We start from the raw sequence: 70,924 nt of genomic DNA, 5'->3' as shown, positions 1-70,924 counted from the left end.
TTTCAATTATTTTTCTTTTTTCTTAAGGGCAAAGTTGTCAATTAACACAGCACCTTAAGCTGAAAGTGTTTTTCACACCACCTATATAAGAAAATAGGGTTATAAACCTCTCAGCTTTGAGCCTCCGCCTCCCCATCGTAGCAGTCCAACAGAGAATGAGGTCTGTCTCTCCCTCTCATTCCCCTTTTTAACTTTTCTTATTTTCCTATCAAACTTCTGAGGTTTAATATGCATGTTTCTTCTTCTTGCCACTTAAAACTCGCACATAGTTCTTCTTCGGTTCCTATGAAAATGGTTCCCAAGATTTTATTTGTGCGCATATCAAAGTGAAATTCCTTTCTGCTTGAGCCTTCTCCTTGAACTCATGGTGATGCGCTCCAATGTTACTGGATTACAAATTTGTCTTAATCTTTTTTAAGATTTGATTTTTTCCTTAACCCATTTCAAGATTTGATTTTTTCTTCGACCCATTTCAAGTTTTTCTCAGTATGATTCTGGTTTGAGGACTGTGTTTCGAAGAATCAATGAGATGATTCTAATTTATATTGCAAATGGTTAACCCTACATTTAATTCTGATTAATAGCTCATAGACCATTTATATTGTTAGGATTTCATTTATGCACCTCTTCATTGAAGAGCGACCAAATATGTACATCAAAATTGGTGTTTAACTTTTTTCAATATTGATCTTCTCAAATTTGAAACAGTTTTGTTGATTTTGGACTTCAATGCACCTGAGGCATGGACTGGTATGGCTGATTGAAAAGTTGGGACCAAGCTGAATTTGTGCAATGGCTCTATGTAGAAAAACACATCATAAATGGCTGCTCAAATTGTACTCAAATGGTGCAATGGCTCAATGGTATATGTCTTATGTAAAAAAGTTCTAAAAATGGCTGCAACTGCTCTATAGTCAATTCTATAAATATAGAGCTTGTTGAAGCTACCATCAAGTGGTATCATGGATACCAACACCAACACACATTCCTTATCCTTCTCACAGTCTTTGACGCCTAGCGATGAATCCCAAAACCTATCCGAAAACCCATCGATGCCTAGTGCTGAATCCCAAAACCCAGATAGAAGCCCTATGAGAAAGAAAGCTGCAAGAGAAGCACCCAAGAAGAGAAAGGCAAGTGAATCTGCCAAGTGTGAGGCGATGAGACAGTTTAACAAGTTCATGGAGATGAATAGAAGGTTAAACAAAAGAAGATTGGAGTTCGTGGAGGAGAAGAAAAGATTAAAGAAAAGAGAATTGGAGTTGAAGAAGGAAATGTGGCTATTGCGGCAGAGAGATCAAGACGTCCATATTATGAGCATGGACCTCTCCAAACTAAACCCAATTCAAAGGGCTTACTTCGAGCAACAAAAGAAAGAAATTTATGCCAAAATGATGGTACGCACTTCACAGTCGAACTTGAACTACAATGTTCCTCAACCACAATCTCCACCTCCTCCTTGATCATATTTGTAATTTATTTTATGTTTTGCTTTTGTGTAGTTTGTAATTGTGGTTATGTTTATATTTGTAGTTTGGCTTTTGTTTTGTTTTTGTTGTTTAGTTTGTGTTTGTTGTGTATGTTATGAAATGAAATGCACGTTTGTGTTCACTTTTATAAGCAACAAAAACTGAATGCAAATGAACAAACAAAATGTTAAAAATTGCAAATACTTCAAAAAAAAGCCCCGCAAGTGACGCAACGTAGCTAACAATACAAAGACTCAAAGTTTGGCTAGACTCTCGAGTGTCTGTACTCTTGTGCAAAATGATAGACGCTTGGCATTTGGCAAGGCCTCGTCTCCAAAATTGGGCAGCCCTATAACAAATAATATAATTTTTGGAGATTCTCAAAAGATCTTTCCACATCTTTATGACATGCCATTTGAATAATAACAAATAATTTTTTTTTTTTTGGTCATTAAGGTTTTTATTTTTATTTTTTTTATCAAAGCTCATTAAGATTAAGGTTGAGAAAGGGAAAAGATTATGGACCTTATTACTATGTGCCTTAATGACTTTATTTATTTATTTATTTTTATAAAGGGAAAGGGGAATTGAACTTGGGACCTCTCTAACATTATAAAAAAAAAAATTCACATGAAATTTGATATTGTTATAAACTAAAGAGAATATAGAGAAGAAGAGAAAAGTAGAGAGACTTGATTGATTTTCTTATTAAGTAAAGATGCCTATTTATAGGCTTACAATGATTGGGACAATGATTTAAGACCCATAATTTGTAGGTTACAAGTCACTAAATGTGATCATTAGACCATAGGTTACATAATATTCAAATGTGTAACTTATGGACATTATATTTACAACACTCCCCCCACCCCCACCCCCACCCCTACCCCTTTTGATGTCCATCATAGAATGATAGTTGACTAATTAAAATCTTGCTAAGAAAACCTGTAGGGACAAAACCTAAGCAAATGAAAAAAAAGTACAATATATTATGGATCATTAATATGGTGTTGGACATGCTTAATATTGTCTCGTTAAAACCTTGTCAGAAAGATCCCAGTGGGATAAAAGCCTCTTTTGTTCTAAGTTTTTGCTTATTTGTCATTGCTGGATCTAGGTTTGCTTCTACATCTCTAATTTCTTGATCTATGGTTGATGATGCTGATCCTTCTAATGCATTGAATTGTTCTATCATATTGTTGTATTATTGTTGTCCTAAAAGTTTTTCTAATCCAAAATCTAAAATAAATTGCTTAAGTTTATAATTTGTTTTATCATATAATCCTAATTCAAATGTGCCATATTTTTCTAATTACTCTTCACTAGGTAAGGTGTCTAAGTCTACTATAAGTGTGTCTAAGATTTCATCATAATGATCTTTTATTAATTGCTTGTCTAAATCATCTATTGCCATATGTATCTGGTGTACTTCATTTTCTAAATCATCATGTTCTTTTATTTGCTTATAATTAGAAAATCTAACACATGCATTTCCTGAATAATTTTAAAATATGTGTGCTTTATCTAGATTTCTACGTCATGCTTTCTTTAAATTAGGTAATGTCCATTATGTTCTTTATAAAAAGCTATTATCCACTAGTTGTGCTTTTATCATTTGGTCCACTTATAATTTTATAAGCTCTGTTGGTCCACCAATTTTTTTAAGTGTCAAGTGCATTCGCAAATTAACTTACATGTGTCACGTTGGTCTATTACGTCAAAACACCCCAAACGAACATTGCGTTTTGTCCACATGAAGGGGCAAATGGGTCAATTCTTGTCCTAATGTGAGTCAAATGGAGTCAATTGGGGTCAATTAGGGTCAAATGCTTTTGTTATTCAAATGGGGTCACGAATTGACCCCAATTGACCAACACTTTTTTCGAATAACAAAACCATTTGAACGTAATTGACCAAATTTGACTCACATTAGGACATGAATTGACCTATTTGCCTCTCCATGTAGATAAAACTCAATGTCCTGTTTTGATGGAATGGACCAATGTGGCAAACGTCAGTTAATTTGTGCATGCACTTGACACTTAAAAACCTGCAAAATTAATATAAATTAAAGTCAATTAAAGACTTTTAACTTTATTTTTAAATTTTTAGAAATTTGTCCCTAAAGTAATACTGAAGGGGTGTTCGAGCATTTTATAAGAGGAGTTCGAATACTACTCAAAGGTCAAAATTCTAAATATTTTTTTAAAAGGGTTGAAAGTTTTTAATGAAAACCAAACTCTTTACTAGCCGTGTCCCATCCTGACTTCCTACAACTAGAAGAACTTAAGCAACCAACGGTCAGCCGGTCACATTATCTCCGCTCAACTTATCAGCCATGGCTGTTGCCACAGTTAGTGTGTACTCAGTGTGCGCATGTGTACTGCGCTCACCGCGCACGTTAACGAAAACTGTGTCCCCATTTACACCAGAATGCTCGTCCTTCAATTTGGGTTTTAATTCTCTGCAACTGCGAACCACTGTACCCGCAAGAAAGCTTGTGGTTCGAGCCGCAAGAACCGAGTCCAAGGGGGTCTCTTTAGGTTTCAGGGCGCCTAATTTTGAGGTACCATAACTAGGTTTATTTTTATTTTATAAATTTTTTATAAATTTCTCCGAATTGGGTTCAAATATATTCTTTCTTTGGTTTTAGATTCCAGAGCCACTTACTGGGAAAGTTTGGAAATTGGAGGATTTTGAATCACACCCTGCTTTACTGGTTAGCTCCCGTTTTGTATTTGTCTTTTATGGCTATTGTTTTGGATGGTTATTGCTTGTTTGATTTTGTGAGTATATATATATATGTGTGTGTGTGTGTGTGTGTGTCTGTTTTGGATATTGGCATTCAGTTTGAATGGATTTCCGGATTGAACTAAAAAGAACAGAATGGGTTGTTATGAAATAAAGACCGCAAACGATTTTATATCTTTTTATATTACAAGCATTTGAATCCAACTACTTGTTAGCATGCCCAAGTTGTTAATGGCAAATGCTTGGTTGAGAAATATACAGTGCCTGCCTAATACAATGTGGAGGTGCCTATATTCCATGTTTTGGAATTCTATGCCCTTCTGTTGCTCTGAATTAATTTGGGGTTCAAGTAAAAGGCTATATACAGAAAATGAGAATTGTAAGATGCCCATTTGGATATAACTAATCTTTATTTGTGTTAAAGTTGAGCTGACCCAAGGCTAGTGGTACGTGTGGATGCGTTTTTGGGAGTGTAAAGGTTGAGTGAGCATTGAAGCCTGAAAGAAGCAATTCCTTGACTCAACTTGGTTTTCACTTTTACCCACATAAGAGTCAAGTAGTTAGACAGAAATGGGCGTCTAAGGTGTCAATTGTCATATTTAAATTAAAGATTATGATGGGATTTATGTTATAATTATTTAGTATTGTTTTCTTAATATTAGAAACCTAAGAGCTACCTCAATTCCAAATAATTGCAGTCGAGCTAGCAATATTGTGTGTACGCAACAGAAACAAAACTGTTTGGATAAAATGGTTTACCCTGAAGTGAGATGATAAATTGAAATCAGGATAGATAATAGTTACGACGATAAGATTCTGCAAGATTAGCCTCAATAATTAATAAATTTATGGTGCACCAATTAATGTGATATGAGATGTTGACAATTTTTGTCAAATTTAAGCAGCTTTGGCACTTCTGAAACAATTTCTCTCCTAACCTGTATTTATTCATATAAATATTAAATGAATAGTATAGTTTATAATTCTTTCATGCACTAAAAGATGTGTTAATAATTGCTAAACAAGTTTGATAAAGTTTTCCGGTTTGTATTTTTAGATTGGCCACACAAGGTGAGGATAGCATTGGGCCACAAGTTATAAGAGTAGACAGAAAAGTAATGATATTTTCATTTTTTTTTTATTGTCTTTTGTCACTTTGAAAGGCTAGAACTTTGCCACAGTTAGGAATTTTTTGATTGCCTAAATCATGTGGATTTGAAATATATGTGGATTTTATAACTAGGTTGCCTATACGGAACTTGAGCTATGTTAGTCCAGTGGCTGATTTGAGCTTATCTATGAACCAGTTAAGGCAAGCTCAATCCTAAGATTAAAAGTTGATTGCTGAATGAACCGAGAATAAAATTAAAATGTTACTACATAAACATTCAACTCTATGTGGCCTCATGTTTCAGCACAAGTTACTTGTAGTAATGACAACCATCTAATAGCCTGCCAGATATCAGATACTTTGGAAAACATATGTTTTTTTTTTTTGTAAGCTTGATAGTTTTTATAGCTCAAAAATAGATGTCGTCTCAGAATTTTTTCAACCATGCAGGCTTAACATTTTACTAAGTTGGGGTGAGTATAAACGACCTGCTAGAATACCACTAATCACGACAACCTTGCAAATGGAGGAATTGTTTGGAGTCGAATATACAAGAAACTTGAAATTGAGATGTCAACTTGTCTAAATAGTCCAATACTTCCTTTGGGACTTTTGGATGACATTTTCACAATCTTTTCTGTGCTTATGCACATAAACTAGGTCATATGTAGCTCCTGAAAATGAGGGAGAGAAGAAATATACAATCTGCAGCAATATGTGACTTATGAACAGATCAACCCAATGGACCTGTAAAGCACAACCTGTACCACTTCTACCGCTACTCCTTCACGTTGGAAGTGAACTCCATGTGGTTTCTTTACCAAATAAAAAATTGGATTGTATATATCTTTCTTCACTAGTATAAAGGTTGAGATGCATTCTAACCATGTGATGGAGCAGGTCATGTTTATCTGCAACCACTGCCCATTTGTTAAACACCTGAAAAAGGGTATCGTGAAGCTTGCAAATTTCTATATGAAGGTAAGGTATCTGAATTCGTTCTCTTCTGAGAGGCTTGCTTCTTTTTACTGTTTTACCACAAACTTTGCTGAGTAAATGAATATATAAAAGTAACATATTCAAATGTGTTTATTTTATCATTATTATTGTTTTCAGGATCATTATGATTATTATTATTATTTTTCCTTTTCAGAAAGGACTTGCAGTTGTTGCAATATCATCAAATTCTGTAGCTACACACCCACAGGTACTAGATTTCTACTAACTCCATAACTTGGGATTAGAGCTTGTGAAGCTATTTTATGATCTGTCAATTTTGGAACTCTGACAGGATGGACCAGAATTTATGTCAGAAGAAGCTAAGCTTTTCAACTATCCTTTCCCATATCTATATGATGAGGTATGCTACTGCCAATCTCAACCTGCTTTATAATTATGGTGATTTATTATTTCAATTTGTTTCTTAGTGTGGTTTTTAGAACGCTTTTGGCCGAGTGATGATATCTTTAATCTCATAAGAATCTGACTAGGGTTTGGTCTCTGCAAAGTTCTCATTCATGCGTGCATGCACACATGCATTTATCAAAATTAATTTTATCCATATTGTTTTCCAAACTTGAACCTTATTTAACATTTTAAAGTAGAAAACAGGAGGTACTAATGGCTACCAAAAGTATGACTAGCTTGGCATGCATGATAGGCAGGGGAGCTTTATCTAACGTAAGGGTTGGCTGGATAAATAAAATATTGGTCCCTAAAAATTAAAAACTCCTTGCAATTGTAAAGTTTGATTTTCTTGAAGAGTAAAAGAAGTTACTTAGACCTAAGGCTTATTAGAAAAAATAAAAGATGGATAGTCTTGGTTATTCCGTACTCCCTGCACCTTGCCTCTCAGTTCCCCTCCCTCGCCTCCCCCCCATCCCTTTTGTTTTTAAATTTTTTTAATTATTTTATTTTACTGGTTTTGTTAATTTTTTGTTAGGTAGACCGTATAGACTACCGATTCCTAAATTTGAGATTTCCAGGGCAGTGGAACTTCTCATTGCAACTTGTATTAAGTATACTTACATATCAATTTGATTGAAATACAATCACTGTTACGTTCCTTTTAACTCTCTGAATCCATTATCTTACTACTAAAAGCTTGTGAAACACTAATACATAGTTGAATATGTTCAATACAGTCACAGGATGTTGCCCGAGATTTTGGAGCAGTTTGCACACCCGAGTTTTTCCTATTTAAAAAGGTGACCGAACCTGCACCAATCAATTTGCTGAAATTATTCAACAACAGTACCTCATTTTTAGTTTTTGCTTTAGGGGGCCAATTGTAAAATTATCACTGCGATACAATTTCAGTTAATCCACCTTTATTTGTTTTACCCTTTCTAGCATGGAGCTAAGTTTATAATGTGAAACAGGATGGGCGGAGGCCATTTGAACTGGTGTACCATGGCCAGTTTGATGATTCGAGACCTAGTAATAATATGACTGTAACTGGAAGGTAAACCTGTTTGGTTTTGGCTTAGTTCAATTGTATACTAGCCTTTTTAACTTGTAATTCATAGTATAGGAACTGATTTCAAATACTCCATGTAGGGACTTGAGCCTGGCAATAGACTGCGTTCTCAGTGGCCAACCTGTATCATTGGTTCAGAAACCCAGGTACTTCTTTCTTGTACTACATTCTTCAGGTCTTAAGATTTATGTTCCACCATGATTACATTCTGAAAGTCATTTATTTTTCCGCCATTTTTTTCTTTGAAGTGTTGGATGCAGCATAAAATGGCACCCTGAGAGAAAACTATGATACGCAAATCTTGGTTTCTACTTTCTTGAGATTATAATCTTTGAGTAAATTTGTTCTTCCAGGTTTTCTTTGTAATGGCCGACAACCCTGTTAGTATCAGAATGTAACTTGTAATTTCTTCTTTCTTTATCTCTGAGTTCCTCCAATCCTCCTGTTACATTGCTTTGGATTTCTGAAACCACATACAGCTAGGAAACAGTGTAAAATTTGATATATTTTTTTTCTCATTTGGGTGAGAAGCTGTTGTAAATTTGTAATATGTAAGTTTTTATATTGTATTAATCAATAAAGTAATTTTCATAAAAATATGGGATGTCTGATGATGTTTGCACGTGTTCGTAATGTTTGGGAACTGTTCCAATTCTTGTGCTGATTTTCTAACAATTTTCGCTCTGGATGTATTATTAGGTCTAGAAAACAGTATATAAAAACTGTAGCCATTCTCTTCTCTTACATATGCACAGGTTGAGTTACAGTCTTATTATTCTTAGATGTTGCAGTGGATCTCCTAACTTAGCTCCTTATTCAGGGGAAATTTTTAATTTCAGTCTCTTAATTTCTTAATTTTACAGGACATACACCAACAAGCTGGAAATAATTTTTCTCTTGTTCCACTATCCACATGCTACGATCTTAACAATGTCCAAATAATAACATCCCAATATTTCATACCTAACACCATGCAAATAATTGCACCAACACATGCAAGCTCATGGACATGGGCATAAAGGAGAACTCATTATGGTATGTTCTCTCTGCTACTAAGGCTATAGGATATTTTTGTTAAATTTGATTATGCATAAGGCTGTAGGATATTGAGGATAACCTTAGAGACATTCACCTTTAACAGCTGTTACTGAATTTTTCTTTTGGAACATGTCTAGGTGGATGCATGGTTTTTTATTTTATTTTTTAATTTTTTTTATGAATACAATGTAGGGTAGGTTTTCCCTTTACAAATCCTACCCTTCCTTATTGTACCCATTAAACCAAGAGGTCATTATCGAATGAGTGACTTAGGAGTTATATATATATTTTAGAGTAATATTAAGTAGATGGTGGGTTATGAATTTTAGTCAGCCACTACACCTCAAAACTTAAAGTTGTTAGAAAATGAATCAACAATATATATTAAACTAACACATACCTCAAGTACAGTCTCATCTTGCATGCGGAGAGAAAAAAAAAAACATATAGAAAGAAACATAGAAAAACATATAGAGAGAAACATATAAGTGCAGCCCTATTACAAACCACGAGAAGTAGAGAATGAGAATTAGAGGTTTTGAACTCAGGACCTCCTCCAACCAAAGATCCGATTCCATGCTGAACAATTATTAGACCCCTAAAGTTTAAGCTACTAAGGAATAAGCTAACAATAGATATCAAACTAACAATGAAAATAAGGAACTAGTAGATGTTAGAATTAATATGTATCTCAGTTTATGCCTGTTTCCTTGATTTACCCCAAGTGTGTCTCTGGATTAGTGTTGATGTGCGAATGACTTCCATAATCCAATGTGATTGATGAGAGGTCTTCTTATGTGACATGTTTATAGTACTTGGTATTTAGTACTTTCTGTAGTTGGGGATATCTTGATTTTTTCTTCTTATCACATAGGATAGATAGATTTGTGATTTGGTTTTCTCACAGTGAAGTGCAAATAATCTCTTGTGTTACTCATGTTTCCATATTTGATGGTGATGGTAGGGTACTTTAATTATATGGGATTCTAAATATCTCCCTGATCCCAACACAACCCAAAACTCCCTCATCCAATTGCACAATTGATGATTGAACGAAGGCTTATTGGTTGAATATATTTTTTCTTATCCAAAAAAAAAAAAAAAAACGGTACCCTTTGAATTAATTTTCTGTTTAGGATGTAATAATATAAAACTATAGTTTTCCAATCATTTCCCTCTTCTCTATCTCTAGAAAAAAAAAAAAAAAAAAAAAATCTTTACGTACAAAATTTATTTAACCAACCCTTTTTTTTTTTTTTTTTTTTTTTTTTTTCTCTTGTATTAACATTACGAGTGTAGTAAAAAAATGTTCGCCAACGAACCATTGTGTGCATTGCTAATTATGAATCAGCACCGACATTATTTTCAACTTAAGCACCTTGATCCAACAAGATATAGGTACACCCATCTCGAGCCTCATGTCCAACTCAACCGATCGAGAGCAATATTCAACCTCTAAGAATTTTCTCCGAGAAGCTCCACTTATTGGGTTAGAAATATCACTTGAGTCACCATTTTTACCATGTGCTTGCTCTACCTTAAATCATCCCACGGACCAACGTGGCCAACTTACTAATTTTGAACCAACATTAAGTCTACAACCGAACCACTTAGAGTCTTAGATCCAATAGGGTTTGGGAAAGCCCGATGAAGTTATTAGGTGTGAGATTTATCTTAAAAATGGCTCGGTGATATTAGTAGTGGATCACCCGGCCAATGATATTAGCTCGACATACTAATCCTTTAATTGATTAATTAATCACTGTTTTTTTTTTTTTGGGTAAGGAATGCTTTAAGTGTTTGATTATTTTATTACAAGTTATAAGGGCTTTGGAGTTTGGACATGAGAAAAATAGGGGTCCCATATTCATTCTTGAAGTTCTTATCGCTTTTATGAGAAGATTAATTTAGAAGAAAGATTAGTTGATGGTTGCTTGCTTTCTTAGCCATTAGAATTTGATAAGTTACAATATAAAATCAGTGGGCCTGCGATGGTTCAGTATCACATGTCTAAGGACAATGTATCCTTTCAAGAACATGCAGCATGAAATTTCTTTATCTTTGCGAAAATAATTGTTGGGAAAGTTTGAGAAAGATAGTGGTCCAATTGCTTGGTTCTTCATAATATCATGTTGTAATTGGCTCATGACAAACAAGTGGTCGCCACCATTGCTTTTTAGTCTGGCCAGAGCCCCACAGACAACCCAATGAGGCTTGAAAGCTATGTCTACTGTTGTTGTTCCCCAAATTTTGATTATTGCAATCATGTTGCTTGAGTCCTTGATCATGTGTTACGTACTACGAACTTTTGTTGATGGAAGCAAGTTATTGTGATAATGTTGGGACAGTGTGCTGGAAATTTGGCTCAAAATAATGTAGTTTATGAGGCGAGCCTTGTTGTGAGTTCGAACAATAATACTAGAGGTTTCAAAAAATTTTATAAATTTTAGTAATCAAATGTGATAGATATCTTAGTTGTTAGAAATAGATGAGGTTTAACGTGGGACTAAATGTGAACAAAGGAAACATGGCCAGATTAGTTAGTATCCAAAATTTTAGAGATTTGTTTTTGTGTCAATTTGAAACCTTTTGCAAACTTTGAAAATATGCTGTTAGCCTGAGGATATTTTTCTCTTCTAGTCTTTTAGCTTAGACAATTTTACTTTTACGAACTAGACTGTTTAATACCTGCACAAGTTATATCCAGATAAACAACCCCAAACTGATGAAGCAATCACGTCTTATTGCTACTACACAGCATCAATCTATACAAATTGTAACTTTATCTGAAAATAAAATAAAATAAAATCAATGAACTGGAATGATGATATTAGGAGTTTATTGGAAAACACGAAGGTGATCCAATTAGAGGTTCAGATGACCTGGAGAAACTAGAACTGTGAACTGTAGCTTTCCTATTTGTCACAACTTCATTGCCAAGAAAATTTGGTTTTTCACAATCCTCATTTTCTTGCCTTATCTCCTTGAGCATTGCTGTTACATCTTTCATGGTCGGCCTTTCCTCCGGGCATGGATTAACACAGAGAATAGCCACCCCAAGCACTTGAAGCATCTCTTGGACTTGTGTCCCTGATAACAATATTAGCTGCTGATCAAGAATCGATGTGAATTCTCTTTTCCTTTCTCGAAGTTCCTTGTTGACCCAAGTGACAATATGGGCACCCTCTGGAATCTTGTTATTTGTTGGTTCCTTCCCGGTTAAGACCTCTAGGAGCACCACTCCATAGCTATACACATCACTCTTTTCTGTGATCCTCAAACTGTATCCATACTCTGCAGTATATTATTATATTACAAGCAGTGTTAGTCAAGCTTCAGAATACATCATTGTTATAGGAAGCAACTTTACATTTGATTAATCGAAAAGAAGAACAAACAATTCAAGATTTGGAAAAGATTCTAAGTAAAAAGAATATGTTGGAGTCATAGTAAATTATATGACATAGCTAAAAAAAGTTAATTAAAGGTTGTGAACAATTTTAAGAACTATGAAATTATATTTGTTTGATAGTGACAACATAATGAACTAATCATGGAAGAATCTGAAGCATTTGTGCCAACCTGGAGCAATGTACCCATAAGAACCTGCAACTGTGTTGGAGTTTCTGCAGCATTCTGGAGAACTCAAAAGCTTTGCAAGGCCAAAATCTGCAAGAAATGATTCATACTGTGGTCCTACCAAGATGTTGTTGGCCTTAATATCCCGATGAACTATTGGAGGAATACAATCATGATGAAGATAAGCTAAACCATGAGCTGCTCCCAGTACAATCTTGTACCTTGCATCCCAGTCCAAGAACAGCCTCTTCTCGTGGAGCAATCCTCCCAAACTCCCATTACTGATATAATCAAACAAAAGCAGTCTGGTTTTTCCATTGTTACAACATCCCAGAAGTCTGACTATATTTTTATGCCTAATTGATCCAAGAGTATGAACTTCTGTAGAAAACAGGTCTCTGTCTGGAAGCTCACCATTATTTACTGGCCACAGCTTCTTCACTGCAATGACCTGTTTCGTTGGAGTCTCCACACGATAAACCATTCCCGAGCAACCCTTTCCCACAATGTTTGAATCTGATAGCCTAGTCACAATGTCATTGACAGAAAAATTAAGCTTTTGAAATGGGATGAAATCCCACACCAGATCATTTTCTTCTTTCCAGTCCATCCCAAATGTGATTCCCCAAACTTTGACAAATAAAATAATTCCAGCAAGCATAATCAATATAGTTGCAGTTACACTGAGAAGAGCACAAACAACTAGATATCTGATGGATTTCTTGTCATGCAAGTTGCCATTTAAGCGACACTCATTTCTGTTTATGCATAGCTTCGGATTACCAGCAAATGCAGTTGGTGGAATTTCTTTGAAGAAGTTAGTATTGGGAAATGGACCTGAAAAGTCATTGTATGAGACATTGAGGGACACAAGATTGTCCAGACCACCCAATACCTTCAAACTTCCTGTCAGCATATTATGGGAGAGATCCATATTGGCAAGTTTTGAGAGATTTGAGAAGCTTTGTGGTATGGGGCCTGTCAGAGAATTCCAACTCAGATTCAAGAGAATATCTAGTCCTAGCAAGTGTCCAATCTCATCTGGGATTGAGCCATTGATTTTGTTGCTGCTCATATCCAACAACTGCAAATCCTTACAGAGGCCCAACAATTTGGGAATGGAACCAGTAATGAGGTTTCCACTGATGACCATTTTGTTTAGGGATGTCAGCTTGCCCAAAGTTTCAGGAATCCCGCCTTCTATTTGGTTCATGGAAAGGTCTAAAACATTTAGACCTGTAAGGAATTGAAAAGATGAAGGAATCATGCCATGGAGGTCATTTCCATGCAAATCAACCATTTCTAATTGAGTGCAGTTTCCAATTTCAGGAGGAATTTCCCCAGTAAATTGATTTTCTGACAATTCAAGGAAGCTCAATCTATTTAGCAGCCGAAGTTCCGATGGAATTTGACCTGTGAAGTTGTTTGATCCCAGGCGTAAGCGGAGCAAGCTGGTGCAATTACCGATACTGGTTGGAACTTCTCCTGAAAATTCATTTGATATCAGCAACAATTGCGTTAAGTTCTTGAGGCCAAAGAGAGAACTTGGAACTGACCCAGTGAGGAGATTGTGTGAAAGATCCAGTGCTTGAAGTCTCTCACAGTTGGCCAGCTCAGTTGGTATGCTTCCGTGGAGCTGATTCTGCCAGGCAAAGAACAAAGTAAGTTCTTTCAGTTGCCCAATGGCAGGTGGAATCTCACCTGAAAATCTGTTGTTATCCAATTCCAGTTGCTTTAAAGTGGAAAAGTTTCCAATTAAAGGTGGTATGCTGCCTGATATCTGATTCTCAGACAGAAGAAGCTCCTCCAATGCCACTAAATTTGCAAGAGACACAGGAATCTCACCACTCAGAAGATTCAACGAGAAATCGATAACTATCAAATTGGAGCAATTCCCTAGTGTGTCTGGAATGCTTCCACTTAGATTGTTCTTCCATAGTAGCACTCTTCTCAGTTCTTTCAACAGACCAAATTCACCAGGAATTTGACCAGAAAGTTGGTTTCCATACAGAAACAAATTTTCTAAGGCTGAACAATTACCAATTTCTGGTGGGATGTCACCTGTGAGATTTGCAGTATAGACCGAAAGAGTTTGGAGATTCTTAAGTTCTCCTATACTGCTTGGAATCTGCCCCGCGATTCCCGTAGCTGCAAGGCCAAGGAAAATTAGTCCCTTGCAGTTCGATATCTGCATTGGAATTTCGCCATGAATTGCAGGATTCCCGCCTGCACGGAAGATTTCCAGAGCCAACAACTGGCCTACTTCTGCAGGGATCTTTCCGGATAGCTGGTTGTCATACAGTTCAAGTTGTTGAAGCTTTGAACAGTTTCCGATTTCTTTTGGAATTTCCCCATGCAGGGAATTTGAATTCAGTGCTAATAGCTGCAATTTGGATAATTTTCCCACCTCTTTCGGAATGTTGCCTGTTAGAGCATTGAAGCTGAGATCCAAGGTGATAAGTGAGGACAAGTTTCCAATTGACCGTGGAATTTCTCCGCTTAGGTTCCCATTTGAGAGTACAAGGGTGGTGAGATAGTTGAAGGAGAGGAGCTGGCTAGGGAAACTGGTAGGAATTTTGATTGAGGTGATTGTGATTTCGAAAACAAACCCATCAGTGGAACATCTGATATAATCCCATTTGCATGGATCATGGTCAGTTGGATTCCATGAAGAGAAAAAGGTAGCAGAGGAAGAAGAATTGAAGGTTGAAAGCCATGAAAGTAGGGAGAGACCCTCTTGGTTCAGAGCAGAGATGGCAGGAAGCAGAGAGATGTTGAGAAACAAGAAAATAAAAGTGATTGCGCTCCTTGACATGATGTGGTTGATTACAACACTGCTACTGTTTTATCTCATCTGAATCTCTCAAAATCTCTCTGCATGTGGATGGTAGGATACTGAAATGCCTTGGTTTTGTTCAGAATAACTGAGGATGTACACTTGAATTTGAAACCTTCAAGCTGCTTTTCTAATGGAAAACATTGCTTAATTAATTGTATTGAAAGTAAGAGCCAGGCCTTGGAAGGACATATTAGTTTATGGTTTCAAATGAAGTACTGGATTAAAAAAATATTTTGGGTATGAAGTGAGAACCTTTCTTTGAATAATTGACTAATTTAAAAATAAGTTTATAACTTTTTGTCTTCCCTCTCTGTTAACATTTGGAAAGTAGTAAAAACAAATAACAGTATGAGTATTATGTGAGGCAAAAAATCACTACAGGACTGTGTAAGAAAGATTTCATGAAGCTTATTTCGTTTTCATTAATTGTTCACCATATTTTGATGGGATCTCTCGTAATGTCACAATATGAAATTATGTGGCCCAAATGATAATACCAACAAAAACTAATGTAGAGAATATCATCGGCTGGAGTTGAGTCAGATTACTAAGTATGACATTATGCAATTTGCTACTATTCTGCTTTTCAAGTTTTCTGTCATTCTGCTTTCGTTTCCAAGTTTGTCCAAGTGTTGATGAGTTCCCTCTAAATCCCTTCATATAATTGCATAGCAATCCACATAGTGAAAATGACTAAGCAGCCCTCTCAACGCAAAATAAGGAATCAAGTAATCAACAAGAAATAAAAAATTAAAAATTAAAAAAATTAAAAAAGAGGTGACACTTCAACATTTTATGTGATATGAGTATGGTGAAGACCCCAAATCATATTGTACTGATAAAGTTGTTCATGTCATGCAATTAGGTGAGTGATTTTCATCATTTTCTGAAGGGACAACAACAGAGGTCCATGCCTCTTCAAGAAAAGGGCTCTTTTCCTTCCCCATGCATGAACCTTCCCACAAGCACGACCCCAGTAAAAAGCAGCACAAATTTGGCTTTTCCATAAAATCTACTTCTAGAAACTTTGCAAGCTAGCACCTCCCTCTCCCAGTTGCCTCCATTGGTTGAATTAAATTTTGTTTTTGTTTTTTTTTTTTTTTAATTTCATTGTATGGTTCTATTTAGAGCTTCTAACTTATAATGCCTTTACAACTTTTAAACACTCGAAAGAATCAGCGTTTGAACACTCATCTGGAATTTTTTTGCTACAACTGTAAAAATTAAACAAAAATATTAAAAACACTATGAATCATAAATCAATAAATCTTCTAAACCATGCTAAAAATACCAAAAAAATACCATTGTAACTTTTCTTTTAACCGCTGCCAGCCTGAGTTTTCAAATGATCGAGAAAACTTGAAAAGCGGCGTAATTTTTGTCCTTAAAAGTTTAAAACCAAAGTCATGTCTTCTTCTGATCTTACTCTTCAAGATTTTTTTGTTAGTAAAAACACAATTTGACATTTATTCAATTTTTTAATTTTAAACTTGGAAAATAAAAACAAATAAACAGAGAAAGATGGGAGATGAGTGGTTTCTTATTAATTTTTTGGGTAAACTATATTTTTGGTCTCTGTTTGTTAGTATAGGCATTGGCACGACCCACCGTCTCTATTCGATCATTGACGAGTCGCCTTTCACCCCTAACAGGATAGGTTACATTTTTGGTCTATGTGTTTAGACCTGAAAGCACATTTGATTCTCGTAGTTTTAATGTTCTCAATTTGGTCCTTGTGTTTTATATTTTTTTTGCAATTTTGAGACATTATGCACCTAACATGAAAATTTTTCTCAAATCAAAATTAATAACTTATTTAAACAAACAAGTTTTACTTAAGAATGACTAAAAATTGTGTATATTAACTTGAATTTTTTATTTTCAAACAAGAATTTAAAGAAATCACAAACTTAAAGTTTAAACCCTAAAAATTTTGTGAGCTTCAATTTCTTTAGCAAATAAATACAAAAATAAAAATTGAACTTAGTTTTAGAAAACACATAAGATGGTCTTTCAATCCCCAACAACCTTTTTCTTAAAAACAAGTGGGTAATTTAACCCCAGATTGAAGATCAATTTGAGTTTTGTTAAAGTTGTCCTAAAATTGCAAACAACATAAAACACATGGATCAAATTGAGAAAATTGAAACCACGGAGACCAAATGTGATTTCGAGCCAAAACACAAGGACCAATAAATAGTTTACCCTATTTTTTTAGGGGTAAAATTGGATGGTAAATTTTTTTTAAAAAAAAACGGACAAAATTAAAAGCATTTCAAATCTCACTATGATGACCTATGTGGCAATTTGAAGAGTGAAAATTGAAGAGTTAAAATGATTCATTTTAATAAACTCATAAGAAATATGTTTGTTGCTCAAACTATTTTTGAGATATATAAGACATTGAGGTGCGATATATTGAGGCCTAAAATTATGAGGAAGCCGTAGTCAATAAGACATCCATGGAAGAGAATTTTGAAAATAGAACAAACATACAAACAGAAGAGAAGAAAGAAAATGATGCATCATGAGCCAGCGTAGGTCTCAAAAAGCTGTCTACTCCTTGTGAAATGGAAACAAGCGGGACATCTGTAAAGGGGATTGTATGGCCCATGGATATGGGATAAGTTATGCATGGATGGTGGGGGCAAATGATCCCCCAACCACATTTGGTGCCAACTGATCACTAACTTTAATTTGCAAAATTTGCATTTGGATTTTTGGTTTTATATGATGCTGACCCATAACTCTTTCCAGCTAAAAAATATGAAATTAAAAGAAGTTGGAAATATATAATTGAAAAAGAAATTGCATGACTTTAAGTAAAGGATGGGAGAGACACGTATAAGTAATAAGTTAGACAAAGACATACTCTCAACTCTTATAACAGGGGCACTTTGGTTACTGCTCCCACAATATTATTGGGAAGAATGGCTGACCAGTTGATAAAGAGTCCACTTAAGCCTAAATACTAAATCTCCTATATAGTTACCTCAAAAAAAAAAAATCCTATATAGTTATCTTTTTGATATATGGGAAGATGTCTATGCGCCATTGTAGACTTCTATTTGGTTTTTTTTTTTTTTTGTTTTTTTTTTAATAAACCCATTTGGACAATTACATTGTTCATAAAGCCCAACACAGAATCCAAATTACCTTGCCGGCCCACTTTTTAAAATGGTCCATGATACGGAACAAAATACCATTAAAACAACAAGAATATAACATGCCTGCCACTGCTAACTGTTAATCAACATTAAACTGCCTTTAACAGTTAACATCATAACCAAAAGCAACGCCCCATATTCTCGCTATCATTCTCGCACACATTCTAGCCCCTCACTCTCGCCACTCCCCGTTCAGCCCTATTTAAAAAACAAAAGTCTACATAGAAAATCGAAATAGACAAACCAGAGAAAAAAAAAAAACCTAACTGTTACATACTGCCATTGCCGAGCAAGAAGAAGAACATTCATCGGAATTGTTACTATTTGATAGTAATAATCACCTACTGCTACTGCTTAACTGACAGTGACAATCAAGTATTATTATTGGTTGATAGTAACAATAACAATAAATTAGAGAATATAATTTAAACCTAATACAATCCTTGTGAAAGCATAAACAACCAAATGAATCTGTAACAACCATATTCTTACTTACATATTGTTACTGATAAGCAGTAATAATCAGAGCCTCACTTACATATTGTTACTGTCACTAACAATCGTAACCCCACTTACATATTGTTACTGCTTGTTAGTAACAATCATAACCATGACAAAACAAACACACAAAAAAACCACTTACATATTGTTACTGTTAGTAATAATCATAACCTCATTTACATATTGCTATTGTCAGTAACAATCATAGTCCCACTTAGATATTGATACTGCTTGTCAGTAACAATCATAACCACAACAAAACAAACACAAAAAAAAACCAACACACATTACCAGATGAAAGTTATTGTCAAGTAGTAACAAACAGTTGCACACACTTAAAAACCCCAATACCAACATCAGTTACCATAAGTACCAAGATATAAAACAATAAAACAATTCAAATGCAAAAAAAAAAAAAAAAAAAACTCAGATTATGACTGAAATTTAGTGGAAAAACTAACTAATTAAAAAATGCAGCCAAACACAAACTACAAAAACCTCTATCTTCGATTCCTAAACAAACAACAAGCAGCAACATCAATCCTCACTCATTAGCAGCAACAAATATGGAATTCAAATCGAAAATCAATAAATCAAAAACAAAAATCGCAAAAATCGAAAATAAAACGTTATTTCAAAACTGAAGCTCAAAAAATGACTTCAATGCCGATTAAAACGGAGAGCAAAAGAGACAAAGACAGAGCGACAGAGACATAAACAGAGAGAGAGAGAGAGAGAGAGAGAGAGAGAGAGAGAGAGAGAGAGAGAGAGAGAGAGAGAGAGAGAGAGAACCTGATCGCGCGCGCACACAGAGGCACATAGCTTCTTCAACGAACACGAAGATGAAAAAAAAAATTTGAACGTAATGAATGACTGAAAGGACAAAATCGCCATTTGGAAAAATAATTAATTTAACAGGGAATAGAAGTGGATCGGGTGGAATAAAAACTGGGCCGGAAATACAACAACTGGACCAGTTATAAAGCCCAATAAAAAAAGGTGGACTTTAAAGGGAAAATGAAACCCAAAGTGGGGGTATTGGTTATATCTGCTTCTATTTAGTTATCTTTCTAATATAAATCTTAAATATTAAGTTCTAAACTCAAAACGTTTAAATCTTAATCCCTAAAATGACATTATTTTGAAAATAAGCACAAAGTTAGTAGACGAGCATATTTCGTGATAAATCTCCCTATTATCTTTTCCCTATCACATAGTTGCATTTTAAGAGTGCTTCAAGTATGTTTTAAGTGGATAAGCGCTCAATCAATAAACTAGTCTTAAACGTTGGTGCCCCATAGCTATGTTTTTTTAGTTAATTACTTCTAAGTCTAAATTTTCTAATTACTTTAACTACAAAATAGTCAATTTTAAACTTAGTTTTTTTTTTAATCACAAATAGTTCCTCAACTTTCACTCAAATATCAATTTGGTCCTTGAAGCGCATTTTCACTTAGCGTGGTCCTCCATCTTTATTACCGCACATCTATGTTGTCTCTCTATTATATTTCGTCTGAATTTTCGTAAAAATTGTCATGTGCAGTGCACGTGATCCCGTTTTAGGGGCAAAATGGTCTTCCCATGTCCTATAACCACCCAAGAAGACCCTACAAATTTTTTTTCACTCTTGAATTCCAAGTTTATCCTAAAAAAATACAAAAAAGATATAAAAAAAAAGTTTCCTAATACCGATTTGAAGGGGATTTTTTTTTGGCCCAAATTCCTTCATTTAGGGTCTCAAATAAGCAATTTAATGTTTTAAATAAAAGTTTCCTAATTTGTAGTTTTTCTTTCCGTTTGAATTTTGAACGTCTAGGCCGGGTTGTGGATGTATTTAAACAACCTTATTGACTGTTTGTGGGAGATTATATATTATCAATTATATTCAGTAAACTTGAGATTTCTCTCACCTTTCTGGTGGACTCTAGATTTACGTTCTAGGGCTAATGCTGGTTTCCCCTACTTTTATTACACTTGCGTGTTACCCTATGTTAAGTTGAGGGACCATTTGTGATAAAATGCCTAAAATTTGTAAAAAAAGACATCCTATTATGCTTTATTTTTTATTACTTGCGTTCTTTCTCTTCTCTCGCTTTCCTGACTCTAGCTCTCTCTCTTCTTTCTCGACTCCCTAACTATGAGACCCTGAAAAATATTTATAATTTATTTTGGAATGATAGTGACTTCTTTATTAATTATTATAGTGATTTGGAGATATCAAATTTATTTGATATATTTTAGAGGTAAATAAATGGATTTGAGGTTGTGGGAAAATTAGATTACTCGAGAAGAGTTCATAGGATTTTACAGAACGTTTTTCGGACCACGAAGTTAATTTTGGTGAATTAATTAGACTTTAAATTAGTTTTGTGAACCATTAAGGAACGATAAAAAATTGGAAATACCCGGCTTCAATTTTAGTCTTGTTGGAAAGGTCTTGATCTCACCAGCACGTAGACGAAAAAGAAATGTGATTTGGAGTTACGATTTGGGAGAAACGGAGATACGAAGTAGTAGGGACAAAATCGTCTTTTCACACCCAAGGGTTTTTAAATCACCCAAAAATCAGGAACCTTTTGATTTTTTCTCATTTCTCTCTCCTCTCTCCCCGCGCCTTTCTCCTTTCTCTCTCTTCCTTTCTTCTTTCTCTCTCTTCACTCTCCCTCGCCGTTTTCTTTTCCGGTGAGAACTCCACCGTCCGGCAGCCAACGCCGGCGGTCTAGGTCTCAAAAGCTTCGTCTCCTCCTCCTCTCTCTCCCCCTAGCCTTCAATTTCCCAACCGACCCTTGACGGCGACGAAACGACGCAAAATCCAATCAAAGACCCTCGTCGGCGATATGCTTTTTCCGGCCACATCGCAATGTCAGACCACCACCGGACAACTCCCCACATTGGTGCCCTTCCTTCACTCCGACAACCACCTACGACAGCGGTACGAAGCCACACAAGTCGGTGGCTTTTGCGGCAGTTTTTCAGCGACTTTTGGCCGCGACCCAGGTATCAATCTTGACCCTCTCTCTCTCTCTCTCTTCTAAGTGTTGGTTGGATTGATTTGGCTTGATTGTGCCCAGAATTGAAAACCCAACTCAGCCAGTCACGGCCACCGCGAGCTTTGCCGCATGTGGTGGCCGGTTTGGGTTCCCTCTAATGATTTTCTCTCTTTTAATTTTAATAAGCCTATTGGGGTTGAAATTAAGTTGATATATTTGTTATTGAGTTGAAAATCAAATTTGGACAGTCGTCGGAAATGGCGGCAATCAGTGGCGTAGCTAGAAATTAATCATAATGGGGGCATGAAAACAATAGAAAATTTTCTCCTTCCCACTATAATCCAATAGAAAATTTTTCAGCTGTTGTATCTACTTATCTTAGCTTCTTGATCATAATTGTTGTGAGAGCCAACTATAGTTAGTAAACATATATTTGCAATTTTGTGACATCTTCATTTATTTAACATACATAAAATAAGCATTCAAATACGAAACCAATTAAACTAATCCAAAGAAACAAACACAACAAACCAATAGCCAAAAAGACACACAGAAACTAAAGTAACACACTATTTATATTCAAATAAGAAACTCATCTTCTAATGTTCATGAAAAATAGGGTCTAAAAGAATAATGGGTTCAGACCCAAAATTGTAGGAGTGAAACAACTTGACTATTTGGGTCATGTGACCCCAATGCCCCCGTTGTGGCTCCGCCACTAGCGGCAGTGTCGAATTTCAGCCACTTCACGACTACACAACCGCTTTTTGGGATTTTGATGAGTTTAATTCGATTAATTGTTGATTGTGATGGTTGTGAGCTAGAAATTCAAATTATCCGTTGTTTGGGTTTGAATTGATTGGATTGTATGTGAATTAATTTGGTTGTTATTAGGACTGTGTTTAATTACCAAAATACAGAAAAATACCGATGTTGTACTGGTTTCGATTCTGAAAAATACCGAACTATTCGGTAACCAATACCGATGATTTCGGTAATGGTACTGGTAGACAAAGCCCGGTACCGACGGTATACTGATACCGGCCGTATATTGAAAAAATACAATTAAAATAATTAATTTTTATATATTTCTATACTATACCAGTATACCCTAAATAAAAAATAGTAAAATACTAAATACTAAATACCTTTTTATATAATTTATAATTTTATATAATACATTCTAATTTTCTGTAATTTATGTAAAACATATATAAATTTATAAACCCTATAACTTAATAACTTATATGTTTTTTAATTTATGTAATACATTTCTATATAAAAATTAATTAAAAATACCCAAAACCCTAATATTATACTAAATTATAAACCCTATATAGTATATGTATATGATATCTCATACTAAATTACTAATTTCTATACCCTAAAAGGCTATATTGGCTAATAGCCTAATAGTCTAATACTATAAATTTTGAATTCATAAGATTCATATATAGACTCATAGTTGGTAACTTGGTATATATTATATGGTATAATATGGTATAGTATGGTATAATATGATATAATATGGTAATATTAGTAATTTAGTATATGGTATATCATTGCAAAAAAAGTCTAAAAATAATACTAGTTTATATTTTATATAATTTATAGTTTCTATATTGTAAAAATATTACTAAAAGTCCAAAACTATAATTTATAGTTTATATTCTAAACTTATTATAGTATAGGGTTAATTTTTAAGGTATAACCGTATAAGGTTTCAGACTTTATGTTTTAGGGTATAAGGTTATGGTGTAAAATACCAATAATAGTTTATAGGTATAAGGTTATGGTGGGTAATACTAATTACCGATCTTTGTGGGATCTACTTTCCATCGTATCTCAATGGTTGAAACCATTCATTTTTTAGGTCACTCCTAAAGGATCATCATCGCAAAAAATTAGCCAAATCGATAATTATTTAGTCATCTAAACAATGCAAACAAACAAATATCTTTAAATAATGTTACTGCTAATCAAATGACTAAACAATTTTTGGTTTGGATGATTTTTTGCATGAATGATCTTTGAATGATTTCCTAAAACATAGACGGTTCCGATCATTAAATGGTGGGCTCGAGATAACCCCAACCCCAATATGGCCAAACCCCAATTGCCCAAAGGCCCTAAAACCCCAATCAACGCTAAACCCTAATATTGGTATTACCAAATGACAAAGATCCATGACGCATGTAAACAAGTCCTTGGATGTGTTCTGATGCAAAATGGAAAGGTAGATGCCTATGCGTCAAGACAACTTAAGATTCATGAAGCAAATTATCCGACCCACGACTTGGAGTTAGCCGCAGTCGTACATGCTTTAAGGATATGGAAATGTTATCTCTATGGAATCAAGTTTATCGTATTTTCGGATCATAAGAGTCTCAAGTACATATTTACACAACGTGACTTGAATTTGTGACAAAGGAGATGAATGAAGTACTTAAAGGACTATGATTTTGAGTTACAATATCATCCTGGAAAAGCAAACAAATTAGCTGACGCTTTGGGCAGAAAAACTAATGGAAAAGTAGCCCAGTTACTATTGGCTGAAAGAGAGTTGTTTCAAACTCTAGAGAATTATGACATCGAGATGCTATCAAATGGTATGCTTACAGGTTTAAAGTTAGGATCACCTTTAAATGAGGAAATCATTCAGAGACAAGATGATGACCTTGAACTTTTAAGCATCATGAAAGGAATCATGTCTGGAGAAGCATTTGATGGATGAACACTTCAAGTGGACTGTGGATTGAGGTATAAGTTAAGGTTAGCTGTACCAAAGGATAGATAACTTCGAAAGAAGATTCTCCAAGAAGAACACCAATCTAAGTTCTCTATACATCCTGGAAGTAACAATATGTATCAAGATTTGAAAAGAGTGTATTGGTGGAAAGGATTGAAAGAGTAACCGAGTTTGTGAGCCAATGTTTGACTTGTTTGCAAGTCAAAGCTGATCATTTGAAGCCCGCAGGATTACTTCAACCATTACCCATTCCGGAGTGGAAGTGAGAGAACATTACTATGAATTTTGTTATCGATTTTCCAAGGACGACAAAGGGTAACAATGGCATTTGGGTAATAGTGGATAAACTGATCAAGTCTGCACATTTCCTGGCAGTAAGGAATGACTTACCAGTGATTATGTTTGCTAAGTTGTATGTCAACGAAATCGTTCGTTTACATGGAATACCAAAGACGATTGTTTCAGATCGAGATTCCCGTTTTACTTCCACACTTTGGAAAAGATTACAAGATGAGTTGGGAACTCGAATTTGTCTAAGTACTGCTTATCATCCTCAGACAAATGGACAATTCGAGAGAGGAATACAGATTGGTATGACACCATTTGAAGCCTTGTATGACAGGCCTTGTAAATCGCCTATCTAATGGGCGAAAACTGAAGAAAGGATTTCTTTAGATCCTGAAATGATTCAAGAAACGACTAATAAAGTCAAGCTTATGCAGGAGAGAGTGAAGGTTGCTCATGATAGAAGTAAGTCTTACGCTGATCGACGACGTAAGCCACCCGAGTTCGCTATTGGGGACTTTGTTTTCCTTAAAGTGAGTCTGTAGAAAGGAATGGTATGTTTGCGAGGACGAGGCAAGTTAGGCCCTCGATACGTAGGACCATTCGAGATCGTTGGACGAGTTGGACCTGTTGCGTATCGACTACAATTACCTTATGAACTATCACATATACACAATGTGTTCCATATGTCACAATTGAGGAAAAGTGCACCTGAACTTCCAAAAATAAAGCCTTGGATCGGAATGCCGTTAGAGTAAAGCATTACTTATGAAGAAGGTCCCGTAGAGATCTTAGCATTTGAGACAAAACAGTTAAGAAATAAGATTGTATCTTTAGTAAAAGTTCGTTGGCAACATCATGGAATAGAAGAGGCAACATGGGAACTGGAATCTGAGATGAAGAAGAACTTCTCTCACCTTTTCGATAGAGAAATGAGTTAATCTCAAAGACGAGATTTCTTTTAAGGAGGGTAGGATGTAACACCCTGAATTTTTCCAATCCTATCGTGTTTTGACACGTGTATTCGAATTTCTTTTGTACTTAGAAACTTAAGTTTTCTTAAAGGAAAGAGGTTTTATTTGTCTTTTGAGTAACTAACTTGTATTATTAGAGGTTTAGAGTTGAGCTCTAGTACCCTTGAGTGTGATTTTGGTAATTATCAAGTTGCAATTAATTTTTAAGAATTAAATTTATTGGAGTTGAATTTTTCTTAATTTTTTTGGAGATCAATTTGTTGTTTTGAGGTTACAGGAAATTAGGATTAATTATTATGAGTTTGTAGGAATTTTCGGGGAATTATTTGGACTCCCGAGTTATTTTTGGTGATTTTACAAAGTTTGGAGAAATTAGAAAAAATAGGAAAGCAAAAGAAATTAAATTGGTTAGCTGACTGGACTGACACGTGACGTGTGGCGCGACGCGATTGGACTGCTCGCGCTGACGTGATGCTGACTTGGCAAAAAGAGTCGTTGGTAGGCAAGCTCACGGGAGGTGAAGTGGGGCACGCCACACCGAATCAAGACCTATGTTCTAATCGTGGCCGCTTAAGATCATTTAAGTGAAACGATCGTGACCATCTGTTCCTTTAAGGAACCGATCACTGTGCTATCGAGGCGCTCGACCCGCGTGTCTGGATATTGGTTGACCCGTGGGCATTTTGTCACATAAAACGAGTCTCAATTTGATTTCAGCCTTCTTTTGAGTATTTCTAGTATAACTTGTTCCACATTGGAGATTTACAACTTCTTCCAACCTTCTAGTGCCTATTAATAAAGACTTTTGTCCCTCATTTTCACTTGCACTACCAAGTGAAATTAGAGTTACTCACTCCTTGGTTCTTTGAGAGTCTCTCTAAGAAGAGACATACCAAAATGGAATAAACTTCCCATAGTTTAAAGTTTTGGGAGTGCAAAGAGGATTTCTTATGAGTGGAGTTTAGCTTTGGAGGTCTACAACCGGGTAAGTATTTTATTATTTCTGCTTTATTTATTATTTTTAGGCTTTAATTTTAGGATGCATGCTTAAGTTAATTAAGTAGAATTTATTTATTAATTAAGCATGTCTATCCTTATTTTTGGAGACTTATTTGTTTAATTAAAGGTTAATTAACATGCTAGAATTAGCAAGTTTCAATTGTAGAGATTAAGTTGGATTAATTTAATTTATTTTGAGGATTTACTTTGAACTAAAACAACTATTTAATTGGTCTGACTTTAAAATAAAACTTGAAACTTTTGAACCCTTAAGTAAATTTTTGAACCCGATCAATTTAAATACAAAAAGCTCAACCTCTCTTAGACGTCTTGGGGGATTAACGTCGATGGTTTAGTATTAATCACTCGGGGTACTCAAGAGATATGCCTTTGTCGCATACCCGGAGTTCGGGGTGTGACAAGAATAGGCCGAACGGCCCGGTCTAGCCTATTTAAATGGGCCCGTTCTGATTAATTATTTTAAAATTTTAATTTTAATAATTATTTAATAAAAATTATTAATTAAATTTTTTAAGTTGTCCAACAGCGTCCCAATAATATTATAGAGAAATTAATATTTCACTTATAAAGATTAGTTGTACTATTGGAATATTCTCACATAAAGTAACAATTTTATTAAAAAAAAAATAATGATAAACTATTTCTTAAAAAAATAGCAATTAATAATGAATAATTTTAGAATGGAATATATAATGTTGTATTTAGTTTGGGAGAAATCTTTGAATTTAAATAAATATTTTTATTTATGGAGACAAAATTAGTTTTTAAAATTAAAAAAAAAACAATTGAGAAAAATTAATGTAAATAAGTCTAATTAAAGACAGGCTCGTGCCGTGCCTGCCCAACAAGATAAAAAATCTTTGCCAGCCCAACCCATAAGTATGGGCCGAACTTAGCCTTGTCCACTTTATGACAAGCCAAACCGGACCGGATCAACTTTAAATAGGCCATGCCCGTGCCAGATCTGGGCCGTCCCCATTGTACACCTTTATATGATCAAAACAAAACTCGTAAGTAATCAGAACCGGGGTTGTAGTTTGAGTTAATTATTGTATTGATTTTTTCTGTTGATGGTTATTTGCATTACATATAACCTGAGGAGGCAGCGACCAGTGGAAGAGACGGGAGAAAAATGAGAGCCGGCCTTGTCGCCTGTCGTCGCCGGGGAGAGGAGATCGGCGCGGAGAGAAGAGAGGGAGGAGAGAGAAGAGATTAGATGAGTTAGAGGGAGAGAGAAAGAAAAGGTAACTGAAATAATGGAAATGGAGAGAAAAGATGGCCACTGGATGAAGACTTACGGCGAGAATGGCCACTGGAGGAAGACTTACAGGGAGAATAGCCACTGGATGAAGGCTTATAGGGAGAAAAGGAAGGAAATAGGAAAGGAAAAGGAAGAGGAAGGAAAAAAAGAAAGAAAAAAGAAAAAAGAAAAAAGTGGGGAGTCTGGAGTCTTCTTACGGGGAGAAAAGGAAGGACTCATTGCAAATTCCAATAAACTAGAAAACCAACGCAAAGCCAATGTGTCAACACCTTAGGAACTTGCAGAGATGTAGGCTTGTAGCAGAGTACACCAAGGTGTTAAATTTCGAAATTTTCGGCGAAATTTCGCCGAAAATTTCGATTTTTAGGGGTATGAAAATTTTAACACTATATTACAAATATTTCGAAAAATTTCGCCGAAATTTCGGCGAAATTTTCGACTGAGGAGTACACTAATCACAATCAAAAACCATCATTGCTTTTTAAATATATATTTAAATAAATAAAACCCACAAAGTTATTTTTAAGTACAAATTAACAATCAAATATACATAGTTTTTTTTTTTTGCCAATCAAATATACATACTTACATACATAAATTTTTTTCACCATGTGCTTCAGTGCTTGTACAAATTACACCTGAGCTACACCGAAGGAGATGGGAAAAGAAGGAAAGAAAGAAAAAAGAAAGGAAAAGAAGAAAAAAAAGAAAAAAGAAAGGAAAAGAAAAAAAGAAAAGAAAAAAAGAAAAGAAAAGAAAAGAAAAAAGAAAATAAAAAGAAAAAAGAAAATAAAAGAAAAGGAAAGAAAAAAAAAAAAAAGATTTAGGATTGATTGGGATTTAGGGCCTTTGGGCAATTGGAAAGAAAAAAAAAATGTTTGGAGTTTCGTTTGGCCGTTTTGGGGTTTTGTTTAGTTGTTTTTAAATCTAATATATTTTTATATAAAAAAATAATTTAAAATATCTTAAAAGGCCTAAACTCTAATATCATATATTATATTCTAAATAATATAGAGTATACATTATAAAATATATAGGGTTTAGTGTATAAATTATAGAGTATAAAATTAGGGTATATAGAGTTTAATATTAGGATTTAGTGTATAGATTATAAAGTATAAAGAATATACTAATTTCATTTATTCATTATACTAATTTTATTTAACAGTATTTGCCTCCAGCGCGCATTATATTCATCACATATCACATGAAACCTACCATATAATTTGGTTTTTTTCAATGTTTTTTATCAATGTAGTAGATAATATGTTAAATAAACATATTGTGAAGTTTCATTCAAAATTTCCGTATTTTGATAATAATTTCCATCGTTTCCGTCGAATTTTTGTCGAAATTTAAAAATCTTCGAAATTTCCGTCGAAATTTCCATCGAAATTTCCATCGAAATTTCCTCGAAACCCGAAATTTTATTCCTTGATTCCATCTTATTGCTTTTGTTTTCTTTGGAATAATAAAATCATTTATGAAATGGGCCAACAATTGTTTTAGGTAGCCCATTTCCCAATGTGGCTCAATCCATTTGAAGTGATCTCAAGAAACCCACTAAGTCATGGTTCAAGGCGTACTGATTTATTGACTAATTCGGGTCAAACCACCCACAGAAAAGAGATGCTTGCTGTTGGCCTAGTCCCCAAGGCTCCCAAAGTTAACATAGATCACAGATTTTGGTGTTTAGCCATGAAATGCAACTCTGGTTTCATGGGACAACAAGCTACTTGAAATTGAATTAGGCAGCAGCTGCAGGGCAACAGTAGTTCTGGAATGGGACTATTGGGGAAATTGGAATGTTGGGGAATTTTTGGCAAATTGTGGTTAGTGCATGTTCTTTGACGTCTTTACAAGGAGTAATGCTAAATGTACCATATTTTTATGCCAAATCGGTACTAAATTCTAATAGAGATATCTCATCTATACTATAAAAATTTAACCTAAGGATCTACCATTCACCTGTTCCATCTATGTTGCTTAAGTTGATAGATGAGATGACTGATGATTAGTTTCAGGGCATATTGCAGAAATATGAATGTTGGGGAATGTTGTGCATGTTCTTTGAGGTTTTTACAAGGAGTAATGTCAAATGTACCGTATTTTTTATACAACATTACTAATAGGGGTGAAACTTACCTGTATTATAAAAATTTACACTTAGATCTACCATTCACCCCATTGCATCCATGTCAATTTAAAAAGTTGATAGTTGACTGATGATTGGTTTCAGGGGCTTGGATGCCCACTCTAGCACTAATTTTTCTCTTCAATGCAAAATCAGCCCATCTGTGAGAACAGCCCAATCAGGGGAATCTTAGGATCAAAATATTGTGCCAGAGTTTGAACATAAGCAAAAAAGAGAAGTGGGGGAGGAGGGGTGTGTGAAAAGTATTCCTTACCTCATTCACAATTAAAGAATGCTGCAGATAGTGCACTCAAACATCAATTCCTTGCTTCATTTGCAATCAGCTTACTTGCTGCATATCTTTTTATGACAGCCAATTAAGATGGTCAATAATAAAATATCTGTTTCTCTCACAAATTTCTTAACTTCTAATCCATGGCCTCTCTATCCCAATATTCTATAGGACTAGCTTCCCTGAGCTCAAAGAAGAGCTTCAACTCCAACACATTGCCTGTGACCCAATCACTCATTAGTGCAACAAGTCATATAATCAGCAACCAGCAGAGCTGTAGTAGTAGGCCTACTTGTTTTCAATCATCACTAAATGGAAAGAAGAAGCTGCAGCCAACAATATTTCCAAATAGTTTTGGAATAAGAAAACAAATTAGCAAAGATAGAATTGATCAGTGGAAAGTGTTGGGGAGTGATGATGGGTCATGTGGGATAGCTCCTCTGCCACTCCCACCTTCTGTGCTGCAGGCAATTGAAGATTTCTACAAGGCCATCAATGCAAAGGACAAAAAGAAATTAGAGCATCTTCTGGCTGATGACTGTCAGTATGAAGACCTTGTCTTTTATGTTCCCTTTCAAGATAAACAGGTTTTCTGTGTTTTCTCATTTCCCTCCATCTCATGAATTTTAGGTTCAATATTTGGAATATGGATTAAATGATTTGAATGAAAGGGTAATTTGGATTGTGAAAATAAGGCTACATTAGTTAAACTAAATACTATGTAATTGAAATGATTAGATAAAATTAATCATTTAAAATCTTATGTACTTTTTTTGGTCCATGAACCTTCAAGTGGCATGAGTTGAATGAGATGAGAGTAGGGATCTTATTCCTTGTAAGCAAATAAATAAACAGCAGCATTTTCCATAAACAAATAATCCATGTCCCACACAAATAAATATATATATATATATATATATATACTCAACAATATACTCGAGGAATTAATTAACTTTAGACATCAACGAAAATCCCTAAATTTTAGATCTCTCACATTTCAAATTGGAATCAAATCTATTTAAAGATTCATTCCTCCTTATTAGCTAATCACAACACAATTTGATATGTATTAACTAATTATAAGGAAAAATTTATCATTGTTATGAAAAATAAAGTGATGAAAAATTAGATACGTATCAAATTGTGATTGACTAGCAAGGAAGAATTTACCCAGCGAGAGGTTAAAGAATTAAAAAAAAAAAAAAAAAATCAAGAAGCCAAATCCAAATCTTTTGTTTGCCCTTGATCAACTAGCTCTTGATTTAATAGTAGTTCTTCCTATTGTGTTGGAAGACATGTCCCAAGTTCAAATCTTCTCTCCCCTAAATAAAAGAGCGCGGTACACCATAGTGAAAATTTCATGTTATATTCTCTTTGTTGTCTTCCTTTGGGATTTTTGTTTTCTAGTTGTCATTTGTGTTGGTAAGGCTTGGCCACTTTTTGTTAGGTACTTGTTTCCTTATGGATGGATTGATAGTTGTTGTATGTGTTTTTTTTTTTTTTTTTTTTCAATAGACTATGCAATGGAAAGATCTTGCAGCATTAATTTTGGAAAATTAATAAAATGATGAATTTGAGCATATGCAATATATATATATATGTACAGGCTGTCATCGAGTTTCTTGGGAAGGTGATGGATGCAATGGGGCCGAATGTTCATTTTGTCATTGATGCTGCCACAGAAGGTGGAAACTTGACTGCCAGTGTAAAATGGCATCTTGGTACGTAACTAATTAATTCAATTTCACAACCTTAACCCTTAATTATCATAGTTATTGGCTAATTAATTGGCTTTGTCTTTGACATTAATTAATTAATTGTGTGTAATTATCATACGTTTTACAGAGTGGAAAGAGAAAGACATACCCTTCACCACTGGTTGCACATTCTTTGAATATAGACAAGTTGACAGAGACCTCCTTCTTAGGTATTAATTATTTCAACTTATCTTGTAATATGTTATTGTTTTTTTATTTTTATTAAACAACTGTCATACATTGAGATTTGAACTCAGAATCTCCTCCTGATAATAGAGAGACTAAGCGTTATCTGATATAGTGGACCAAATGGTCATCAATATTGTTATTCATTTCTTTTAAAATGTACGTATAATCATACACAAGTGTATGTGAGATAATTAGATTAATTCTTTTAGTATATATAGAGAAATTCGGAAAACTAACCCAAATTGAAGTCAATTAAAGACTTTTAACCTCTTTTTAAATTTTTAGAAATTTGACCCTCAAGTAGTGCTTGAGCTCCCCTCAAAAAGTGCTCGAACACCCCTTGAGCAATACTCAATAGGGTTCGATTACTACTCGAAGGTTAAAATTCTAAAATTTTTTAAAAAGTGTTAAAAGTCTTTAATGGCAACCAAAATTGGTTAATTTTTCAATATTCTCTTCTATATAAGCATTTTGTAGTTCCATTTTTTATCTGACTAAAAAAAATGGTAAAATGCATGCAGGAAAGCAACCGGCATGGAAGAATTTCCATTCAAACCAGGGGATTTGGTATTGGTATGTAGCATTTCCATTTATATATATATATATATATATGCAAAAGTTCTTTAAACAAAACCTATAAAAAAGGACAAGGGTCTTTTTATGATATTTTTCATTTTTAGGTTATTTTTTACAGAGTTCAATATTTTAGGGTATATGATCTATATTTTCGGGTATAGAATTATCGTTCTAAGTTATATTTTAAGTTTTATCTCTTAAGTTTTGTGCTATCGTTAAAACCTAAGGAACGAGAGCTTAATACCATGAGAATTAAAACATAGGAATATCTCAATTGAAGATATATTCATACCCTAAAGTATTAAATCTTGCAAAAAATAAGATCAATGGTGAAAAAAAAAATCACAAAATATTTGCATCTTTTCTTTAATTAAAGAATAAATGTCCTGCAGAGAGAACGACTATATATATATATATATATATATATCTCCACTGCTTTCTTTTAAGTTTGTTTTTTAATTATTTCCAATTTTCTATTAATTGCTTGATTATTCTGTTTCTTAATTATATAATAAATCTGCAGAAACTCTTAAAGTCAGCAAGTACGTTCTTTGATCTCTACCCAATGGCAGCTGAAGGTATGCAATATTATTGTAATGCTGATCATCAGTTATTTGGCTTCTAAGCAAATAAATATTTTATCACAGAAATTAACAACCGTAACTAAATGGTTTTCTAACACCGTCGAGTACTTTTGAAGGGTTGTTGCTCAAGTCTCATGGAAATGGGCCAAGTGGCCCACATGAAGGACTAGATACACTTCTAGACAAGCTTCGAGGGAAACACTGATCGATCCAACATGAATTTCTAAACTTGAACCAATCCACACATGTACTGCCTTCTCTGATCATAATAACAGAGATAATAAGGAAGTCGTGTCAAATCACTTCAAAATATCTTTTGTATCTATAATGGGCATGAATTACTTACACTTGGACGTACGCTTTCTGCCCCTACCTTGCTAATTCAGAATTTGAAATAATGTGTTTGAAACATTGTTAAAGTTATATATTATGGATGCTAAACTTTCTATCCATTCATCCCACCAAAAAACAAATATACTTCTATCCATAAGTTTATATAAATATATATCCACACTCAAATGCTAATTAGTTAATAAGTTAATAAGAAGTTAATCACTTTTTTGGGTGTGCTATACGATATAATTTCGTAATCGATCTGCACCGTTCATTAATTTTTCTAGGTTTTACAACACAAAGATAACTTTTACAAAAAATCAATCAAATCAGAAACATTTAATAATTTCCCTTATTGTGATCTAATCGAAGAACACAATGTTATCGATAAAACAAAAAAAAATTGTAATGATATCAAATGACTAAAAAAGTTCCGACTGTATTGATAACGTACTGCACGTGACAAACTGTTTTGACAACCACTCAAAGCGATGCATGCATTAAGAATTGGGAATTCCACTCGAATTGGAATCTGATGCATCTGAAGGAGCCTTATGTTAGCACATAATTTATGTAGATCATAAACATCAAGAAACACAAGCAACAAGATTAATTGAACAACTTAATCAAAGTCAAGAACACATACATGATGCCATAATGAACAAGTCTTCTCCTCTCTACAATCCTTAGTGCAACTCAATATGGGGCTGAGAATATTTGCAGTGTCTTATTGTGAGAGTAGGGACTTGTTCTTATATAGTGGTGTTGAGATTAGAGTCCCCCCATAAAGGTGTTACTTGTACATCAAGTACCTCTAACCAAACACCTACTAGAATAAGAACTCCTAATACATATCTAATTAGGACTTAGTAAATCCTACTAATCAGGCCCTTAATCCTTGTCAAAGTAGAATCACAACTTGACAAGAATATCCGGATTGACTTAGTATAGCCCTTTATCGGACTGTAAATCATAATGCTTAGTTGATTCCTAATACACCAGTAATTAGTCCATTAGGAATTCTTACACCTTATGGTGAGACTTTGAACCTAAAATTGAGAACCTTAATTTAAGGACACTGTGATAATATGGAGTATTGTCGCATTGGAAAATTATAATTTTGCATAGTAGCTTATAAGGGTTTTAGACTACGTACTCCTTTTATTGCCAATTGGTTTTGATATAGATGCCTAAATTTCTTCATGGTATTAGAGCATACTATCTACGTGTCGTGCAAAACGGCTGCATGTCCTCTCATATCACCCAATATAAAGTGTCCACGGGTTAGTCTTGAGTGACGCCACACGTGCGGAGACGTGTGAGAATGTGGAGTGTTGTCCCACATTAGAAAATTAAAACCTTGCATAGTGGCTTATAAAGGCTTTGGGCTCCTCCTCTTATTGATAATTGGTTTCAAAATAGATGCTTAGACTTTTTTGAGACACAATTTAAATTATTCGAATCATGATGATTAGTAATTAACGAGAAATTTTTGTATGTATGGACCAATAATTCGAAAGTGTAAAAAGATAGAAAATGAAAAGCAAGGAAAAATTCAATGGCATAGATGAGAGAATGGCACTATATATGTTCGGTAATGCTAGAACATAGAAACCACAGGCAGCCACTAGATTGAAAAATGAAGGGAAATAATTAATATTTTTCTATGGGGTAATTAAATTATCATTATTGGATAAAATCTTATGTTCACTGAATTCCATAATCATATTCGGCTTTGATTTTGGTTCTTTAAATTTTATTTTTTTTTTCATCGCCAATGCAAGATTTATTGAAAAACAAAATAGGTTAGTATAATGCATGAGAGATTCCAAAGCAAGACTTAAAGCAAAACTAGCGAGTGCAAGCACAATTTTATTAGAATTGTAAGAGATAGTACGTGTAGCATTAGCAAATAAATATGACCCCTTACTGCCTCCATAAGTTGCCCATTTGAAGCAAGATTCGTCACCGAATTCCTAAACCAAGAGATGATAGCTTGAGCCTCTGATTCAAGAAATACAGCTTCAATACTTGTTCTTAAACAGTACTGCAACCCGATGATATATAATCGCCAAAATCTCAACCTGTTAGGGTGAAGAGATGCCGATAAGAGGCAGGGCCATCATCACCACAACCTCTCCGTGACTATCTGGCAGAGCAACACTAACACCTTAAACCTTTTTGTTTGCACAAAAACACATCCACAGAATGACCTATTTTGATGTTGCTCCTACTTATTTAACCCTAGCGGTAAAATATTTACTTTTCTTGTTAAATATCTCACATCGCCATGATATGCTTGGGTTCTGCACTATATAAGTGTCACACCCCAATCCAAAATAATATCATATTATTCTTGATTGAGATGCAAGTTATATTTTAATGGTATAAATTAAATTTTTAAACATGATAAATGGATAGAAAACAATTTTCTTATTTTGGATAAGAAAGTAGCCTATCTTTTATAAGTTCTGAGAATTAAAAATTTATTCCTCTTCAAATTGTTATTGGCACTTAAAATTAAAGTAGGTGTAGTCAGGACTACAACATGAATATTCTTTATTTTACATAAGTTCATTCAAGATAAAAATATTAAATCACAATCATGACTTCTGAGCATAATCCTAGTCCCTAGACATCACTTTGGGGTTCCATCACTTGAGTCAAATAGTTATCACCTGCACAATCTGTTAACAGCGTGAGCTTTGGGGCTCAGTAGGAATTTTTAGTTCCTCATAGCCAATTATTATAACAAACATCAAGGTATATAAATGAGTTAATGGATGATGATGCATGCATGAACTCACTCCCTTTATACCTTATTACCTCATACTTAAATTAAACAGACAGGCATGCACTACCATATGAGCTAACACCCATTTTACCCAATCATTTAAAAATCTTTCCTTCACTTTCCTCTAGATCCCCAAGACATCCCCTTTCCTTGGGATCACTAAGGCATCCTACCTCATGGGGTACAACCTACCTCGAAGTCGTGAACACGAAAAATCGCTCTAGGTAGATCTTCTACGCACCCAAGTCTATAAAAATGATAATATTCTATTTAGAAGTAATTTTGATAATTTTCTAGTTAGATCTGAGTTCAATGATTTTGTTCATCTGATCTCTATGGCCGATTTGTGAAAAGTTGAAGTCAACATCTAGTCAACATCTAGTGCTGCTGCAGCGCCAGTCCAGATGATCTGGTTTGTTTTTCTGGGTTTTCACTTTAAAGAGATTTAAATTTTGGGTTTTCAGATTTAAGTTTGTAATGGTGTTGTAAGAGTATATAGATATGGGTTTAGGGATTTTACAGATCTGGGTTAAAAGATGAAGTGGTGCTGCAGCCACTTCAGAGAGGTGTTTTTGTTGTTTGAAAATGGCCAAAGAGCTATGAAATGTAAGAGTTTTTTTGGCAAGGTCAAAAAAGTAAGTCCCTCATTAAAAAATGTTATTACATAAAATTGCCCAAAAAAAAACGGGTAGACTAACCCTCTCTGAGAACAAGAAAGGGACTCAACAAACTAAAAGTAAACTAGAGTTTTTTATAAAACTCTAAACAAACCCTCGATCAAAAGAAGGACTCGATCAAACTAAGACAATGAAAACAGTACTACTAGGCCAGCCGCCGCAGATAAATTTTTGAGGTTTTTTACTCTCTAACGGCAAGTGTACGTTTTGTTTTGTTTTTTTGTTTTTTTTTACTCTAGCTAGTGGTTTGATTCTTTAAATTATAATATATTCGTAAATACTTTAATATTAAACTACGAACATATATGTACATACAAATATTTAGCCATGTAGCTAGGTATAACAATAGTACTTTAAATGTGAGATTATTTTTGGCACTCAAGCAATTACTTTATGCACTCCTAAATAAGTAAGATTAATTTTTACCGTTAAAAGATAATTGATGAATGTGCATGCAGTAGACCTTAATTTTCATACAAAGTTAAAATCATAACTTCTATATATTTTGATATAAAACTTGTGATGTTTGTGGTCACATTTTTATTATGGCCATATATGTCGGTAAGGAGACGACCATTAGCACATTTAGCATGAAAATAAAAGTGATATATTGCAAGTACCTATCAATCTTGAGCACACATAATCAATTTATCATAACTATAATTAATTAATACTTCAACAAATTTTCAATAACATATAAATGAGATATTGGAAGAAAATAATATTTGAAAGAGTGATCATAAAAAGTGAAAAATTAGAACAATAAATAAAAGAGAATGAAAGATATGTCAAAAAGAATTGAGGCAGCTATTGGACGTTTTAGAAGATTCTTTACTGAAGCCACTTGGTCGGGCCACGACTCTTTCTCTTCAGCTGAGATGCTTGAAATAAAATTGTTTAAAGGGCCCACGATATCTCCAGAATAACAATGTTCGGTCTTGTTCTTTAAATGTTTGATGAAGAGTGATTTTAGTTCTTTTTGGTTCTTCAGGGAGAGCCAATTCCACATAATCTGATTCTTTAAGTTGCGTTTGAGGAGCCAACCGCTAATTTTAATTTAAAAAATAGATTGATCTTGATCGAAATAGTACTTGGTATGTGGAGCTATAGATTTGTTGCTAACTCGATCATCTTCTTGAATCTTAGTCTTCACAACGAAAACCTGTTAGACATACTTCGCAATCACATGTTTTATTGCTAACTCAATCATCTTCTCGCAATCTTAGTCTTCACAGCAGAAACAGCAAGAGCTAGTTAGTAATTTAATGCATGATTGTACACATTGACATTACAAGGAATTAAGCTTAATTGTGTTAAAGTTGATTAAAAATGGATGTGAAAAACGTGCATAGCAAATAGCATACAGTTGTAAATCCGTACAATATGCCTAAGCTAGGGCCGAACGTCTCTAGTAATGCTAACTGATATATGAGTCATGCATTAATCATGACATTACTGCATGTAATTCTTCAAACACCTCATCACATCACCGGCCCTTTGAAAAATAGTTAATAATTATGATAAATCACCCAGTATATATTTTTTCTTAAGTCTGACAAATCATTAATTTCTGAGATTTTAGCTTTTTGATTAGTGTTGGATGAGTCAGTTTAATTTAAAACTAATTATTTGTTGATTTTTTAAAATACCATTTAGCCTATTTAAGTAATATTAGGAGTATTTAATGTATTTGTCTCCATTGATTGAGAATATTATTATTGTGCAAGTGTTTCAACTTTGGACACGTTTTTTAAAAATTAATTTTTCTATGTTTCTATCATGATAAATATAATAATGTATACTAACAATAATATGAAACTACAAAAAATAATAATAATAATAAAAAAATAAAATAAAATAAAATTACTAAGATATTTATTTTGTGCACCTACTAGTTTTTTCATGTTTATTTTGTGCATCTACTGGTTTTTTTTTTTTTTTTCATGTTAATTTTGTGCATTGTTTTGTGTGTTTTATTTTATGTACGTACCTACAATTATTATATGCACATACATAGTTTTTTTGTAGAATATATTGTTGAATCACTACAAACAAAAAAAAAAACATCTTAGGCAATAAAGGTTTCAAGACACTTTCGGCGATGAATTTCCACATTCGTCGCCTAAACCAATAAAGGTTTGAGCGACGAAATATTTTATCGCCTAAAGTGTCTTTAGACGACGAATATTGGGTTTGTCGCCTAAAGTAAATTTGGACGACGAAAATAGTTCGTCGCCTAAGGTTACGCTCCAAAATGGTCTTAGGGGCCATACTTTGGGCGATGAAATAAGACGTTTGTCACCTAAGGTCTCTTTGAGCGACGGAATTACTTCGTCGCCCAAAGGTCTCTTGGGCAACGAAGGTCTAGTTTCATCGCCTAAGGCAAGTCCTAGTGCTTTTTTTATGTGCATTTATATTTATGTATAAGAATACGATGCGATCATGTTTTCAACAACCAAAATCATTCATTTTTTAGTTTCCCACTAAAAGATCATTCCTGCAAAAAATTGGCCCAATCGAAGATAAGAAGTTAGGTAACGGTAGTCGAATTTATGAACAATCGTGGATCTTATAATGATAATCGAACCAGTAGTTCAATTCCAATTTGGCCGATTTTTTACAGAGATGATCTTTGAGTATAAACATAGAAAATGAATGGCTCCGATCGTCAAAATCACGTTGTGGTCTTCACAATTATTGAAACAACAAGGTTTCAAGAAAAAAGTTAATATAATTATACTCTACAAGTGTATTTATATGTATAAGCTCACATCTTGATCGTGTTTCCAATGACCCGAACCGTTCATTTTTTAGTACCCCACTCAAAGATCATCCTTGCAAAAAATTAGCTCAAGCGGAGATTTAGAAGTTAGGTAACGGTGGTTAAACTTATAAACAATCGTGGTTTTTCTAATGATAGTCGAACGAGTAGATGAATTCCGATTTGATCAATTTTTTGCAGAGATAATCTTTGAGTATGAACATAGAAAATAAATGGCTCCGATTGTCGAAAGCACGTTGCATGTGGTCTTCACAATTATTGAAATGACAAGGTTTCAACAAAAAAGTTAATAGAATTATACTCTTCAAGTATATTTATATATATAAGCTCACATCTCGATCATGTTTCCAACGATCCGAATGTTCATTTTTTAGTTCCCCACTCAAAGATCATCCCTGCAAAAAATGAGCTCAATCAGACATGTAGAAGTTAGGTAACGGTGATCGAACTTATGAACGATCGTGGTTTTTCTAATGATAATCGAAAAGGTAGATGAATTTTGATTTGACCAATTTTTTGCAGGGATGATATTTGAGTATGAACATATAAAATGAACGGTTCCAATTGTCGAATTTAGGTAACGGTGATCAAATTTATTGACATAATAAACAACTAAGTGTTGGTGAAATTTTTAATATATTTTAGGAAAAATTCGAGCAAAAGGACCTGACATGACCTCACATTTGCAGTTGAGGATGCGACATTTAAAGTGTTCCAATTAAGCTTTCATATCTGCTCTGCCATTGGAATTTTATGCAATCTGCATTTTGGTTTATTGATTTCTGGTTTGTATTTTGGAATTGAAGTTATGTTGAATTTGCAAATTGGCAGTGTGTATCAATCTGCCATTTTGACACTGAATGGTTTATTTATGCTCTAAGTATGATGTATAATCAATTTGTCCCACATTGGATAATTATTTGAGTTGGTGATCGAATTTTACTTACATGCATGTTGACTTGTGATTGAGATGCTTTTAAGCATCAAATCTGATATTAGGTTTACTTTGACTAAAAAAATTAGGGAGAGACCTTATATAGCTGATTTTGGTATTACTTTGCTCACCATGATTTTAGATTTCATTTAGTGCCTTTGGATTGAATCTAACTTTCATATATACAACTTAGTTAGGTTGTGTGATTAAGTTACTCATTTTGATATTGCTGTTTTTCTTTGATGTTTTTAGTGGCCGAAAGGAAAGCGGAGCAGTTTCAGCCAAGAACAAATTGATAAGGTGCGGGTTGAGTGGGGAGAGTTTGTCAGCTTAAACTACTTGTAGACATGCATGTTGATATTTTGCCATTTTTTGTGGATGTTGTTTAGATGAATATCTAGTTAGTGCTGCCATGGCCCTTTATTTTTTGTGAAGGAAGTTGAAAGATTTTACCAAGTGTGCTGCATGCCTATATTTTGTAAATGGAGGCAGCCGTTAGAGATTGAAAGGAATATTTATCTAGGGGGTAGCTTAATTTAGGTATATACTAGCTAGCTAGGATGGTTATGGATATCAAAGGCATGAGTATTACTTTTGTCTTTGTTGGATTTGTAATACGTTTACCTTTGATGACTTTGAATACATTTGATGTATGGATTATTTTGGTTGTTTGGATTTTATGAGAATGGATATGGATTATTTGGATTCTATGAGAATGAAAATATATGAATTGTTTGGATATATGGAAACTGATTTGCTAAGAATAGAAATGAATATCAACTATATTACTTTACAGGAAAATAAACTGATATCTACAATTGTTTCCGTATAACTTTTTTAAATAAATCATATCAATAATATCAGATCTTGAAGTAGGATTTTTCATAATTGTTTTGAAAGCAATTTGACTATTTTCAGGTTATAGGAAATTAGTACTCATTAATACGAGTCCGTAGAATTTTTCGATGAATTATTTGGAGTCTCGAGCTATTTTTGGTGAATTTCTGAAGTTGGAGAAAATAGAAAATTTCGATCAATTTCGATAAATATGAAAATCTTGATAAATTTCGATAAAATAGAAAATATAAAATATAAAAATTTCAATAAATTTCGCTGAAATTTCGAAAATTTTAAAAATTTCGACGAAATCTTCCCCAAAAATTATTAAACATGTGTTTCGATTTCGAAACCCTACAAAAAAAAAAATTTCGACGAGATTTCGTCGAAAATTTCAAAATTTAATATCTTGGTTATTTGTAGTAGTGGTTTGAGTAATTCCGAACTGTGTGATAGATTTATTCCCCAAAAACAAGTTAGGAATTTCCTTCCTTGAAATTCCATAATTGCAATCACATGCATCTAACTACTTTGGTGATCTAAAATAACCAAAGTGAGAGTGACAAAACAAAAAGTAAAGACTTCACTAAAATTACCTATATGCTAAAATTGAACAAAAGCATTACTGTAGTTTAGGAACAGTGCTTATGTTTATTGAAAAAACTTTTTTGCCCCTGTGTTTTTTTATTTCAGTCACTTGCCATTGTAATTAGTGGGGTTAGTTGGGCTTGTTTTGGTCATTCACCGTCTCTTTATTTTTTGTCATTGCCTTTTCTATTTTTTTACAGTTGTGCCATCCTTTTGGTTTTGCCTCACATGATTTTTTTTTAGAGCTGCTATTTGCACACTTTTTTTTTCTTTTCGCATACCCCTAACAACTTAATTTGTGAATTTACCTAATTGACACAAAGAGAAATGACAAAAAAAGACAACCTATATTATTTAAAAAAACAAAAACTCTCCTTACACACCAAACCCAACACTCTTAAACCCCAGCCACAATTATCCTAAAACTCTCATTGCACACCCCCTCCTCTCATAACCTCATCTCTTCATCTTTCCTCCATTAAACCCTAAGTTTTCTCTCTTGGTTACATATAGGGAATAATATTGTAAAAATACATATTAGTTTTCATGAATGAAGCCTTCACTCGTCCCTTATTCGCCTTTAGACGAGGTATGATAGTAATTTTGTGTGTTTTTTTTTTCGTGTTTTTCATTTTTTGTTCGCGGTTCGTTCGGCAAACCAGTACCGAACTTTTCTCAATTATTTGACAGATGGGTACCGAACAAAACTAATATATTCGGTGGTTACCTGCCGAATGAAAATTACAAAAAAAATTAAAAAAAATCCATTCGGTGACTATTCGCCGAATAAACTTACAAATTTCGACAGTAATCTACCGAAAATTTTACATATGTTCGGAAGACATCTGTCGAATGAAGTTTTTTATTTATGTAAAATCGATCTTGTTCGGTAGTCAACTATCGGACTAAGGTTATTGGTTCGGCAGATTACTACCGAACAGATTCATTTTGTTCGGTAATCTTCTGTCGAACACATTGTTTTAATATCATTTCCATGTTTTATGTGTAGGACGATGAACAATATGAGCAATATGGTGGTGCTTCTACTCGAAACAGCAAAGTTGAGGACTACATTGGGGCCAAGGTCGAGGTCGAGGTCGAGGCCAAGGTTTTGACCAAATACTCACGTGACTATAGTAATGAATTCACAACAAACGAGGTATCCATTTGTTATTTGGGAAATATATGTTGTAAATGTAGTTAAAGTGTGAATAATGTAAATTATATGTGCAGATATTTCATTCAAGGGATGCATTGGTTAAATGGGCACGTGCACAAGGAAGGACGAACAACATAGTCATTGTCATTATGAGGTCTAATGCAGCAGGGGTGGGGAAGAAGAAAGCTAGAGTGTTCCTTGGTTGCGAACGAAGTGGTCACCATAGGCCATCCAAGTATGATGTCGATAGTTGTATAGTAAAACGTTCTAAGGATGGTAGGGACTCTATTACGAAAAGATGTAAATGCCCCTTCTCATTAAAGGGTGTGCAAACCGGTAATGAGGATGAATGGAAGCTAAGTGTGGTATGTGGAGTGCATAACTATAGAGTTTTAGTTACTGGTGAAGGACATTCATTTGTGGGGAGATTATCTGAAACAAAGAGTTCTTTATTGGTGGATATGTCTAAGAGTTTAGTGAAACCGAAGCAGATTTTGACCATCTTAAAGGAAAGAGATTATTCAAATACAACAACAATCAAAACAATATACAATGTCAAACACCGCCATAGGGTGAAAGAGAAGGCTGGAAAAACTGAAATGCAGTTTTTACTAAGTAAGATATCTGAACACAAATACTTTGAGTGACATAGATGTTCTGGTGGTGATGATATTGTGACTGATTTGTTTTGGAGCCACCCTGGGTGTGTTGATCTCTTACGTGCATTTCCACATGTATTGATTATGGATTGCACGTACAAGACTAATAGATACCGTTTGCCACTCTTTTAGATTGTTGGGGTCACATCCACAAACATGACTTTCTCAGTTGCATTTGTTTACATTAGTTATGAGAATGAAGACAATTACATTTGGGCTTTGACTAGATTGAGGTCGTTACTCAACGATGATTGTCTTCCTGGTGTGATTGTCACAGACCGAGATCTAGCACTCATGAATGCAATCTCAGCTATTTTTCCTAGTGCTAGACATTTATTGTGTAGGTGGCACATTAGCAAAAATGTTATGGCGAATTGCAAGAAAAAGTTTGGAACCAAGGATGATTGAGATAAGTTTTATAGTTCGTGGTATTCTTTGGTAAATTCAACGTCAGGAGATGTGTATTTAAGAGATTTACAGCAGATTGAATCTAAGTTTGGTTGGGTTCCTGAAGTTATTGACTATTTGAAAGACACTTGGTTGATACCTTTCAAGGAGAAGTTCGTCGTTCTATGGATAGACACATGTATGCATTTTGGTAATACAACTTCCAATAGGTAAACACTTTCTAATATTTGGCATTACTGGTTAATTATTATATTGTGTTACATATAAACTAACTTGACTGTATTAATAGGGCGGAAAGTGCACACGCAAAGCTAAAAAGGGAACTTGGCTCTAGCCAACTTCCCTTTGATACCTCTTGGGCACATATTCACTCATTATTAGTATTGCAACATACACACATTAAGACATCATTTGAGAAGAGTCGAACTTTTGTCCAAATCAAAATGAAGCAGCCGGAATTGAAGAATTTGATTGGTTATGTATCTATGACGGCATTGACTATAATTGCTTGTGAAATTGGCCGGTAATTTGGATACTAATTAATTGGCATTACTACCTTGAACACTTCATTAATATCATGCTCACTTACTAATATAATTCATTTCTTTTTGTAGGGCCGATTCAAATCCGACCAGAACATTACCATGTGATTGCACCATCCACCAAACACACTGTTTGCCATGTGCACATGAGATTTTTTCGTATAGAGGACGTAAGATGCATATTCCACTTGATTCAGTGCATCCTCGTTGGAGAAAGTTGGATATGCTTCACGAACCACAAGTCATGATGTCAAATCCACCGGTTCAATCAACATTTGATAAACTAGCAATATGGATGGAAGGACAGAATGAGGAAACTAAGAGGATGATAAGTTTGAAAATATAAGAGCTTATGAATCCAGAAATAACGGGTCTAAAAGAACCGCGTGCGAAAGTTAAGACTAAAGGGCGCCCTAGTAAAGTCGACACTTCTACCCACCGTTTGCCATCTGCCTTTGAGTATGCACTTTAGGGTCAAGATAGCCACTCACCATCACCTACAATATGTACAATTGGCACTAATTCGCCAAAGAAGATGCCAAAGGCACTAGTATTCAAATTGAAGGTATATAATTAATTCCAACCGAATGATCTTACTTCATTTTACTAATACTCGTTGCATAATCGAAGTTATTGATATTTTTTTACAGGCATATAAGACATCACTCACGCCATATGTTCCGACCCACCGGTATACACACCAATTCAAAGCTAGCATTAGGCTATTCATTATTGGTGCCACTGATGTGAATTAAATCCGACTGTCATTGTGGCTATAGAGTCGTAGCTTTGGCTTTGGGGTTGGGACAAGATGCATGGCGGAAAGTGCGCATAGATTTATTCCACTCGTTACGATTATTGTCCATCCTATATATATGAGTCCATATTTGGTCGATCTCGAGTTGCTGAGCTAAAGCATTTGATTGAGTATTTTGAAGAACTTCTTCTTGCACGAAAGGATTATTGGATGGACATACCGGAGATGGGATATGTAATTGCAACATGCTACGAGTGGGCATTCGAACCTCTAACCCCCTGAAAAACTGCACGTGGTGCATGAGGGATCGTCTGTACCCTCCGAAACTGCCTAAGTACTCTCTCGGGACAATAAGGCTCAACAACATCAAAACACCTTATCATCCCTGTGAAGAATGCTATAGCTAGTAATTAGTGTGCTTGTCTTTGGGATTTGTACGGTTCCCAAATAACCTGAAAAAAAAAAAAACAAGAACATAATATAGTTGAAAACAATAACATAATAATATAATCCTAAATTTATAAAAAAGAATTCTAAATTACAAATATACCTCATCAGCCGACAGAACATCAAATTGTTGCCGTATTCTCTGAACCGCTTCAAAATCACTCCCACTATCCCGTCTTGGAGTTCAGCGGAGCGCACGAGGTGAATTCTCAAAATAATTCATGTCGTATGATGGACCAAAAATGATGTGCATGTGCTCGTACACCCAATCCTCTAAAAGTGTCATATAACCGCCAATTTGCTTAATACCAACTCGAGAGGCAAATCCAAATTGCCTAAACAACTAAGCTAAGCATCCAGCGCCCCATGCATAATGGCTAACAGTATCAAGATTAGTCAGCAGTCTGAGATATTGGACTTGTACCCTTGTGCCAATCTTATCTACAAAAAGGGTACAACCCAATAAATACGACAAATACACTCGGGCTGCACACTGGATTTCATGCTCAGAGTCGCTATCAGTGACATCACTAAAGCACGTACGTAACCACTCTAATCGTACGTACTCACCACAAAAATCCATCAACTGCTCAGATGCCTGATCCCCACTAACTCCTAAAAATGCAGTTAGTAGATATTCAGAATCAATGTTATCCTTAACAAGTGTTGCCATTGGTGCACCACCAACCGGAATGCCAAAAATGTTGGTTACGTCATCTAGTGTGATGGTCATCTCACAAAAAGGCAGGTGGAATGTATTGGTCTCCGGATGCTACCTCTCAACAAAAGCGGACACCAACACCTTATGAACTGTACGGTAAGAACACTGAACCAGTGATGTCAACCCATAATTAATGACATATCCTTTCAACCGGTCATTATCTGTTCTGGCCCACAACTTGCACTCACAAAGCTTGGTGGTTTTGGACATGCACTTTAAAGGATCTCGTTCCTAATTCAAACATAACCAAAAAAATTCACTCATTATTATTGCAAGTTACAAAAGCATATAATACCAACTGTTAAAGATCATACCTCATTATTCCAAATTGCAGCAGCTACGTGAATTCCATAACTCCTCAACAGGGATGTGTCAATGGGACCTCCAAGGAAAGGTTCAGCAAGCTCGTTGGGATTATCCTCATTATAATCCTCAATCTAAACCTCAGCTTCTTCAGGAACTGCCTCACGACTAGCTCGTGCTTCTACTAGCCTTTTTCACCTAGAAGCTGTGGGTCGTGTTCTGTGCACATGTCCAACATCGACATCATCAGCAACATCGGGGACTTCCCCTCTAGACGAAGATGCACCACGTCTTCCTCCTCTTCTATTCATACCTATATTTTCAAACAAGAAATTGAAAATTGTTTTAGCAAATATAAGATTTTTCAAAAGCTTAAAATAAAATAAAAAATAAAAAGAATTCAACACAGGTGGTTCCGCAGGTAACCACCGAACCATTGTTCATTGTTCAACAGTTGCCTGTCGAACCATCATCAACTGTTCGGCAGATGGTTGTTGAACCATTAAGTATTGTTCGACAGTCATCTGTCCAACCATAATATTTAAAACTGAATTTTTGGATTCGTTCGGTAGAGTACTACCGAACCAATTCATTTCGTTCTGTAGATGACTGCCGAATGAAATGGATTCGTTTGGCAGACCAGTGCCGAACGAGCTGCAAAATAAAAAAAAAATTCCGAAAATCCTTACTCCAAATCATCTCAAACAGACGAAAACGGTATTGAGATGGATTAACTAATTGAAATTAGATAAAAAATCATTAGATTTACATTTAAATAAAAAAAATTTAGGTTAGGGCATACTCACTTCCAATTGCTATGGTGGGAATATAGGTGGCAGCAATGTGATGAGACCATTGATGGTGTTCACGGCGGCAATGACGACGGCGATGACAGTGGTGATGAAGCCGGAGGTGGGTGTCAGGTGGAGTGTGAAGCTGGGTGTGTGCAATGTGAGATGTGAATTTGATTGGTTGAGAGGTGGGGTGGGGTAGGGAGGGTGTGTAGTGTAGATGTGTTTGTGGGAGTATGTAGTGTTTGGGTTGAGAGAGTGTGTAAGGAGAAATTAGTGAGATTGGAGTATTTTGGTAATGAGAGGGGTGTGTCAAAAAGAAATTTTATATTCAGCAAATGATAATTTAGTACCTCAATTTTACATTGATTTTCAATTTAGTACCTCAACTTTAAAAATTTGACAAAAAATACCTCAACTTTCATTTTGTGTCAAAATAGTACCTTCGTTAGTTTTTCTGTTAAATAAATCGTTATATTCTGACGTGGCAGCGGTATTTTCGTCTTTTTACCCACATTTAAAAAATAATAATATTTTTTTAAATTTTTGAATAAAAAAATTCTTAAAAAAATTAAACTTTTAAAATAAACATTAAAAAAATTAAAACTTTTAATTTTTAATTTTTTCCCCTTCCCCCCTAACGCGCCGGCCCCTGCCCCCAGCCATCCCTCCCCTTTCCCCCGTCGCACTCCCAGTCTCGTCCCCTGTCCTGAATACAAACTTTTTTTAAAATAATTAAAATTAAAAAAATTAAAAATTAAAAATTTGGGGGAAATGGGCAGGCGGATGGTCAGGGGTTTGGGTAAGGGGTGAGGGGGCTGGGTTGTGGTTGGGTAAGGGGGGTGAGGGGTGAGGGGGGAGGGGGGAGGATGGGTGGGGGCGGGCTGGGATGGCTGAGGGAGAGCTGGGTGGGGGCAGGAAGGGAAGGGGATGGGGCTGGGTGGGGGCAGGGCGGGGAGGGGAAGGGAGGGGCTGGGGCTGGGGGGAGGGGTGTGCGATGGGGGGGTTGGGGCTGGGGGGAGGGGGTGCGACGAGGTTGGGGCTGGGGGAGGGGGTGCGATGGGACTGGGGTGGGGGCGGCGGGTCGGGCAGGGAAAGGGGGAGTGGGTGAGGGTGGGCTGGGGAGGAGGGGAGGGCAAGGGGCGGGTCGGGCAGGGAGGGGGGGGCGGGCTGGGGAGGGGTGGAGGCTGGCTGGGGAGGGGAAGGGAGGGGCTGGCTGGGGGCTGGCTGGCTAGGGAGGGGAGGGGAGGGCATGGCTGGGGGCGGGGGGGGGAGGAGAGGGGAGGGGAAAAAATTAAAAAATTTTTTTTTAATTTTAATTACTTTAAAAAAATTTTGTATGAAATTTTTTTATTTTAATTATTTAAAAAAAATTTTGTATTAAAAAATTTTAAAAAATTTTATTATTTTTTAAATGTGGGTAAAAAGACGAAAATACCCCTGCCACATCAGCATATAACGGTTTATTTGACAGAAAAACTAACGGAGGTACTATTTTGACACAAAATAAAAGTTGAAGTACTTTTTGTCAAATTTTTAAAGTTGGGGTACTAAATTGAAAATCAGTGTAAAATTGAGGTACTAAATTATAATTTACTCTTTTATATTTTAAAAATTAGTAAGAGATGTGTAAGAGAAAAGGGTGTGCAAAAATAAAAAAAAAAAGATGTACAAATAGCACCACTTTCTTGTTTTTTGATCAGATTGTCATCTTGAAATTGCGGGGTTTGGTCTGCCCTTTTTTGTCATTCACCTTGACACGGTATTGGCTGTGAGAACTCATTTCTTTCCCGTTACCCCCCAATTCTCTCTCTCTTTCTCCGGCCACTCTTTCTTTCTCTCTCTTTTCGAATCCTTGCCGTCCGACGAGGGATTTCGGCGAGACCACCCACCTCGAGCTCGCTTCTCTCTTTATGAATGTCATTTTTCTGGTTGTTTTTGTTCTACGGCCACCATGAACGAGAAGGCCAACGTAACCAAGGAGCTCAGCGCCAAGCACAGAAAGGTTATTTTCATTTCCAAATTTTATAATTTATAATTTAAATTTGCCACCAATCTTTTTCTGTTTTCGTACAAATTTCTTTGGATCGTTGATCGTCGATTATGGAGTTGGATTTCAGTTTTGTTTATATCTCCCCTTTGTTGCTCTGTTTGGTTGCTGAGAAATGAGGGAAGTGAGAGGACAAAGTTTGGAACTTTGTGAATGGTTGGAGTTCGATCGGATTTAATTAGATTTATATTCGCTTATATCTTTTTCAATTTGGATTTCTGAAATGAAATGTAATCACTGATGTGTTAGGTTTGGCGAGATTTGATCTATCGTTTTGGACATGATTGGTTTTACCTGATTTACATTGTTTCACTGCTAGCGCTTCTTGATGCTAAATGCTTTATACTTTTTACGTATTCAATTGGTGAATCCTTTATTTTTTTTTGGTGGGTGGCGTTCTAATTTAGTGGAATTTATGTGAAATTTGATCATAGATTATATATCTTGGGGTTTTATTTTATTATTTTATAGTTTTTGGGGCTTTTTCTAACCATGGTTTAGTTTTAGATGCTGAATAATGGAAATGGATCTGTAATAATTTGATGCAATGGGGTTTAACAGTTATCCATAGACTATAGTGATCAGAGTACGTGATTAATGATTATTAATTGACATCAATTCGTTTTCATTGAGACCATCTACTAATCCGTTGCTTAGATGACTTTTTTTTTTTCTTTTTCATTTGATCTTATCCCTGTTGCATTGTTCTAAATTTTGTGGTGTTGGAAGCAGAACCAAGCAGAGCGTATTGGCTGGCCAGGAATCACATGATGATTTTGGATTGTTCGTTGGCATAGAGATCATCCAACATTTGTATTCAGGTTTGCATTTTCTAAATATTTTAATTGATTGGGATGGGAGTCGCTGCACTCTTTTGATAGCCTAATGATAATGGTGAATATATATGTTTTTATTTGGTGTATCGATTGGCCCAGCAATTCTGGGTTAAATACAATAAATGTGTATGCATTACTTTCAATTAGTGTATGCATGTGTTTTACTTTCAGTTTCTCTCATTGTAGTTTTCTGTTATTTTTTAGTGTTTATAATTAGTGGGAGAGAGAGAGACATATGATTAAAAAAAAAAAAAAAAACAAAGTCGTTTACCTTTGGTGTTTTTATTTTTTGGGTCTGAATGTTTACTTATGGTTTTCTAGTTCAGAAAACAGTCAGCTCCAAGAATGTCAGTACATCTCATCCACATATGGAGGATATTTTCTGAGTTATAGTATTTTTTATCTTTATGTTAAAACTGGTTTACATTCGATATATATGTGTATATGTTATGCTTAGGTTTTGCTTATTTTCTGTCCCTGCAGATATATAACACAAATGGGGTTTTGCTCCAAGAGGTTTTGTTCTATTATGAAGAACATTTATTTGGTAAGCAATTTCAAGACATTATTATTCAAACTGTTTTTATTTTAGTACAATTTTTTTTTTAAATGCAATAATAGAACCAAACCTCTTGGAGCAATAATAGATATTTGTTTGAAACCTTGGATTGTATTTGTGTTTCATGTTCATATCCCAGTAAAAACGTAGTAGTTTATACTTCTCTTAAGCATTTGCATAGAACCATCGTAAAGAGACAAATTCTTCTGAATTTTTATTTTCACTCATGTACACAATTGTTATGATACATCTTTTCTTTTTCTTTTATGGGTGTTTGATATAATTATGGGTTCCAAGTTTGAATGAATGAATACCTTATGATCATTAACAGTAATAATTGTTACTTTATCATGTTTAGGTACATATATAGGAACTGATTTTGAGTTATATTGACTTTAAAGAAGTTCGTGTGCCTATGGCTAAATGCTAGAAATGAACTATGTTTATAGCCTGTTAGTTGTATCACTAATTGAACCTCAAGGCAGAGGCCCAGTGAATGTTATACAAGACTAATTGATATTCTTTCATTGCAAAACGTTATTCGTATTCATCAGTTCCTTTTGTACGCATTTATAAGTCCATCGAGCCCTTGACAATGAAATGACTCTCTCTCTCATGTTTGTTTACGGCCCTAATATTCCTTATTTGGTTTTCTATTGATATTGATTCATTTATCTATTTATTCTGTAGGTTGGAGGTAACAATGGCAGGAGTAATGAAAAAGTTCATTAATGCGTCGTTGTTTATGTTGTTTCAACCTCCGTATGGGAAATACTGGTTTCTTTTCTTAAAAATTTAGTACAAGACACTAAGGGAAAGCACAACCCCCCTGCAGGAGACAGCAAAAAGGAAGAGAAGCCCCATGGAGAAGACACAAAAGCAGATCAGAAACCTACCAACAGTGAAGATTAATACTACTTATCTTCTGTTTATAATGTGACATACAATTGTCTCACCAAGTGTTGTAATATTTTTTTAAATGCTGTTTGATTTTTTAAGATATGACAAATATCTTAACATAACAAACAACTTATAAAGCATACTATCAATTCACATTTTGTAACTTATGCTTGGTGAACAAGCATTGATACCAATCTTTGCAAACATATTTAGATTTTCACATGTATGTAAAAAGTCTCATCTTTCCATTAAAAAAAGCTTATCTTTTCATTAAAATTCAATAAATTTTTCATTAAAATTTTATGAGTCTTCTCCACATTTTATAGACTTTTACCACCCATGGCATCGCACGGAACAATTACTAGTAAAAATAAAAAAGTAAAAAAAGAAAACGCGTGCTACTGATAGACTTTGAATTTTTATAATTTTATGCTTGAATGACTAAGAAGCTTCTTTTGGCTTATTTGTATAGGAGGTTTCTAATGCCACTTGAGTGACGTCATAGGAATAAAATGAAATTTCCAAAAGCTCCTATTCCGTTCACATGCCATGATTACCATACATAGTCTAATAATTAATAAAACAAAAGAAAACAAACCAATCCACCCATCTAATTTCTTTCTCCAAAAGAAAAAAAACTGGAGAATGCTTAATTGGTGGGAAAGAAGAGAGAAATTAAGGAAGGAATATACCAGGAAATTAAGCAAAAGCAAAAGCAATCGAGTGGAAGTCAAAGAAACCGAAAGCAAAAATAAACAAATCTATATAGGAAAAAGTATTTGGCTAAAGTATTTCGTAATTTCGTAATTGGTGAGAAAAACGTATTTCTTTTGAGCCTTACACTCACTGAAACTGGCTACTGGAACCCATTGGAGAGCTGAAAAGAAACGGTGTGCTCAACAGTCTTCACCGCGCGCTTTTCAAAATTTGTTTCTTTCACATTGAAGCTTCGTCGATCTTGTTGGTTCCTTACCTCTTTCTTTCTATGTCACCACAAGGTTTTCAAAATCCCAATTCTCTCTCTCTTCCATTATTTCTCTTCCTACAACCTCTGTCCACTTTCGGTGTTTTCAGTTTGGGTTTTGAAGAGTTGGTTTAACTTTCTGCACATTGTTTGCTTTACTTGGTCTTGTTAGTTTCTGCCTCTTCTTGACACTTGAGACATTCTTCTCCATTCGACTGTTTGCAATGGCCTCTGCATCTGATCTTCCTTGTTCAGCTGAATTGGTTCCTCCTCAACAGAAGCACGATGTGTTTTTGAGCTTCAGAGGTGAAGACACCCGAAAAGGTTTCATATCCCATTTATACCACGAACTGCAAAACATGCAAGCAATTCAAACATTCAAGGATGACCCAGAGCTTGAAAGAGGCTCAGTTATCTCTTCAGAGCTCTTGACCGCAATCCAGGAATCAAGGCTTGCGGTTATTGTTCTCTCGCCAAACTATGCTTCTTCTACCTGGTGCTTGGATGAACTTTCAAAGATTGTTGAATGCTGGGAAGCCAAGCAAATTACAGTTCTCCCAATTTTTCATAATGTGGATCCCTCCCATGTACGGAATCAAAGGGGAAGCTTTGCAAAAGCCTTCACTAAGCATGAACAGAGGTTTGACGAAGAGAAGGTGAATCGATGGAAAGCTGCTTTAACAAAAGTGGCTAATCTCTCTGGGTTTGATTCAAACATATATGGGTAAGCACTAAAAAAACCAACTTACTAGCCCATGTCTTAACAAGAACCATATATATTTGGATGTTATGCTTCAGTTTTGGGTTTGATGAAACCTTGTTATATTTGCTACTTTTATTATTGGCTTATTACCACTTTTTCCCCCTTACATTGCAACGAAATCTCGATTCACCCCCTCTTGTTTCGATTGTCTTAATTTGCCACCTAACAGTATACATTGTGTTTCAATGTGCCCTTCGGCTCAATTCTGTCATAACTTTCGTTAGCCTTGCTGATGTGGTAGGGCATATTGGTCTTTTCGACCAACTTGAACCAATCAGCACCTCTCATTTTGGCACATAGACCCAAAGTGGGACCTACTTCTTTAATTAAATACAAAACTTAAAAAATAAAAAAAATAAAAAAAAGCTCTCCCCTCCACCCAGCCCCCAGCCCCTTCCCTTATCCAGGCCACCCCTGCCAGCCCTTCCCCCTCCCTACCCAGCCCTTCCTCCTCCCTTGTCGCTCTATTGCACCTCCCCCACCCAACCCAATCCCCTGGCCCCGTCGCACCCCCGTCGCACCCAACCCCAATCCAGTCGCACCCACCCATCCACCCAGCCCCAGCCTCGCCCAATCGCACCCCCACCCAGACCCTCCCTCCCGCAGCCACCCCCTCCCCCCAGACCCAGTCCCGACTCTCTTCCCTCCCCCCTTAACTTGTTCAGTAATTATGCCCAAAAAAAAAAAAGCACAAAATTACCAAAACATCACAAAGTTTTTTTATACAAACTTGGAAGAACCAAAAACCGAAACTGAAATCAAGTGATTTGCAGAGGTACCAGAGAAATCGAGCTTTTGGGTTTGATTCGGGTGCATCTTGGGGCTGGGGCTAGGGCTGGGGATGGGGGGAGGGGGTGGCTGCAGGAGGGAGGGGTTGGGTGGGGAGGGTAGCAGGGGGTTGGTCGGGGCTGGGTAGGGGGAGGGAGGTGGGGAGGGGGAGGGGGGTGCCCTGGGTCGGGGAAAGGGGTGGGGGCTGGGTGGAGGGGGAGGGATTTTTTTTTAATTTCTTTTATTTGTCTTTTAATTTTTTTTTAAGTTTTGTATTAAATTAAAGGGGTGTGTCCCACTTCGAGTCTATGTGGCAAAATGAGAGGTGCTGATTGGTCCAGGCTAGTCGAAATGACCAATATGCCTTGCCATGTTAGCAAGGCTAACGGAAGTTATGACGGAATTGAGCCGAAAGGGCATATTGAAACACAATGTGTACTATTAGGTGGCAAATTAAGACAATTGAAATGAGAGGGGGTGAATCGAGATTTCGTTGCAATGTCAAGGGGCAAAAGTGGTAATAAGCCTTTATTATTTGCGGCCTCATAATTATTTGGCCTTAATTTCTTCCTTGTAGGTCTGAAAGACAACTTATCGAAGCCATTGTCGATTCTGTGCGGACTAAAGTGCGTCTTAGAATCAGATTTTCAGACTTAGATCCCAGAGAGAAGTTAGCAGGAATTGATTTTAGACTAAAGCAACTAGATTCTCTTTTAGCTCTTGAGGCAAATGATGTTCGATTTATAGGGATATGGGGTATGGGCGGCATTGGTAAGACAACTCTTGCCAAGCTAGTTATAGAGAGAATTTCCCTTCATTTTGACATATTCATTTTTCTTGATACAAAAGGAGATTCCTTAGTTCCTCTACAAAAGAGGATTCTTTCTCAGATCTCGAAGAAGACAAAAGTTTCGGATGATAGCAATAGGATAAAAAATAAGTTATGTAAGAAAAAGGTTCTTGTCTTTGTTGATGATGGAGATCAACTAAACCAGCTGGAAATATTGGTCAGAAATAAAGATTGGTTTGGCATGGGAAGTAGATTCATCATTACAACTAGAGATCAACATCTGCTAGTCCGGCATGGTATAGATATATCATATAAGGTGGAGGAATTAAAAGATGATGATGCGATTCAGCTCTTCAGTAAGGAAGCCTTTGGAAAATATCAGCCCGAGGAAGAATTTTTGGAACTGTCCAAGAGTTTCGTAAATTATGCTAGAGGCCATCCATTAGCCCTTAAAGTATTGGGAAGTTCTTTGTGTACAAGAGATCGAGATCATTGGAAATGTGCATTCGGTAAACTAGAGAAAAGTCTTGATTCAACTATTTTTAACTGTCTGAAATTCAGTTATGATGGACTTTGTGAAGAAAATCAGGGCATATTTCTCGATGTTGCATTCTGCCACAGGGGGAAAGACAAGGACGAAGTAATTGAACTGCTAGAAATTTGTGGCTTTTGCGGTCGTAGTGGGATAGATGTTCTGGTTGAGAAATCTCTCTTAACTATTCAAAAACCCCACTTTCGTACTTCAGGCAACAATGTGGAGATGCATGATTTAATACAAGAAATGGCATGGGAAATTGTTCGCAGAGAGTCTCATAAAGAGCCTGGTCGACGCAGCCGTCTGTGTCATCGGAACGACATCTTTTATGTATTCAAAAACAATACGGTAAGATCAAAGTTATGTGGGAATACCAAGTGTGGAAAGGAAATATGATATTTCTTTAACACCATATCGGATTGAACAGTGTGGAATTAACTTTTCTGTTATTCTTAATTATCAGGGAACAAAAAAAGTTGAAGTCGTAGTCTTACGCCTGACAGAATTAGAAAAGGCAAACTGGAATTGTAAAGCCTTCTCTAAGATGATCAACTTAAGGCTTCTTGAATTTGACAATCTGATCATTTCATCAGGCCCCAAATCTCTTCCTAATTCTTTAAGAATATTGAAATGGAGTTGGTATCCTTCCAAATTTCTCCTGCCGAGTTTCCAACCAGATTTGCTTGTTGAACTTAGTCTGACTCACAGCAAACTTGTTCAACTTTGGGAGAATGCAAGAGTGGTATGATTATTGAATATATGCCATTTCACACGTTATCTTTTTATTTTGGATAAAATTGTAAGGTTTTTGGAAGCTAATTATTCTACTATTTCTTTCATGTATACAGAACTTGCCCAAATTGAAAAAGATGGATCTTAGTTTCTCTAAAAACTTGACCAGTACACCAGATTTCACAAGCATTCTGAATCTTGAGGAGTTGATATTTGTAAATTGTACGAATTTAGTTGAGGTCCACCCATCCATTGCAGACCTTAAGAAGCTTAAAATTTGTGACTTTAGAGATTGCAAAAGTCTTACGATTCTCCCAAGTGAGTTACAAATGGAGTCTCTTAAACTTTTTAGTCTTTATGGCTGCTCAAAAGTGAAGAAGGTTCCCAAATTCTTGGGACAAATAAATAATTTGTCAGATCTTTTTTTAGGTGCAAGCATAATTTTGTTAGCCTTCCTGCAAGCATTAGTCGGCTTTCTAACCTTCAGAGGTTAATCTTGGAGGGGTGCAAAATGTTTCAACAATTCCCAGATCTTCCATCAAGTGGAATATTATCACACGTAAACACCCAAGATTGTACTTCCTTAAAAATATTATCCGATCCACCAACATTGGGCAGAGACGTACAAATGAGGGATTTTGCATTAGATGCTGGCAATTGCTTTGGATTGGTTGACGATGAAGGCTGCAGTACTATAATACTTCCGATGCTAAGGCGATGCCTTCAGGTACTCTCTCTCTCTTTCTGTCTGTCTATATGTCTGTCTGTGTGTCTCTCTCTTTCTCCCTCCCACTCCCTCTTTCCAGTTTGATATACATATTGTACAGGGAATCCCTCGATCTATTGACCGATTCCAAATTACAACTCCTGGAAGGAAAATTCCCAACTGGTTCATCCCAAGTGAGTTGAAGGAAGATTCATTCATTGTGGAGCTACCTCCGCCTTCATGTAGGGAGTTGATGGGGATTGCATTTTGTGTTCTTTTTTAAGACAAGGAAAACACAGCTGCCTTGTCAGAGTTCAGTTATTTTGGAATTGATGGTTATTTGGAAGTATTTTGCGTAACGAGTCGCTATACTCATAAAATAGGCCATCTTGGGTCCGATCACCTTTGGGTAAGTTATGTGTCTTGTCCAAAATGGAATCCTAAATGCAGTGAGATTAAGATTTTAATTGAAACTTATTATGCCCACAACAATGGGCATCGGCAAACATATATGCTCAATTGTGAAGTCTTGTGGGTTCCGATTGGTGTACGAGAAAGATGTGGAAGAACTCAACCAAATGGTGAACCAATCCATCAGCAGTACTTCTCCTTACTGTGAACAATGTGACAAAGGTGCCAGGCTTAAGCGAACACGTGAATACTGTGATGAGATTGAAGAATCACTCTGCCAAAGATTGAAGGAAGACAAATTGTCTTGAGCTTGATTGAATCATCCAATGCCTCAAAATGACACTTGAAAAGCGAATGAGGATGCTCCGCTCAGAATTCATGTTAGTAAGTAATCCTCTCACTCCCAGTAACACCTACAATCAATTGTTGTTAGCCATAACTTTATAAAGATTCATGACCCATTTGTGATGTGCCTGCAAATCCCAAGGGGACACTTAAAACTTATAGTAAGACTATCAATCTATCATGATAATTCTTCGCTTATTATTTAACTGATCACATTCAATACCTCTATCTCTCGCTCTCTCTCTCTTGTGCTTTTTTGTTTTGAAAAATCTTGATTTCTTGCTTTCTTGGACAATATATAACATGAACTAGGTATTATATGATTTGAGCACAATATTTCTGTTAAAATGCTGCCAACAAATAGTTAATTAGATTCAGTATCTTTTGTTTTGAAACAGTGGAAATACAAAATCAGATTCAATATCTTTTCACATGGAATTTTTGCTTTGTTTTTTTCTTTTGTTTTCTTGATTGTAATGCTGTAGAAATGTGTAGAGTTCTGAGTTTGTGAATTAGTTTTTATCTTAGCAAACCCAAAAGATTGATTATTTTATTTTTCTTAATGTGATGTTACCAATATGGTGCCCTCCATGTTACTAGAGTAGTGACCATAAGAATAGCATGAACCTTATGGTCCCATATCCTTCATGTAACAAGTAGATGGGTTTTCATCAGTGCACAATACGCTTACAATTTTGATTTTGCTTTTAAACATTGGAAATGAAAATCAGTTACATTATGTTTTAACATGAAGTTTTGGCATTGTTTTTATTTCTTTTTCTTGATTGTAATTCTGTTCTTGGTAAATTTTAACAGTCTGGCTACAATTGTTGTTCAATTGTAACTTGTTTCATTTAACTTGTCTTCTTTCCAAGATGATGTTTATCATATTTCTTGGCAGTCCTCTCTCAAACCCCCGACAAAACTAGATGACTGAAATTTTGTTATGTTTTCTATCTATTTAGACCAAAATCTTGAAAGAAAAATCTAAAAAATTAATGTATTACAAACATGCTTTGGTACCGTTGTTATATCTGCAAAATCAATGTTACCATGAGTTTATATTTTTCTGGATCTGGTTGATGTTGTAGTTTTGTGCTGTTAATTTGGTGTGATTTGTGTCATATTGAATTTCCTTCTGTTTTATTTTTTCCCATGAGTATATTTTTCCCATTGTTCTTGCATGGTTTCATTTAAAAAGTCTACTTCTTTTACTCTAAAGTTAACAACATATATATGGATACATATAGGAAAATAAATTCTTGTCTTTCTTACTTTTCTACTCCTTTTTTTATTGCTGTCAAGTTCATTGTGACTACTAACTTATTTCTTTCATCCATGCACTATTTGATCAAGATTTTTTTCTTTATCTTTTCTCCAGGAAGTTGCTTAACAGGGTTAGATGGATCTTGAGACAGAGAACAGAATAGCTACGATTCTTATGAAAGAAGCAGCAGAGCTGTGGCTCCAAGCTGAGAAGGAAGGTGTGCTGGCTTATCTTCGACAACCTAAAGCAAGGTTTCGTCCAAATTCACAGTTCCTCAGCGCTACTGTTCTTGGTGTACAGCAAGGTCAGTTACACTATTCTCTCTGTGATATGACCTCATAATTCCTTATAGGAAAAAAAATTATCATTTAGTGACTGTAAATGTTTCTTTTAAGAAAAGGCAGTATCACTTTGAAGGTGTCTTATGTCCTTATCTACTGATGGAATGATGTACATGTCCAATATTAAGGCACACCATACCAGTGGGTCAAAATGATTACCCCGTTTGGAACATTCACTGTTGCCTTTCCAACATTGTATCAAATGGAATTAAACCTTGTTTGTGTAACTAGAGATCTATGATGAGCCCATTTTGTTTTCATTAGCATATATGAGGTTCTATTGCCTTTACAGTAAAGTACAACCACCGTACACAACCCCATATATTATTTATTGGGTTAAATACAAAAATAGTTTACGAATTTTACAGTGAATTTTAATTTGGTCCATTAACTATAAAAAGTGTCAATTTTGTCCACAAACTTTCTAAGTTGTATCAAACCAGTACAAATGTTAATTTTTATCTGAAAATTAACGGAATTGGTCACATGAAAATGTGATGAATAGACTAAAATGACTTTGAAAATGTTGTCACTTGCTGTGCACATGACCAGTTTTCAATAATTTTTTTGATAGAAATTAACGTTTGTACTGCTTTGGTACAACTTGAAAAGTTTGTGGACCAAATTGACACTTTTTATAGTTAGTGGACCAAATTGAGATTCACTATAAAGTTCATAGACCATTTTTGTATTTAACCCTTATTTATTTCATGAATGTTGTGTCGTTCAGGTCAAGTTTTAATTTTCTTTGGTTTTCTTCAGAAATCGAGCTGTGGTAGTGAATGAAATGTGGAGAGTCCGAAAAAATGAGTTAGAATTGGATGATAGGCTTGAAGGCAAGATGAATGATGGGAGCAGAAATGACAGGAGTTGCGGAGACAGTAACTCTACGAGATATAGTAGTAAGAGGCACCCTGTTACAAATGACAATTCTAGTCCTACTTGTTCCTCAAAAAGAGTATATGAGAGTTGTCGTTCAAGCGAAGAGGATGGTTTAAAAGATAAAGAACTTGAAGATTTTTTACATTGAAGGTACTAAGTCAAGAAGCTCTCTCTCTCTCTCTCTCTCTCTCTCTCTCTCTCTCTCTCTGTATGTGCTTTTCGGTAATTGCTCTTGTGTGAATCTGTGGTGTTAGAGTTTGACAAAATACATTATAGAAAAGAATACATGACTGGTTGACATGAATTTATTGTTATGGCAGGGCAAAGCATGGCAGAGGTGTTGTTGGGTCAAGGATGGATGAAACATGTCTTCTCTTCCCAGTTAGAAGAAACATTGATACTCATGTAAAAAAAATTCAAAGCATTTAGAGTTGTGCAAGTGGGGTTTTCGAAGTGCCAAATCTCACACCAGAAACTGAATTTTCTGCATAATTACTGTTCATATGGTAAAAAAAATGTCATTTTTGTGTATACTGAACCAAATCGAATGAGATCACTTGCATTAGTTTTGAAATCTCATTTAAAAACTACTGTAACAATTTCAAATCAAAATTCCAAGTGTATCAAAATTCGTGCATAAAAATCTAAGTCTTTTCTTTATGAAAACATGCAGAAAATAGCAGCAACTTGTAAAATTTACTATAAATCCATAACAAGTTGGATTCAAGTGATTCTTGATTCTAATGAAAGATTAAGATGTCTAGTATCTCACTTTAAAACAGTTTTGTCAAATTCCAAATGGATTAATGCTAATATTGAAATCATGGCAGTAAGGTCATCAGAATGTTGAAAATTGCCAAACAAAGTTTTTAAAACATGAAAACCTATGGATTTTCGAAATGCAACTTATCCTAGCCATCCTATCATCATTCTAATCCTAGAAGTTGATATTGAAGAACTTGAGAGATTGTTTTGGGGGTTTTTTTACCAGGAATCCCTTCAAAGGCAATGTAGGCTGCACTTCTCCTTTTCTTTTTCTTGAACTTCTTGAATTCCTCTTTCCTTTCTCTGTCTATCTTTCTGTCTATCTTTCTCTTTGTTAAAACTGAATTAATTCTGAGAAAGGTTGGTCTGAATGGAGGCTGGTTTATAGAGAGAGTGTTTTAGACGTTGGAGGGAAAGTGAAGAGTCACCTCTTCAGTTTTCTCTCTGATTTGCGTGGGAAAGGCTTTAAGACTGGTTGTCAAGCTTTGTGTTTCCCAAGAGGGTTCTGATTGGGTTTAACCAATCCCTTAAGGCCTACTTAACAAGTATAATTATCTAATGGACTAGGCTTAACAGTCTATTAACTAATCCAAGGCCTTTCCTTGTTTTAATCCACTTAAATAAAAACCATGATTGGATTTTCCCTTTTAATTATTTTCATTTTGCTGAAAATACACTCAGCCTCTCTTAAACCATAAAGATTATTATACCTAGGGTTCATCCTATTCTCCAATTGATCAAGTAACCTAGGGTTTTAGCCTTAGTTGTGCAGGTCAGCCTGTCAATGCTAGGGTTTCAAAGTCCTACTAGCTTCTTGATCTTTTGATATTCCCTTTGTCAACTCTTAGCATCCTAAACCAATATATTCAAGTATAGAAATTACACATGTGCATAAGTACAAGTGCACATGTGATTCGAGAATGCTAAATAAATCACTTAGGCAAATTACTTTTTTTCACAAGACAATTAGTGCATGCATAACAATTTAACAAGTAGAAATATATAATTAAAGTAAGCATAGGCAATCAATTTAAGTCATAAGAAGTATATAAAAGAAAACAACTTCCCATAGTTCTAAACATGTGGATCATTTGTGGTTCCAAAAAGTGAACATTAGTTCTAAACTAAGTGATTAATTTGGTAACACCTCCTAAATCAAAATCATTAAGATTTGGGGTGTTACACCCACCCTTCCAATCCTTAGAACCAAAAAAGCCTGGGTCGGGCCATTTTACAAGCCTACATTTTAATGCTCAAAGAAAAAACATAAAAGTAGATGGGCTTGTTTGTTTTTGAGTGCCTATCTTTAATTATTTGTCTAGCTATTTTCCTCTATGTTCTTAAAAAAAAAAAAAACCAAAAATTAGAAAGTTCGCTGGCTTTAGGTATCAAACCACATTGTCTTTTCGTTTTAACTACTAAAATTTTATGTCATTTTAGTTTATGTACTAAATTTTCAGTGGTCAAGAAAAAAAGTTGTTCTACCGATCTATTAACCAAAATATTTTTTTTTCTTAGTGTTGTATTATGATTTAAGACTTAGACTTTAGTATTTAATCTATAAGCTATAGGGCTTTAGCTTTGTTTCCAAAACCTAAAGCTTTAAACACATATAAAGACTGAACTTTTATAAACTCCAACCACGACTACATGATAATTACAATTATATACCAAACTAAGAAAAAACACACAACATAACGATTGATGCGAAAAAAAAAAAATAAGAGTGATGTTATTTGCACACTCTTTTGTTTCTTTTTGCACACCCTTTTTCACCTAATTAGTGAAGTTACAAAATTACCCCAATGTGAAAATACCACACACCCCATCTCTCTATTTCCCTCTCTCTCTCTCTCTCTCTCTCTCTTTCTCTTTCTTCCTTTCTTTGTCTGTCGCACAATTAGAAGCTCCCAGCCATCGCCGGCCACCTCCCGACAAGCAAAGACCATCACGCAGCACCCAGCCTCCACACGCGAGCTCGACGTCCTCCCACACGCAGCCGCACCTCATCTCCCGTCCCTGTCTCTCTCCTTCCTTCTCTCCTCTCTCCTTTTCTCTGTCTAGCTTCAAGCTAGACTGCAGACCACGTACCCTGCCCAAACTGAGCTGCCGCCGCCCCTCTCCCTCTCTCTCTCTCTCTCTCTCTCTCTCTCTCTCTCTCTCTCTCTCTCTCTCTCTCTCTCCCTCCCTCCTCTCGCCCAAGTAGACAACCAAAACCTTAAAAACAAATAAAATTTGCAGCCATTCGGAAGTACAGTACCGAACATTAAGGAAACTGTTCTGAAGTATAGTGCCGAACAAGTGTGAAACCGTTAGGAAGTATGGCGTCGAACACTTTCAGTCATGTTCAGCAGAGAAAAAATTCGATGGATTAGTCGCCGGAGCTGGGGTGCAGCAAGAGAAGAGGTGGGGTGGTCGCCGGAGATGGACAAAGACATAGAAAAGGAGAGAGGAGAGAGGGAGAGAGAGGGAAAAGGAGGGGGTGGGGTGGTCGTCGGAGCTGGACAGAGATAGATCGAGAAAGGGAGAAAGAGAGAAAGGAGAAAGGGAAGGAGAGATAGAGAGGGAAAAGGATGGGGTGGTCACTGGAGGAGCAGAGAAGAGGTGGGATGGTTGCCGGAGTTGGATAGAGACATAGAGAGGGGAGGAAACATAGAGAGAGAAAGGGAGGGGAGGAGAGGGAGGTGGTCCGGGTAAGAGTGGGAGGGGTGGAGGTGGGGTGTGTGTTGTCTGAATGGGTTGGGTGGGGTGTGTATTGTTTAAATGAATTGGGTGAGATGTGTAAGAGAAATTTGGTAAGAGTAATTAAATTGGGGTATTTTGGTAATTGAGAGAGGTGTGAATATGAGAAATTTCAATTGTGAGAGGAATGTGGGGGTGAGAAGTGAGAAAAAGTGAAGAAATGGTGTGCAAAAAGAAAAAAAAAGGTGTGCAAATAGCAGCATTAAAAAAAATCTCTATTAATTAATCTAACATAATCTAAAAGGTTTTTATCTATATTAGTATCTTAATTAGAGAAAAAAAAAAAGTTAATCCCTTACTGTTTTAGTAAAAATTATTTAATTCGATACTTAATTCTAATTATTTAAAAAATTATATATAAGAGATTTAAACCAGGCACACCTTAAAAACAGAACATAGGCACTTAGCTTAAATTCCTAAATTCTAAACAAGTCACCCAGCATGTTTCAAAAATCAAGTAATCTCATAGTTTTGGTTCACCAAATTTCAACATCAAATGAATGAATGAGAGAATTTATAAAGGAAATTAGTACTTGTATCCAAGGAGTGAAATTTCGAAAATTTCGGCGAAATTTTCGTTTTTTAGGGATCCCGAAATTTTATCACATACCCCTTAATTTTTGATAATATTTCGGCGAAATTTCGTTAATATTTCGGCCGAAAATTTCGACCCCCCACAAGTGCATTTCTGTCAAATTTCGTCGAAATTTGACGAAATTTCGTCGGAATTTCACTGTATCTAGTCAAGGCTGTCAAGCACTCCCAACGCCTCATTTAGTCATTTGCATCCACACACTCAGATCTCTCTCTCTTCACTCTGTCTTCTCCGCCTGCGACAGCCCGGCCCTTGCCTCCTTCTCCGGAGTGACTCTCTCTCTCTCTTCACTCTGTCTTCTCCGCCTGCAACAACCCGACCCTTGCCTCCTTCTCCGGCGTGACTCTCTCTCTCTCTTCAATCTGTCTTCTCTGTCGCAACAACCCCCTGCAAGGTTTGTAACTTTGTAGTTTGTACTACAAATCTACAATTGCTTCGCTGTGGCTCCATATACAGGCGTAACACTGAAGTTCCTAGATCATTTCTGGTCAAAGGTTGAATGCCAATTTGAACTATAGGCCTATATGGAGATATTTGTATTCTCTTAAGATGTTCTTGACGGAGAACTCATTAATTGTAGTGTATTTCGTGATTTATCATTTATTCAAGTTTTTTGTCCCTATGTTTCTTTAGTTTTTTTTTTTACTAAAATTAACACTCAATTTCTTTAGTTTATCAAGCTAGACTCTGTAATAAAGTAGCCTATGAGTTGTCTCAACTCTCAATATGGTGCTAATTGTGATCAGGAATTCAGGATGTCGTGTGGGTTGATCTTTAAGTATAAATGAATGATTAGTTGAACTTTGATGTTTGTCTGAAAGTGGATATTAGTTGGTTTACTGTTTTACATATACTTCTTGTATGGCTTTTGATGAAAATAATTGAATATTCTCATGGGTCCGATCCAATAGCAATCACTTGCTCTTGGGTATTGATGGAGTATTCAGATTTGAATAATACAGCCACTATTGGAGTATTCACTTGTCTGATCCATTCTTCAAAGTTGTTCCACTATTGGAGTATTGATGGAGTATTGATGGACTATTGTCTGATCCACTATTGGAGTATTGATCCATTCTTCACTTGTCTGATCCACTATTGGAGTATTGATGGAGTATTCACTTGTCTGATCCATTCTTCAAAGTTGATCATTGTATAATACAGCCACTATAAGTTTAACATTACTTTCCAAAAACGAAAGCTAATGGGATGGCATAATTTCTCGTGGGTGTAGCCGTGTAGGTATGGCCGTATAGGAATAGGACTCTTCACCCTCTGTCTTGGTCCTCTTGGATACCCGACTAGTTTAATAAATATACATTTTTATAATTACATTTATTTATTATTTGTATGTTTTATTAATGATTTAATGTTGTGATAATATAATATGATGTGTGTTAGTGTGTTATAAAGTCTATAACTCTATAAGTAGAAACTGTAGAATTGTAGACACAAATTTATTTATTTTATTTTATTTTGCTATGGCCGGGATTGTTGCTTCTTGTTCTATAACAAGGTTGAGGAGGAAATTAATCTAGCTTATTCTATTTAAGTTAGGGTTGAGGAGGCAATTACTTTATCTACAGTTGAGTACTTAAGTATACTGTATACATATACTGGTTGTTGATTATGAGTACAAATATAAATAAATTTGAGGTGTTATTTATATAATTATTAATTAGTGATCCATTTTTTTAACAGTATTTACCACCAGCGCACATTATATTTATCTTATATCACATAAAACCTACTATATAATTTGGTTTCTTCAATGTTTTTTTTCAATATAGTAGATAATATGTTAAATAAGCATATGGTCAAGTTTCATTCAAAATTTTTCGTATTTTGATAGCAATTTCCGTCATTTTTATCTAATTTTGTCGAAATCAAAATTTTAATTGAAATTTCCACGAAAATTTCCGTCGAAATTTCCATCGAAAATTTCCTCGAAACCGAAATTTTACTCCTTGCTTGTATCAACTTTTTCTCAGTTACCTAGCTATGTGACACACAATGTGCTCAATATATCATTGTACTAAAAAAAGAGCAATGCTTGGGTCTTCATGTTTAAGGACCAACCTTGTCCTCATAGCCAATTAAATGAGCCCATGATGGAGTCCATCATCCCAACGCTTTTTTCTCTGTCATAGTGGAGCTCATTTAATTGGCCATGAGAACAAGGTTGGTCCTCAAACATAAGGACCCAAGCATTGTCTTTTAAAAAATATAATTTCAGAGTCAATGTAAGAATGTGTTTAGGCCTGATTTTTGTACTGATCAGTAATTTGGCCTGGAATGGAAAGATATTGGTGCCACACCTCGAACCCTGGTATGCGACATAAGCACCTTCCCTGAGTATCCCGAGAGATTAATGTTAACAAACCGGCGTTAATGCCAAAGACGCTCAAGGAAGGTTAAGCCTTATAAATTTAAATAGACCGGGTTGGATCAGAGCACTCATTACACAACATGATCTTTTAAGGAAATAACAATATCAAAGAAATACATAGATATATAAAATAACCAACCCACTAGGGTGAAATAGTTAAATCAACACCCCATAAAGGCAATTACTAAAATATAAGCAAAACCCACATGAGTTTACAAAATGAGTAAAACAAAATATCATTGTTTAAAATAGGTTCCCAATGGAAAACACTCATGGGAAAGCAAGAACCGTGAAAAGCAATAAACATGACAACAGAGACCTTGAGACACCCGACAAGAGAATCCAAACTGCGCACCTTTCAGTCAAGATCTCCTCCAAGAGGTAAATTTGCATAAGCAATAGAGAAAAAACAAAACAAAACAAAGAAAGTAGGGGGTAAGCATCTCATATGATCATAGCTTCCCTCAAGGGACCCTGCTAGGTTTGAAAACCTTTAAAAACATTTCCCTGTGAAAGATTGATTTCTAAAATCCCAAAACATTTCCACAAAATCGATTTAACACCTCAGCTGCAGCAGTATATAGTAAACATGCATAAAAAACCATAAATAATAATAATAATCTAGATGGTAGATGCACATTAGGTACGATTATGGTTAACTATAAACAAATAAATAGCGTCCATAATGAGAGTGCCCTGGTAAACATGAATAGGTACTCAAAATCGAGAATCTATACCACTGCCACCTTGATCAATCGTGCACGCCCACCTTGCACAAGCACATGTGTCCATGTATAGGCTCGCCCAGCTTCACACAATATCCAAATCAAATTCTTCTAAAACGTTTAGGAATTTGAACCCAAGGTCATGTTTTACAACGTTACCCGAACTCTCAGACCAATAATAATAATCATAGCATGTTATAACTGTTTCAAAACTACACATACACACACAAAATCCATAGTCAGGAATGTAGGATAAATCCTTCTACCTGGAATCCAATGCTCTTCAAGTATTCTCTTCCACAAGACTCCCACGTTCGCGCAAGGTCCTATCTTGACAAATCCTTCGTAACTAGACAACACGACAACCTTAACCTCTTAATAACTTGACAACTGGGTAATTTGATAGAAACAAAATCGACAAAAGAAAACAAATTCTAAGTTAAGGACGATTAACAATAAGGGAAGACGGTATGACGGTATGACTTTTCCTTTAGTCACACATTGCAAGTTCGTAGTCCTAAGTGGGGACTAAACTATTCTCTTTAGAGTTTACTTAAGGGTTCACAAGTCTCAAGTTTTATTTTTAAGTCAAACCAATTGACTAGTTGCTTTAACTTAAAGGAAATCCTTAAAATAAATTAGATTAAACTTAATCTCTACAATTGAAACTTGCTAATCCTAGCATGCTCATTACGTTTAATTAAACAATTAAGTATCCAAAATAAAGCTAGGCATGCTTAATTAATAAATAAATCTTACTTAATTAATCTAAGTATGGATCTTAAAATTAAAGCCTAAAAATAAATAAATAAAGTAGAAATAATAAAATATTTATCCGGCTGTAGACCTCCAAAGGTAGACTCCACTCCTAGGGAATCCTCCTTGCATTCCCAAAACTGTAAACTATGAGAAGTTTATTCCCTTTTGGTATGTCTTTTCTTAGATAGACTCCCAAAGAACCAAGGAGTGAGTAAGTGAAAATGAGAGACAAGGGTCTCTATTTATAGGCACTAGAGGGTTGGAAGAAGTTGTAAATCTCCAATGTGGGACAAATTGTACTAAAAATGCACAAATGAGGCTAAAAATCTGAACTGGGTCAAAAAAACCCATCAAAAAACCCTTTTGCACTCAAAAAAAACCCGTGGGTTGACCCATTTGAAGACACGCGGGTTGTGCGACTCGCTTTGGCTTGGAACCGGTCCTTCCCCAGAGCAACAGTCAAGAGCATCCTCCTTTAATGATCTTGGACGGCTACGATTAGAAGAAGTGAGGTGGATTCAGTGTGACTCGCCCCCTGTGCCTGTGTGGCGCTGCATCATCGCCTTGTCAGCAATGCTGGGCCAGTCGCAGCGCGCCACGTGGCTTGTTGTCGGGACTCCAAACTTTGTATATTAACCAAAAATAACTCGGGATTCCAAATAATTTCCCGAAAATTCCTACGAACTAGTAGTAATTAATCACAATTTCTTGTAACCTCAAAATAACAAATTTTTCTCTAGAAAAATTACGAAAAATTCAACTTCAAATAATTTAATTCTCAAAAATTAATTTCAACTTGATAATCACCAAAATCACACTCAAGGGTACTAGAGTTCAACTCTAAACCTCTAACAGTACAAATTAGTTACTGAAAAGATAAAGGAAACTCTATTTCCTTTAAGAAACCTTAATTAAGCTTCTAAGTACGAAAGAAATTTGAAAACATGTGTCGACACACAATAGGATTGGAAAAATTCAGGGTGTTACAATTGGGCCGTTGCAAAACTAGCCCAATAAATGGAAGAAACTGCCAAGACAGAGTAGGCCAGTCCAAAAATGGGTTGGAGACAACACAGAAGCCCAGAAAGCCAAGCGGGCCGAGTCCAGCGCGCAGATTAAATCAAAGGAGGCAAGTCTCATTGGAACAAGGAACCAAAGAGTCCGGAAGGCGAAGAGTAGTCATAACTCTCCAAGATCCTTTCTTGTTGCAACTCTTCGAAAGATCAGGACTCTTGAAGTCCAAGGCACCCGTTAGGGTTTTACCACTATAAATAGAGGCCTTGTATCTCCACAAAGGAGAACATGAATCCCCAGAAAAATTCCCATAAATCTCAAGCATCAAGAGCCCTTGTATTTTTAATTTTCATAGGTAGTCACCATGTTCTTTTGTTTTTAGGCTTGTTCTTGAGAAAATCTTATAGTTTCTCTCAAGAACTTAGGATTAATTAAAACCCTTGTTTTCTTCAATTTTTGTTGTAATTAGTATGAGTATGGTATCTTAATTCGCATATTTATAGTTTAGCTTTACTTTCTTGTTCTTTAAATTTTGCGTAAGTAGGATTATTGCTTTATTTATTGCTTTCTTAGATTAAAGTAGTTTTTAGATTATGCGTTTTACCGTTA

The 70,924-nt window shown here is 35.4% G+C and overlaps 4 protein-coding genes, 1 long non-coding RNA gene and 1 pseudogene across 5 annotated transcripts; 5 read left to right on the top strand and 1 right to left on the bottom strand.

Moving 5' to 3' along the window:
• Window positions 1-3,700: 3,700 nt before the first annotated feature.
• Window positions 3,701-8,402, top strand: LOC147277806 (Thioredoxin superfamily protein). The gene is made up of 9 exons (XM_086253912.1): window positions 3,701-4,035; window positions 4,123-4,188; window positions 6,232-6,312; window positions 6,485-6,538; window positions 6,623-6,691; window positions 7,476-7,538; window positions 7,713-7,795; window positions 7,891-7,956; window positions 8,059-8,402. The coding sequence occupies exons 1-9, from the start codon at window positions 3,808-3,810 to the stop codon at window positions 8,099-8,101; spliced, it is 753 nt and encodes a 250-aa protein (XP_086110038.1). The 5' UTR covers window positions 3,701-3,807; the 3' UTR covers window positions 8,102-8,402.
• A 3,245-nt stretch (window positions 8,403-11,647) lies between these two features.
• Window positions 11,648-15,475, bottom strand: LOC147277805 (uncharacterized). Its single transcript, XM_086255398.1, has 2 exons — window positions 12,431-15,475; window positions 11,648-12,142 (listed from the first exon to the last, which is right to left on the bottom strand). The coding sequence occupies exons 1-2, from the start codon at window positions 15,240-15,242 to the stop codon at window positions 11,679-11,681; spliced, it is 3,276 nt and encodes a 1,091-aa protein (XP_086111524.1). The 5' UTR covers window positions 15,243-15,475; the 3' UTR covers window positions 11,648-11,678.
• A 15,307-nt stretch (window positions 15,476-30,782) lies between these two features.
• LOC147277804 (uncharacterized) lies at window positions 30,783-34,156 on the top strand. The gene is made up of 6 exons (XM_086255295.1): window positions 30,783-31,226; window positions 32,246-32,360; window positions 32,485-32,566; window positions 33,107-33,158; window positions 33,685-33,739; window positions 33,862-34,156. The coding sequence occupies exons 1-6, from the start codon at window positions 30,783-30,785 to the stop codon at window positions 33,948-33,950; spliced, it is 837 nt and encodes a 278-aa protein (XP_086111421.1). The 3' UTR covers window positions 33,951-34,156.
• A 9,084-nt stretch (window positions 34,157-43,240) lies between these two features.
• On the top strand, window positions 43,241-44,496 carry LOC147277803 (uncharacterized). Its single transcript, XM_086255722.1, has 3 exons — window positions 43,241-43,279; window positions 43,700-43,798; window positions 43,924-44,496. The coding sequence occupies exons 1-3, from the start codon at window positions 43,241-43,243 to the stop codon at window positions 44,494-44,496; spliced, it is 711 nt and encodes a 236-aa protein (XP_086111848.1).
• A 5,747-nt stretch (window positions 44,497-50,243) lies between these two features.
• LOC147277802 (uncharacterized) lies at window positions 50,244-52,954 on the top strand. Its single transcript, XR_015124035.1, has 4 exons — window positions 50,244-50,482; window positions 51,260-51,348; window positions 51,847-51,910; window positions 52,613-52,954. It is a non-coding gene; the product is annotated as an uncharacterized LOC147277802 (long non-coding RNA).
• A 1,056-nt stretch (window positions 52,955-54,010) lies between these two features.
• LOC147277801 (TMV resistance protein N-like) lies at window positions 54,011-58,363 on the top strand (annotated as a pseudogene).
• Window positions 58,364-70,924: the final 12,561 nt, after the last annotated feature.

This window comes from Dryas octopetala, chromosome 8 (genome assembly GCF_963921425.1).
Source record: "Dryas octopetala chromosome 8, drDryOcto1.1, whole genome shotgun sequence".
Classification (NCBI taxonomy): domain Eukaryota; kingdom Viridiplantae; phylum Streptophyta; class Magnoliopsida; order Rosales; family Rosaceae; genus Dryas; species Dryas octopetala.
This window is presented reverse-complemented; position numbering and strand designations above follow the sequence as displayed.

Excerpts from the sequence above, each read along its gene's own strand:
- LOC147277806 (XM_086253912.1), top strand. The coding sequence starts at position 3,808 with ATGGCTGTTGCCACAGTTAGTGTGTACTCAGTGTGCGCATGTGTACTG. Across the intron at positions 4,189-6,231 it reads AATCACACCCTGCTTTACTG|GTCATGTTTATCTGCAACCA; the intron begins GTTAGCTCCCGT and ends GTGATGGAGCAG. Across the intron at positions 7,796-7,890 it reads AATATGACTGTAACTGGAAG|GGACTTGAGCCTGGCAATAG; the intron begins GTAAACCTGTTT and ends TACTCCATGTAG.
- LOC147277805 (XM_086255398.1), bottom strand. The coding sequence starts at position 15,242 with ATGTCAAGGAGCGCAATCACTTTTATTTTCTTGTTTCTCAACATCTCT. Across the intron at positions 12,143-12,430 it reads TTATGGGTACATTGCTCCAG|AGTATGGATACAGTTTGAGG; the intron begins GTTGGCACAAAT and ends AATATACTGCAG.
- LOC147277804 (XM_086255295.1), top strand. The coding sequence starts at position 30,783 with ATGGCCTCTCTATCCCAATATTCTATAGGACTAGCTTCCCTGAGCTCA. Across the intron at positions 32,361-32,484 it reads CAGTGTAAAATGGCATCTTG|AGTGGAAAGAGAAAGACATA; the intron begins GTACGTAACTAA and ends TACGTTTTACAG. Across the intron at positions 33,740-33,861 it reads CTACCCAATGGCAGCTGAAG|GGTTGTTGCTCAAGTCTCAT; the intron begins GTATGCAATATT and ends GTACTTTTGAAG.
- LOC147277803 (XM_086255722.1), top strand. The coding sequence starts at position 43,241 with ATGAAGCCTTCACTCGTCCCTTATTCGCCTTTAGACGAG. Across the intron at positions 43,280-43,699 it reads CTTATTCGCCTTTAGACGAG|GACGATGAACAATATGAGCA; the intron begins GTATGATAGTAA and ends TTTTATGTGTAG. Across the intron at positions 43,799-43,923 it reads AGGTCGAGGTCGAGGCCAAG|ATATTTCATTCAAGGGATGC; the intron begins GTTTTGACCAAA and ends TTATATGTGCAG.